The sequence below is a fragment of the Staurois parvus genome, unplaced genomic scaffold (genome assembly GCF_062004578.1).
Source record: "Staurois parvus isolate SC_StPar_1 unplaced genomic scaffold, SC_StPar_1.0 ptg000470l, whole genome shotgun sequence".
NCBI lineage: Eukaryota > Metazoa > Chordata > Amphibia > Anura > Ranidae > Staurois > Staurois parvus.
Window position 1 is genome coordinate 2,853,655 of NW_028318266.1, and position 72,089 is coordinate 2,925,743.

The 72,089-nt window shown below is 41.8% G+C and overlaps 4 protein-coding genes and 2 pseudogenes across 4 annotated transcripts; 2 read left to right on the plus strand and 4 right to left on the minus strand.

Moving 5' to 3' along the window:
* Nucleotides 1-8,254: 8,254 nt before the first annotated feature.
* LOC149452540 (olfactory receptor 10A7-like) lies at nt 8,255-9,016 on the plus strand. Its single transcript, XM_089689255.1, has one exon. The coding sequence runs from the start codon at nt 8,255-8,257 to the stop codon at nt 9,014-9,016; it is 762 nt and encodes a 253-aa protein (XP_089545381.1).
* A 9,606-nt stretch (nt 9,017-18,622) lies between these two features.
* On the plus strand, nt 18,623-19,384 carry LOC149452541 (olfactory receptor 11L1-like). Its single transcript, XM_089689256.1, has one exon. The coding sequence runs from the start codon at nt 18,623-18,625 to the stop codon at nt 19,382-19,384; it is 762 nt and encodes a 253-aa protein (XP_089545382.1).
* Nucleotides 19,385-39,197: 19,813 nt separating this feature from the next.
* On the minus strand, nt 39,198-40,133 carry LOC149452542 (olfactory receptor 5P55-like). The gene has a single exon (XM_089689195.1). It carries the CDS (start codon nt 40,131-40,133, stop codon nt 39,198-39,200), a length of 936 nt encoding a protein of 311 aa, XP_089545321.1.
* A 7,250-nt stretch (nt 40,134-47,383) lies between these two features.
* LOC149452543 (olfactory receptor 10A7-like) lies at nt 47,384-50,791 on the minus strand (annotated as a pseudogene).
* A 1,490-nt stretch (nt 50,792-52,281) lies between these two features.
* LOC149452544 (olfactory receptor 6M1-like) lies at nt 52,282-53,219 on the minus strand (annotated as a pseudogene).
* Nucleotides 53,220-56,016: 2,797 nt separating this feature from the next.
* LOC149452545 (olfactory receptor 5P55-like) lies at nt 56,017-56,952 on the minus strand. The gene has a single exon (XM_089689196.1). It carries the CDS (start codon nt 56,950-56,952, stop codon nt 56,017-56,019), a length of 936 nt encoding a protein of 311 aa, XP_089545322.1.
* Nucleotides 56,953-72,089: the final 15,137 nt, after the last annotated feature.

The window sequence follows — 72,089 nt, forward strand, 5'->3', positions numbered from 1 at the left end:
ACTGCTAAACTCCAGAAAAATGCCAGCACACAAAAGGGAAAAATGCAGGAAAAAATGCTCATATTGAATTTCTAGGGCTAAACTAACTAGTACTAACCAGGGAGTGAGGAGGACAGTGAGAAATACTAATTCACATAAGTAAACATGTTTTAGAGGTCAAAAACTCCCATTAGGTACCAGCACACTACAGAACAGTAGTAACTGGATGCAGTACAACACAAAACGATATATATAAGTAAGACAGAACAAAGACCATGCAATGTATTATGTTTTTTAAAAGTTTCGACCCAGAAAAAAATCAAGATTAGGGTTGGATGTTACAGTTGCAAGAAAAAGTATGTAAACCCCCTGGGATTACGTGGAGTTTTGCATGAACTGGGCATAAAATGTGCTCTAAACGTCATCTAAGTCACAACAATAGAAGAACACAGTCTGCTGAACATAATACTACACAAACATTAGATGTTGCCATGGTTTAATTGCACATAACATGTAAACATTTACAGTGCAGGGAGAAAAAAGTATGTGAACCTTTGGACTTAATAACTGGTTGACCCTCCTTTGGCAGCAATAACCTCAACCAAACGTTTCCTGTAGTTGTAGATCAGACCTGCACAACGATCTGGAGTCATTTTGGATCACTCCTCTTCATAAAACTGTTTCAGTGTAGCAATATTCTTGGGGTGTCTGGTGTGAATCGCTCTCTTAAGGTCATGCCACAGCATTTCAATCAGGTTGAGGTCAGGACTCTGACTGGACCACTCCTGAAGGCGTATTCTGTGCTGTTGCAGCCATTGTTTTGTTGAATTACTTGTATGCTTTGGGTCATTGTCCTGTTGCATCACCCATCCTCTGCGGAGCTTCAGTTGGCGGACAGATGGTCGTACGTTTTCCTGCAAAATGTTTTGATAAACTCTGGAATTCATTTTCCCATCAATGACAACAATCCGTCCAGGCCCTGAGGCAGCAAAGCAGCCCCAAACCATGATGCTCCCTCCGCCATGTTTTACAGTGGGGATGAGGTTTTGATGTTGGTGTCAGAGATCGTCGCGCCGCTGGGCTCGGCGCAGGCGCAGTACACCTCCCTGTACGCGAGCGCCGGGACTTGGCCGACCGCGGCAATCAGGTTCGCGCATGCGCAGTAGTGACCACGGGCGCGCGCCTGGCACCAATGACAGCGCAGGGCGGGATATTTAAACGGCCCTGAGCTGTCATTCAGTGCCTTTTGGTCTCTTGTATCCTGTGAACCTGTGAACCTGTTTGAAGTAAGTTGCTGACCCGGATTGTGCCCTGACCTTGCTGTTTTCTCCTGTTCTTGACCCTTGCTTGCCTGACCTCTCTCCTGAATGCCCCCTATTGGATCTGACCTGCTGTTGCTGACCTGGCGTGTGACCCGACTATTCTCTGCCCGCTGCTCTGTACCGCACCGTCCCCATAGTTACCGACCCGGCTTGTATGACCCTGCTCCTGCTCAGCCATCCATCCATCCATCCATCCGTCCCTCTCTACGGGGTCTCCAGACCTCCTCATACCTGGCTCTCTCCCGTGGGAGCCCCTGGCGAATACCCCTACCACTGACGGGTGTCCTCAGTAGTCACGACCTGGTCCTGGGGTACTCCAAGTCCATCCCCACCATCAGGGGCCCTGGTGAACAAGTACTCTGGGGCTTAGACTCCGTGCGCTGGGAACACCCGATCAGTGGAGTGCTAGTGGTACCGCCGGGCGGTCCCTTACAGTACCAAAAGGCCATGACTGAGCCTAGAGGAGGGCCCTCCCCGCTAGAGGAAATTTGCAGGCACCTAGCTAATTTGACGCAGGCCGTAACGGTCCTGCAGGACAGATGCATGCAGCTGGAGAATCGCATCCAGACTGGCTCTATTTCTGACCCTGCCCCACAGGCCCCGGTTTCTGCACCCCCGGCCCTGGTAGCTCAGGAGCCAGTCTCAGGGGCTTCCGCCCCGCTCCCTATGGCAGAACCCCGAGTACCCCTACCGGAGCGTTTTCACGGGGACCGCACACGCTTCCGGTCATTCCGTGATTCCTGTCTCTTGTTCTTTGAGCTACAACCCCGTACCTTCCTGACCGAAAACGTGAAGGTAGGATTCATTATTTCACTACTACAGGGTGAACCCCAGGATTGGGCCCACCGGCTAAGGGGAAACAATGATCCTCACCTGGGATCGGTCAATAGTTTCTTTGAAGCAATGGCCATCTTGTATGATGACCCACAGCGGGCAGCCTCTGCCGAAGCAACCTTATATGCGCTCCGACAGGGCCGGCGGGCGGCAGAGGAATACGCCTCTGATTTCAGGCGGTGGATGGGGGACACACGCTGGAATGAGTTTGCTCTATTGCACCAGTTCCGTATGGGGCTCTCCGATCCCTTGAAAGATGAGCTGGCCCGGGTGGAGGTTCCCGAGTCTCTAGAAGAACTTATTGCCCTGACAATTAAAATTGACCGAAGACTGCGGGAACGCAGGCTCGAGAGGTCCGGCCAGGGTCGCGGAAATACCTGGGGTCCATTCCTAGGCCCCAGCCCACCAACCCGACAAAGCATCCAGAACCCACCACCAGGAGATGTTCCGGAACCAATGCAGCTAGGTCTGGCACGGCCTAAATTATCACCGGAGGAACGCCAGCGCAGACGAGCCCAGAACCTCTGCCTTTACTGCGGTGAAGCTGGTCATATGGTGCGATCCTGCCCTCAAAAAATGAGTAAGTGCACCCGTTTTTCTTCCTTGTCTATTAGCAATACCTGTCCTTCGCAATACTTAGTAGTGCCCCTCTCCTTTCAGCTTCCTGGAAAGATCGTGGAGGTGACAGCCATAGTTGATTCGGGGGCATGCAGCTGTTTCCTGGATCTAGAGTTTGCTCACCAACAGGGTATCCCTCTCCAACACAGACAGAAGGGCTTCAACATCTTTTTGGCTGATGGTTCCCAGATAAAATCGGGGGTAGTTAATCAGGAAACTCCCCCCATTGCCACTATCATTGCCAACCAGCACCAGGAGTTCCTCCGCCTGGACGCTATTGCATCACCTCTTTTCCCAGTCATTCTGGGGCTCCCATGGTTACGGGCCCATAACCCCCAGATTGACTGGGAGACCGGGTCAATCTCGTTCCCTTCCCCATACTGTCGGGAACATTGTCGCACTTCGGGCCCCGCAGGGCCCCGAGTTCTCCTTTGCTCTGAAGGAGACTCCGACTTGAAACATGTTATTCCCGCAGCCTATCATGGGTTCCTGGACGTGTTCAGTAAGCGGGGAGCCGATACTCTGCCCCCCCACCGTCCGTATGACTGTCCAATCGACCTGTTACCAGGCTCTGAAATCCCTTTTGGGCGTATTTTCCCCCTATCTGAGCTTGAATTGGGGGCCCTGAAGGAATATATCGAGGACAGCCTCCAGAAGGGATTCATCCGCCCCTCCACTTCTCCAGCAGGAGCGGGAATCTTCTTCGTGGAGAAAAAAGACAAAACCCTGAGACCTTGTATCGACTAACGGGAGCTGAACAGGGTCACGATCAAAAATCGTTACCCATTGCCATTGGTACCAGAACTGTTTCAGAGCCTAAAGGCTGCGGTTATTTTCACAAAGCTTGATTTAAGGGGGGCCTATAACCTGGTACGCATAAGAGAGGGGGACGAGTGGAAAACTGCTTTCCGTACCCGGTTTGGCCACTTTGAATACTTGGTCATGCCATTTGGGCTGTGCAATGCACCAGCCACCTTCCAACACTTTGTGAACGACATCTTCAGGGATGTTTTGGATGTCTTCATTATTGTCTACTTGGACGACATACTAATTTTTTCACCCTCTCTAGAGGATCATAGGATACATGTGGCAAAAGTTTTGGGGCGATTGCGGCAGCATGGGTTATATGCTAAGGCGGAGAAATGTTGCTTTGAGCAATCTAGCATCACGTTTCTAGGCCTGATTATCTCCACTGCGGGGGTCGCGATGGACCCCCAGAAGGTCTCTGCAATTTTAGATTGGCCTGAACCCACGGACAAAAAAGGTGTCCAACGGTTTATAGGGTTCGCAAACTTTTATCGGAAGTTCATCAAAAACTTCTCGGGTCTGGTCTCCCCCATTACCCAACTAACCAAACTTGGAACCCGGTTCAAATGGACACCAGAGGCTTTCGAAGCTCTGAAAAAGCTATTTACCTCGGCACCCATCCTGGGCCACCCGGACGCGGCCCTGCCCTACATCTTGGAGGTAGATGCATCGGAGAATGCGGTAGGATCCATCCTGTCTCAGCGGAAAGGCACCAAAGAGTTACTCCATCCCGTAGCATTCTTCTCGAGGAAACTCACCCCAGCAGAGAAGAATTACGATATCGGGGATCGAGAGCTGCTGGCTATCAAAGCAGCGCTAGAAGAATGGAGATACCTGCTGGAAGGTGCCTCACACCCTATATTGATTTTCACAGACCACAAGAATCTGGAATATCTGAGGACTGCCAAGCGTCTACGCCCATGGCAGGCAAGATGGGCCCTGTTCTTTTCCAGATTCAATTTTCATATTACTTACAGGCCCGGATCTAAAAATACGAAGCCTGACGCGCTATCTCGTATGTTTGAGGACTCCGAAGAAGAACTGGTACCCGACACTATCTTGTCCTCAGGGAACTTCTTGGCGCTCCAGACGGACCTTCGCTCCAAGTTAATAGAAGCATCTACGGCCACACCAACCCCAGTTGGGGTATCCCTCCAGAACAAAGGGGGACTCCTGTGGAAGGAGGATTCTATCGTGGTACCTGAGGAAGTCCGGACCCTGGTTTTGGGGCATTGCCACGATCACCCGCTGGTAGGTCACTTTGGCCCAGTCAAGACTCTGGAGCTTCTCCGGCGCTCGTTTTGGTGGCCAAACATGGCTAAGGATTGCAAGCGCTACGTGAGATCCTGTACCATCTGCCAGAAGAGCAAACCGTCAAGGAGCAAAGCCTGGGGGCTGTTGCGACCTTTGCCGATTCCCGAACGGCCTTGGCAGAAGATCGCGATGGACTTCATAGTCGAGCTCCCACCGTCACAAGACCACACAGCAATTCTGGTGGTCATTGATCGCCTATCCAAGATGGCTCACTTCGTGCCACTAAGGAAGACTCCGTCAGCAACCGAGACGGCGCGAATATTTATCCGGGAGATCGTTAGACTTCATGGAGTACCAGAGGACATCGTCTCTGATCGAGGGGTCCAGTTTACATCTAAGTTTTGGAGGGCTCTGTGCAAGGCCCTGGACATCAAGTTGTCCCTCTCCTCCGCGTTCCACCCTCAGACCAACGGTCAGACCGAGAGGACGAACCAGACCCTGGAGCAATACTTGCGTTGCTACACGTCTTTCCTGCAGGATGATTGGCTGTCTCTTTTACCCCTGGCGGAGTTCGCTTATAACAACGCAAGCCATTCGGCAACGGGGCAGTCCCCATTCTTTTCGAATTATGGGTTTCACCCTGTCTTTCTCCCTGATTTGGTCTCTGAATGCCCAGTTCCAGCAACGCAGGATGCGTTGACCTTCTTCTCCGTCAATAACAAATTACTCCAGGAAGCCATCGCTCGGGCCCAAGAGGACAATAAGAAGGAGTTTAACAAGAAACAAAGAGGGGATTTGGCGTTGCGGCCTGGGCAGAAGGTGTGGTTGGCCACAACCAACTTAAAGATGCTTTGTCCCTCGAAAAAATTGGGACCTAAATTTGTGGGGCCTTTTCAGGTAAAGCGGATGGTCAACGAAGTGGCATATGAGCTGATCCTTCCGGACACGTTCAGAATTCATCCAGTCTTCCATGTATCCCTGCTGAAGCCAGTGATCCCAGATGCCTTCCCAGAACGAGAATCCAGACCCCCAGAGGCCATAACGGTCAAAGGACAAGAGGAATTTGAGGTGGAAACGATCCTTAAGTGCCGAAGAAGGGGGGGCCAGACCAAATTCCTAATTAAGTGGAAGGGCTATGGTCCTGAGGACAATTCCTGGGAACCGGCTCATAATGTCCACGCACCTAGACTAGTCCGGGAGTTTCTTCGTGATCACCCGTGGTGGAGAGATCGGGTGGGCATCCGGAGGTTGCCCGTAGGGGGGGGGCAATGTCAGAGATCGTCGCGCCGCTGGGCTCGGCGCAGGCGCAGTACACCTCCCTGTACGCGAGCGCCGGGACTTGGCCGACCGCGGCAATCAGGTTCGCGCATGCGCAGTAGTGACCACGGGCGCGCGCCTGGCACCAATGACAGCGCAGGGCGGGATATTTAAACGGCCCTGAGCTGTCATTCAGTGCCTTTTGGTCTCTTGTATCCTGTGAACCTGTGAACCTGTTTGAAGTAAGTTGCTGACCCGGATTGTGCCCTGACCTTGCTGTTTTCTCCTGTTCTTGACCCTTGCTTGCCTGACCTCTCTCCTGAATGCCCCCTATTGGATCTGACCTGCTGTTGCTGACCTGGCGTGTGACCCGACTATTCTCTGCCCGCTGCTCTGTACCGCACCGTCCCCATAGTTACCGACCCGGCTTGTATGACCCTGCTCCTGCTCAGCCATCCATCCATCCGTCCCTCTCTACGGGGTCTCCAGACCTCCTCATACCTGGCTCTCTCCCGTGGGAGCCCCTGGCGAATACCCCTACCACTGACGGGTGTCCTCAGTAGTCACGACCTGGTCCTGGGGTACTCCAAGTCCATCCCCACCATCAGGGGCCCTGGTGAACAAGTACTCTGGGGCTTAGACTCCGTGCGCTGGGAACATCCGATCAGTGGAGTGCTAGTGGTACCGCCGGGCGGTCCCTTACAGTTGGTGTGCTGGGCCTTTTTTTCTCCACACATAGTGTTGTGTGTTCTTCCCAAACAACTCAATCTTGGTTTCATCTGTCCACAGTATATTTTGCCAGTAGTGCTGTGGAACATCCAGGTGCTCTTTTGCAAACTTCAAACGTGCTGCAATCTTCTTTTTGGACAGCAATGGTTTCCTCCGTGGTGTCCTCCCATGTATTCCATTCTTGTTTAATGTTTTCCTTATTGTAGATATGTCAACAAAAATGTTAGCATGTGCCAGAGATTTCTGTAGGTCTTTAGCTGACACTCTGGGATTCTTCTTTACCTCATACAACATTCTGCGCTGTGCTCTTGCAGTCATTATTACAGGACGACCACGCCTAGGGAGAGTAGCAACAGTGCTAAACTTTCTCCATTTGTAGACAGTCTGTCTTACTGTTGACACATGAACATCAAGGCTTTTGGAGATACTTTTGTAACCCTTTCCAGCTTCATGCAAGTCAACAATTCTTGATCGTAGGTCTTCTGAGAGCTCTTTTCTGCGAGGCATGGTTCACATCAGACAGTGCTTCTTGAATCAGTAAACCCAAAACAGGTGTGTGTTTTTTAAGGGCAGGACAGCTGTATCACCGTGATTGTCAGATCATGGGCAGTAATTCTAGCACTAGACCTCCTCTGTAAATCTAAAATGGTAACCTGTAAAGGCTTTTTAAGCGTCACCTATAGATAGTAAAATTTACATCATTTGTTGCCATTGCGCTGGCGTGCGCAATTTTAAAGCATATCTAAAAATCGTGTTTTGTATTTTTTGCAAAAAAATTGTGTTTGAAAAACTGCTGTGCAAATACTGCGTGACATAAAAAATTGCAATGATCGCCATTTTATTCTCTGGGTTCTCTGCTAAAAATACTATATATATAGATCTATCTATCTATCTATCTATCTATCTATCTATCTATCTATATACATATATATATATACATACAGTGCTTGGGGGTTCTAGAAAAAGAAATTTTCGAGCAAAAAAAAAGAAAAGATTGTTGATTTAAACTTGTAAACCAAAAGTGCAAGAAATGGCTTGGGGCTGAAGTGGTTACAAAAGAAACGAAGGAGAGCAGATGAGGCTTTCAGTTCAGCTCATGAGAAGTGACAAGGAAGCTGAGTTTCTGGCAATATCAACAGGTATTTTCTGTACTTTTTAAAGAATGTTCTTGCACGCAACACCGTAATATTATAGGAGTTTGCTCATTTTTATTCTGAGCAATATTTGTTATAATGTTTATTATTCTGACTTTAAATTGCTTTTATTTTTCCTTCTAAGGAATAAGGATGACAAATGACACAATAGTAAAGGATTTTTTCCTCCTTGGTTTTGAAGGACATCGTAATTTAAAAATTGCCCTCTTCTTTATTTTCTTTATTTTTTATTTATCAACAGTGAGTGGAAATGTATTAATTATAATGCTGGTGTGTTTATACAAAAATCTCCAGTCCCCTATGTATGTTTTTATGTCCAATCTGGCCTTGTCAGACATCATTTTTACGACAAATGTGGTGCCCAACATGTTGGCTATCATTGTACATGGAAAGCAAGCAATTTCCTTAATTTCATGCATTGCCCAGTTCTTCTTCTATGGAGCACTTGGCAGCATGGAATGTTTCCTCCTGACGGTGATGTCTTACGATCGTTATCTGGCTGTCTGTAAACCATTGCATTACTCCCAAATTATGGACATTAAGCTCCAAAAATGGCTCATTACAGCTTCATGGATTACAAGTTTAATTGTGGCAGCTTTACCTTCGATTCTCATGCATCAACTGAATTTCTGTGGGCCAAATATCATAGATCATTTCTTCTGTGATCTTGCCCCATTATTAGACCTCTCCTGCTCAGACACATCTATCGTGAAGACAGAAGCGCTCATAGCCTCACTCCATGTAGTTCTTCTCCCATTCCTGTTCATCATATCTTCTTATATCCGTATTCTTATCACCATCCTTAGAATCCCTTCAGCTCAAGGCCGGCAGAAGACCTTCTCCACCTGCAGTGCCCACCTACTTGTGGTGTGCACTTACTTCCTGACCATAATCACGATATACAGCGATCCCTCACAAACCTACTCCTCAAATGTTAACAAAGTCCGCTCAGTTCTGTACATAGTCTTGACACCATTGTTAAATCCTTTGATATATGCCCTAAAGAACCAGGAAATCAAAGATACATTAAAGAAAAAGCTGTTTAAAGCATTACATAAATAATGTTCTTTTATTTATTTTAGATGGCCAGAATATAGGTCATATTAAAGACATGGTGTGGGCACTGTACAGTGCTAAGCTAAATTTAACAGATAACATCCATATCCTATTCCCTCTAATGAGATAGTACCACCATCCCTACTACTTAGACAAGGGCTAATTAACAATTGTTATCAGGGCTTTGAAGGTACAGAAATATGAATCTCATAAAAGCTTCATCCCACCTTGAACTCCACAGTCCAGGGGAGGATGGAGATGCTTTACTTTGTCTAAAGTGATATTACGTTTTTAGAGACTGGCGGTATTCCCTTTACTTGCAGGGCAGCACAGTGGCTAAATGGTGAGCACTTCCACTTGGCAGTACTAGGGTCATTGGTTCAAATCCCAACCACAGCACCACCTGTCTGTAATTTACATGTTCTGCCTGTGTGGGTTTCCTCCAGTTTCCACCCACACTCCAAAGACATGCTGGTAGGTTAATTGGATCCTGTCTAAATTGTCCCTAGTATGTGTATGTATGAATGTGAGTTAGGGATCTTAGATTGTACACCCCTTGAGGATTAGGGACTGAGGTGAATGTGCAATATATATGTAAAGCACTGCATAAATTGACAGCATTATATACAGGTGAAACTCGAAAAATTAGAATATCGTGCAAAAGTTTATTTATTTCAGTGCAGCAACTTAAAAGGTGAAACTAATATATGAGATAGACTCATTCCATGCAAAGCAAGATAGTTCAAGCCGTGATTTGTCATCATTGTGATGATTATGGCTTACAGCTCATGAAAACCCCAAATCCACAATCTCAGAAAATGAGAATATTGTGAAAAGGTGCAATATTCTCGGCTCAAAGTGTCCCACTCTAATCAGCTAATTAAGCCATAACACCTGCAAAGGGTTCCTGAGCCTTTAAATGGTCCCCCAGTCTGGTTCAGTAGGAATGCTGACCTGACAGTTGTGCAGAAAACCATCATTAACACCCTCCATAAGGAGGGAAAGCCTCAAAAGGTAATTACAAAAGACGTTGGATGTTCCCAAAGTGCTGTATCAAAGCACATTAATAGAAAGTTATGTGGAAGGGAAAAGTGTGGAAGAAAAAGGTGCACAAACAGCAGGGATGACCGCAGCCTGGAGAGAATTGTTAGGAAAAGGCCATTCAAAAGTGTTGGGGACTTTCACAAGGAGTGGACTGAGGCTGGAGTCAGTGCATCAAGAGCCACCATACACAGGCGAATACTGGACATGGGCTTCAAATGTCGTATTCCTCTTGTCAAGCCGCTCCTGAACAACAAAAAACGTCAGAAGCGTCTTACCTGGGCTAAAAAAAAACAGACCTGGTCTGTTGCTCAGTGGTCCAAAGTCCTCTTTTCTAATGAGAGCAACGTTTGCATCTCATTTGGAAACCAAGGACCCAGAGTATGGAGGAAGAATGGAGAGGCACAAGGACCCCGAGTATGGAGGAAGAATGGAGAGGCACACACTGCAAGATGCTTGAAGTCCAGTGTGAAGTTTCCACAGTCTGTGTTGATTTGGGGAGCCATGTCATCTGCTGGTGTTGGTCCACTGTGCTTCATTAAGTCCAGGGTCAACGCAGCCGTCTACCAGGAGATTTTGGAGCACTTCATGCTTCCTTCCACAGATGAGCTTTATGGGGATGCTGACTTCATTTTCCAGCAGGACTTGGCACCTGCCCACACTGCCACAAGCACCAAAACCTGGTTCAATGACCGTGGGATTACTGTGCTTGATTGGCCAGCAAACTCGCCTGCCCTGAACCCCATTGAGAATCTATGGGGCATTGCCAAGAGAAAGATGAGAGACATGAGACCGAACAATGCAGAAGAGTTGAAGGCCGCTATTGAAGCATCCTGGTCTTCCATAACACCTCAGCAGTGCCACAGGCCGATAGCTTCCATGCCATGCCGCATTGAGGCAATAATTGCTGCATGTAATGAGTCTATCTCATATATTAATTTCACCTTTTAAGTTGCACTGAAATAAATGAACTTTTGCACGATATTCTAATTTTTCGAGTTTCACCTGTAAGTACCTGAAATAAATAAATACTTGGAGGCCATCTCACTATTGGTGAGCCACCACAGAGGCACTTTACAGACGCAAGGTGGGGCATCTAATCAACTAATATAATTTGAATATAACAAGAGATTAAAGGTGGGATGTTTGATGTAAGACTATTGGTATTGTCAAGGATGGGGAACTGGAAAAAGGTATTCCTTGTGGTTACTATTTAATCATTTGGAGAGTAAGACAAATGTACCATTTAATATTGAGGTGGCTGTTTATATACCTACCCTGAGGTAGTGTAGGAAAACATCAGGAGGGTGGAGGAGACAGAAGAGCTAAGGAAACATTGGGGTAGTGTAAAAAACATCAGGAGAACAGAGGAGACGGCAGCAGAGAAAACATTGATCTATTGTAGGAAACTTTAGCAGAATGAAGGAGACATAGAAGCAGAGTAAACATTTGGGTAGTTTAGGAAACATTAGGGGAGTGTAGGAGACATCAAATAAACAGAGATGTCAATGAGGCAGCAGAGGTGAGAGGGGCATAATGTCATCCAGTCTTTCTGTACTTGCTGCCATGGGCAGCCTTCCATACTGCAGAAATCAGTCATTATGACGTCAGCACTGCGTTCACACTATTGTTGTTCTGTAAGCCCATGGTGACATGGAAACACATCCAAGAAGGTTTGTCCATGACAGCCTGAGCTCATAAATAGTGGACTGAAGGCATAAGAGAGTTTCTGTGGAAGACAGTGCTGGAGACAAGTTGAGTACATTTTCTTTTCTCTATCACGACTAGCTATTTATTTTTTAATTTATTTCTGCTTCAATTTGATTACTATTTTATAAAAAATAAAACATCTTTATTTTCCAAATTATACTAATAAAAATAATAGTGTTGTTTGTTTTTGCTATAATGAAGAAAGGCAAAGGAAAAGAAGCATCAAGGGCTTTGGTGTCCCATTGGTATCATATCATTGGTATCATGCATGGCTCTGAATACTATAAATAGAGTGAATTTTTAAGATCACAATCATTTCTCCAATTCTTTGTGAAGAACTATCATCACAAAGGCATGCAAACCAGACTCAAGGACTGCTGTTACAGATAGCATGTAGATGCTATTAGATGGCGCCATTATGCTAAGAACAAAAGAGTTCTCTGAGGCCCTCAGAAAGAACATTGTGGATTCCTATAGATATGATAGAAGACTTTAAAAGATCAACACATTTTTTTTTTTTAATCAATCATTCTGTGGTAAGGAAAATCACCTACATGTGGTGTAGGTTTTAAAATGTATATTATATAGGGTGCGCTTGTTGGAGCCCAACCTCTGCAGCTGTAGAAAAAAGGTGCCAGATGGATATCAGGGATAGATGGATGGATGGATGGGATCAGTAACACTGAGGCAGCTCTTCTTAGAGTGGAAGCAAGGCTCTAATGCAGTAACAAGAAAAAGAGAGGAAGGCGCCTCTAAGTGCAGTATTGACAATTTATTTAGTAAACAATGGATAAATTGCACTTACAAGACAAATAGTTAAAAAGACTCATCGTGTGATGTATTAAGATCCAGGTGGAACATCCAGCTGTCCAGCAGCAAACTCTGTCTATAGGATCAGGAAGTAGAGTCCAGGATGTGCCTGTGCATCAAAAATGAATTTTGGAGAGCAGAGTCGGATGTAAGAGGTGAAGGGGACCATAATCACTGAATACGGCGATCCCTCACAAACCTACTCCTCAAATGTTAACAAAGTCCACTCAGTTCTGTACATAGTCTTGACACCATTGTTAAATCCTTTGATATATGCCCTAAAGAACCAGGAAATCAAAGATACATTAAAAAAAGCTGTTTAAAGCATTACATAAATAATGTTCTTTTATTTATTTTAGAAGGCCAGAATATAGGTCATATTAAAGACGTGGTGTGGGCACTGTACAGTGCTAAGCTAAATTTCACAGATAACATCCATATCCTATTCCCTCTAATGAGATAGTACCACCATCCCTACTACTTAGACAAAGCATATTAAAAAATTGTTGTCGGAACTTTGAAGGTACAGAAAGATGAATCTCATAAAATCTTCATCCCACCTTGAACTCCACAGTCCAGGGAAGGATGGAGATGTTCTGCTTTGCCTAAAGTGATATTAAGGTTTTAGAGACTGGCGGTATTCCTTTTACCTTCAGGGCAGCACAGTGGCCAAATGGTTAGCACTTCCACCTGGCAGTACTATAGTCGTTGGTTCAAATCCCAACCATGGCACCACCTGCCTGAAGTTTGCATATTCTGCCTGTGTGGGTTTACTCCATGTAGTCCAGTTTCCTCCCACACTCCAAAGACATACTGGTAGGTTAATTGGATCCTGTCTAAATTGTCCCTAGTGTGTGTATGTATGAATGTGAGTTAGGGACCTGAGATTGTATACCCCTTGAGAGTTAGGGACTGAGGTGAATGATATATGTAAAGCACTGCATAAATTGACAGCACTATATAAGTACCTGAAATAAATAAATACTTGAAGGTCATCTCACTATTGGTGAGCCACCACAGAGGCACTTTACAGACTCAAGGTGGGGCATCTAACTAATACAAATTGAATATAACAAGAGATTAACCCTTTGAGGACCGTAAGATTTTGGAACGCCAAAAGAATCAATTTTTTTGTTTTTAAAGTTCGTACACTTCAGTTGCTGTAACTAAGCCATTTCATGAAATAATTGGCAAAAAGCTAGATCCATTTGTTGTTTGTTGATAAGAACTAATATTTTGACTCAAAAAAAAAAAAAGAAAAGAGTTTTAAGTTCCTAATCAGATGATACACGCAATTAAAAACATTGGACAAATACTTCCCTTGGTCCTCAAAAGGGAATGTTTGATGTAAGACTATTGGTATTGTCAAGGATGGGGAACTGGAAAAGGATATTCCTTGTGGTTACTAGTTGATCATCTGAGCTTGGCGTCTGTGGAGTAAGACAAATGTACCTTTTAATATTGAGGTGGCTGTTTATATATCTACCCTGAGGTAGTGTAGGAAAACATCAGAGAAATGGAAGAAACAGAGAAGTGTCAGAAACATTAGGGTAGTGTAGGAAACATCAGGAGGGTGGAGGAGACAGAGGAGCTAAGGAAACATTGGGGTAGTGTGAAAAAACATTAGGAGAACAGAGGAGATGGAAGCAGAGAAAACATTGATCTAGTGTAGGAAACATTAGCAGAATGAAGGAGACATAGAAGCAGAGGAAACATTGGGGTAGTTTAGGAAACCTTAGGGGAGTGTAGGAGACATCAAATAAACAGAGATGTCAATGAGGCAGCAGAGTTGAGCAGCATAATATCATCCAGTCTTTCTGTACTTGCTGCCATGGGCAGCCTTCCATACTGCAGAAATCAGTCATTATGACGTCAGCACTGCGTTCACACTATTGTTGTTCTGTAAGCCCATGGTGACATGGAAACACATCCAAGCAGGTTTGTCCATGACAGCCTGAGCTCATAAATAGTGGACTGAAGGCATAATAGAGTTTCTGTGGAAGACAGTGCTGGAGACAAGTTGAGTACATTTTCTTTTCTCTATCATGACTAGCTATTTATTTTTTAATTTATTTCTGCTTCAATTTGATTACTATTTTACATAAAAAAAAAACTTCTTTTTTTTCCAAATTATACTAATAAAAATAATAATGTTGTTTGTTTTTGCTATAATGAAGAAAGTCAAAGGAAAAGAAGCATCAAGGGCTTTGGTGTCCCATTGGTATCATATCATTGGTATCATGCATGGCTCTGAATACTATAAATAGAGTGAATTTTTAAGATCACAATCATTTCTCCAATTCTTTGTGAAGAACTATCATCACAAAGGCATGCAAACCAGACTCAAGGACTGCTGTTACAGATAACATGTAGATGCTATTAGATGGCGCCATTATGCTAAGAACAAAAGAGTTCTCTGAGGCCCTCAGAAAGAACATTGTGGATTCCTATAGGTGTGATAGAAGACTTTAAAAGATCAGCACATTTTTTTTTAAATCAATCATTCTGTGGTAAGGAAAATCACCTACATGTGGTGTAGGTTTTAAAATGTATATCATATAGGGCGCGCTTCTTGGAGCCCAAACTCTGTAGCTGTAGGAAAAAGGTACCAGATGGATATCAGGGATAGATGGATGGATGGGATCAGTAACACTGAGGCAGCTCTTCTTAGAGTGGAAGCAAGGCTCTAATGCAGTAACAAGAAAAAGAGAGGAAGGCGCCTCTAAGTGCAGTATTGACAATTTATTTAGTAAACAATGGATAAATTGCACTTACAAGACAAATAGTTAAAAAGACTCATCGTGTGATGTATTAAGATCCAGTTGGGACATCCAGCCGTCCAGCAGCAAACTCTGTCTATAGGATCAGGAAATAGAGTCCAGGATGTGCCTGTGCATCAAAATGAATCTTGGAGAGCAGAGTCGGATGTAAGAGGTGAAGGGGGCGGTAATGAGCATGCTCTGAAATGCTCCAAAATGCATTACCGCCTCCTTCACCTCTTACATCCGACTCTGCTCTCCAAGCTTCATTTTGATGCACAGGCACATCCTGGACTCTACTTCCTGATCCTATAGACAGAGTTTGCTGCTGGACGGCTGGATGTCCCACCTGGATCTTAATACATCACATGATGAGTCTTTTTAACTATTTGTCTTGTAAGTGCAATTTATCCATTGTTTACTAAACAAATTGTCAATACTGCACTTAGAGGTGCCTTCCTCTCTTTTTCTTGTAGGTTTTAAAAGACTGATCATTTGTCCAGGACTGGCCTGCCCAGCAAATTCCATCCAAGAACTGACTGTCTAACACAGAACATCATTGCAAGATGTGCAGGTAATTCTTACGACAGCTAGGGTCAAAGTGAATGCCCTTGCAATCTGAAATAGATTGCACCAATTTAACCCGTGCCAGGAAAACACGTTGCTGTCCGTTAGAGTAACATTATAATTTTTTGCTACGCAATTAGGCAAAGATTGGCTCCTTTGGGTCACATAGGAACTGTATATTCATTAAAATTAGACTTTGGACCCAGGGCAGTAAATGTCCAATGCAGAATTGGCTTTGATTGGGTCTTCACTATGGTAACCCAGAAGCGATGACACACGTCGGTCCCATTCGAGCGCAATCGTCCCACACAAGTTTGGTATCACCGTGATTGTCAGATCATGGGCAGTAATTCTAGCACTAGACCTCCTCTGTAAATCTAAAATGGTAACCTGTAAAGGCTTTTCAAGCATTACCTATGGATAGTAAAATGTACGCCATGTGTTGCCATGGTACTGGCGTGCGCAATTTTAAAGCATATCTAAAATCAGATTTTGTGTTTTTTGCAAAAAATTGTGTTTGAAAGACTGCTGTGCAAATATCGCATGACATAAAAAATTGCAATGATCGCCATTTTATTTCCTAGGTTCTCTGCTAAAAATGTTATATATATATATATATTGTTTAGTGGTTCTAGAAATAGTAATTTTCGAATGAAAAAAAACAAACGGATTTAAACTTGTAAATAGAGATGAGCGAATCGAACCAGGCGAACCGGAATTCGAAACGAATTTCAGGAAAAATTCGATTCGCGTCGAATCCGAATATTTGCCTACTTCGGGTGCGCGAATCGGATTTTTCCCGATCAGCCGGCAAAAGTGTCCCTGCAGAGAGCTCCGCTATTTCTGACATTTCTCTGACAGTTCCTTCACATGTACAGCGGTTGAAACATTGTATCTATTAGTTTCCATTTAGGATACAGATGTTTCAACCGCTGTACATGTGAAGAAGCTGTCAGAGAACTGTCAGAAATAGAGGAACTCTGCACATACACTTTTTGCCGGTTTGGAATTCTTATTTTCATCCTACTTCTTCTTCTTCTTCATCCTCATCCTCATCCTCAGAAGAAGAGGATGAGGATGAGGATGAAGAAGAAGAAGAAGCAGAAGTAGGATGAAAATAAGAAGAATTCCAAGCCGGCAAAAAGTGTATCTGCAGAGCTCCTCTATTCTGCAGATACACTTAGAGGAGCTCTGCACATACACTTTTTGCCGGCTTGGAATTAATCTTATTTTCATCCTACTTCTTCTTCTTCTTCTTCTTCATCCTCATCCTCATCCTCAGAAGAAGAAGAAGAGGATGAGGATGAAGAAGAAGAAGTAGGATGAAAATAAGAATAATTCCAAGCCGGCAAAAAGTGTATCTGCAGAGCTCCTCTAAGTGTATCTGCAGAGCTCCGCTATTTCTGACAGTTCTGTGACATTCACTCCATACAGCGGTTGAAACATTGTATCTATTTGTTTCCATAAATGGATCCTTCTCCTTCTTCTCATCCTTCTCCTTCTTCTCATCCTTCTCCTTCTTCTCATCCTTCTCCTTCTTCTCATCCTTCTCCTTCTTCTCATCCTTCTCCTTCTTCTCATCCTTCTCCTTCTCCTTCTTCTCATCCTTCTCCTTCTTCTCATCCTTCTCCTTCTCCTTCTTCTCATCCTTCTCCTTCTTCTCATCCTTCTTCTCATCCTTCTCCTTCTTCTCATCCTTCTCCTTCTTCTCATCCTTCTCCTTCTTCTCATCCTTCTTCTCATCCTTCTCCTTCTTCTCATCCTTCTTCTCATCCTTCTCCTTCTTCTCATCCTTCTCCTTCTTCTCATCCTTCTCCTTCTCCTTCTTCTCATCCTTCTCCTTCTTCTCATCCTTCTCCTTCTTCTCATCCTTCTCCTTCTCCTTCTTCTCATCCTTCTCCTTCTCCTTCTTCTCATCCTTCTCCTTCTCATCTTCTCATCCTTCTCCTTCTCCTTCTTCTCATCCTTCTCCTTCTCCTTCTCCTTCTTCTCATCCTTCTCCTTCTTCTCATCCTTCTCCTTCTTCTCATCCTTCTCCTTCTCCTTCTTCTCATCCTTCTCCTTCTTCTCATCCTTCTCCTTCTCCTTCTCCTTCCTCATCTCCAAGGGCATTTAAATTAAAGGTACAGTGTTCTGCACTAATTTAAAGGCTCTCTGAAGCCTAGAAACCCTTTTTATAAGTTAACTTCGTAGCGAATTAATTCGCATCTAATCGAATTTCTTCCTGAAATTCGGCGAATCAGCCGAATCGAATTTTTGAATAATTCGCTCATCTCTACTTGTAAACTAGTAGTGCAAGAAATGGCTTGGGGCTGAAGTGGTTACAAAAGAAAGTAAGGAGAGCAGATGAGGCTTTCAGATCAGCTCATGAGAAGTGACAATGAAGCTGAGTTTCTGGCAAGATCAACAGGTATTTTCTGTACTTGTTAAAGAATGTTCTTGCACGCAACACCATAATATTATAGGAGTTTGCTCATTTTTATTCTGAGCAATATTTGTTATAATGTTTATCATTCTGACTTTAAATTGCTTTTATTTTTCCTTCTAAGGAATAAGGATGACAAATAACACAATAGTAAAGGATTTTTTCCTCCTTGGTTTTGAAGGACATCGTAATTTAAAAATTGCCCTCTTCTTTATTTTCTTTATTTTTTATTTATCAACAGTGAGTGGAAATGTATTAATTATAATGCTGGTGTGTTTATACAAAAATCTCCAATCCCCTATGTATGTTTTTATGTCCAACCTGGCCTTGTCAGACATCATTTTTACGACAAATGTGGTGCCCAACATGTTGGCTATCATTGTACATGGAAAGCAAGCGATTTCCTTAATTTCATGCATTGCCCAGTTCTACTTCTATGGAGCACTTGGCAGCATGGAATGTTTCCTCCTGACGGCGATGTCTTACGATCGTTATCTGGCTGTCTGTAAACCATTGCATTACTCCCAAATTATGGACATTAAGCTCCAAAAATGTCTCATTACAGCTTCATGGCTTACAAGTTTAATTGTGGCAGCTTTACCTGCGATTCTCATGCATCAACTGAATTTTTGTGGGCCAAATATCATAGACCACTTCTTCTGTGATCTTGCTCCATTATTAGAACTCTCCTGCTCAGACACATCTATCGTGAAGACAGAAGCGCTCATAGCCTCACTCCATGTAGTTCTTCTCCCATTCCTGTTCATCATATCTTCTTATATCCGTATTCTTATCACCATCCTTCAAATCCCTTCAGCTCAAGGCCGGCAGAAGACCTTCTCTACCTGCAGTGCCCACCTACTTGTGGTGTGCACTTACTTCCTGACCATAATCACGATATACAGCGATCCCTCACAAACCTACTCCTCAAATGTTAACAAAGTCCGCTCAGTTCTGTACATAGTCTTGACACCATTGTTAAATCCTTTGATATATGCCCTAAAGAACCAGGAAATCAAAGATACATTAAAGAAAAAGCTGTTTAAAGCATTACATATTTAATGTTCTTTTATTTATTTTAGATGGCCAGAATATAGGTCATATTAAAGACGTGGTGTGGGCACTGTACTGTGCTAAGCTAAATTTAACAGATAACATCCATATCCTATTCCCTCTAATGAGATAGTACCACCATCCCTACTACTTAGACAAGGGCATATTAACAATTCTTATCAGGGCCTTGAAGGTACAGAAATATGAATCTCATAAAAGCTTCATCCCACCTTGAACTCCACAGTCCAGGGGAGGATGGAGATATTGTACTTTGTCTAAAGTGATATTAAGGTTTTAGAGACTGGCGGTATTCCCTTTACTTGCAGGGCGGCACAGTGGCTAAATGGTTAGCACTTTCATCTGGAAGTACTAGGGTCGTTGGTTCAAATCCCAACCATGGCACCACCAGTCTGAAGTTTGCATGTTTCCCCTGTGCCTGCGTGGGTTTCCTCTGGGTACTCTGGTTTCCTTCCACACTCCAAAGACATGCTGGTAGGTTAATTGGATCCTGTCCAAATTGTCCCTAGTATGTGTATGTATGAATGTGAGTTAGGGACCTTAGATTGTACACCCCTTGAGGGTCCGGGACTGATGTGAATGTACAATATATATGTAAAGCGCTGCGTAAATTGACAGCACTATATAAGTAGCTATAGTAAATAAATACTTGGAGGCCATCTCACTATTGGTGAGGCACTTTACAGACTCAAGGTGGGGCATCTAACTAATACAATTTGAATACAACAAGAGATTAAACAGGGATGAAGGTGGGATGTTTGATGTAAGATTATTGGTATTGTCAAGGATGGGTAACTGGCCACTAGCTGGTCATCTGGGCTTGGCATCTGTGGAGTAAGACAAATGTAGCTTTTAATATTGAGGTGGCTGTTTATATACCTACACTATATTGATGCTCTTCAAAAGAAAACCATAGAGTTGCTGTATATCTAATAAAGAATTACACATTATGTGCATTTTTGAAATGTTATCAATACACTGAAAATTAAATGTTTGATAACGTGTATATACTGTAGGCCATCCTCTGTGATGGATATTACCAACCTTACAATGTATCAGTGTTTTTATGGATACTATTTTAGTCAATGTGAACAATAAATCATTGATTATGAAATTCCTGTTTCTCTACCTTCAGTGGTGTGGAATTTTCCTGCATATACATAAAACCACAAAAAATAATATACCTATGCTCCATATAGTGTAAAACTGGCATGAACTTTTTATTAAGAACTAAAAATATACTCATATGGATAAAAGGTCGAATGCCGCCTCTGGGGGCACTTCCAGTGCATGATGATGTAATGTAGTATGGCTCCACCACAACACGTTTCGTCCGTGACCTTTGAGAACTTCATCTCTGACAAAATTATTTTATACATGTGAGTGCATTTTAGTTCTTAATAAAACGTTATTGTCAGGTTTACACTATATAGAGCATTGGTCTCCTTCTCTTTTCTCTTTGAGTGCAATTGCATGGAATACTTTGAGCAAGATCACAATACCAGTGGTGTTCTTTTTTTTAATTTAAATATTTATTAATTTTTCATGTTATTACAAAAATTCCATAAGAAGAGACACAATACATATAAATAATCCATACATTTCTACTTTGTCCCTTGTATTTACCTCTTTTCTTTCCCTTCCCTCCCAACCCACCTTTTCCCCCCCTTCCCCCCTCCCTCCCCTCTGTAAGGTCTCCAATCTCTCAAGGCCCAATAACTTTAAATAACTTCCTATTTTAGAGTTTTCTATATTTATCTTTCAATCCTGATTTTTCCCATTTTTCCCATTGCGAGTAGTATAATTTCAACCTATCTTCCTGAATATAATAAGATTTTTCCATTCTACTAATCTCGTTTACCCTATTGATCCAATCCTCCTCTGTCAGCACCTCTGTCTTCCACCAAAACTTGGGAATCAACCCTTTTGCAGCACTTAAGTAGTACCATACTCCTGATTCTTTGTATTTATTTACTGTTGTCTCAACATTATGTAGGAGACACATGGTTGGGTCTAATCCTATGTTATTTCCAGTTATTATTTCTATTAAATTGACTATTGTCTTCCAGAAAGCCTGAATTTTTGGACATTGCCACCAAATATGAAACACCGTGCCCTCCTCCCCACATCCTCTCCAACACATTTTTGAATTCTCCTCCCTCATCCTGTGCTCAGTGCTCGGTGTAATATGCCATCGTGTCAAAAATGTATAATTAATCTCAACGTCTCTCATACTAACACTCTCGTGAACTAATCTAAATATCTTATTCTGTTGATCTTCATCTATCATCACCTCCATATCTCTTTCCCAATTTGTTATAAAAATTAACTTTGTGTCTGTGTCTAATTCTGTGAGTATTCTATACATTTTTGTGACACCGTGTTTCCCATCTCGACGTGTTTCTAATAGCCTTTCAAACATATTCCACTCCTTTTTTAATCTCAATGGTTTTGGGAGAGTTCCAATAAAACATTTTAATTGTTGATATTTCCACTCATCTATTTTAGTAAACATATCTTCTCCCCTCTCTTTTAATTCTTTAAATGTTCTCAATTCCCCCTCTACCAATACGTCTCTCAATTGGATATCTTCCTTTTTAAAACATCTCCCTGATATCTCATCTTTTCCTGGAGGGAAGAACTCTGTGTTTGCAAGAGGCATTAATATAGAATTGAATTCCCATTTCATGTGTTTATGTAAATTATCCCATATCCTTAGCACACCCAAAGTGTAAGTGCTTGTGCTTTCTTTAATTCCTCTATAATGTGCTGGAACCCATAGCATCTTACTCAGATTAATTCCACTCAATTCATTTTCTATTTTTACCCAACTTTTCCCCTTATAGTTAAAAGTCCAATCAAAAATTCTTGCTAAAATTACTGCTTTGTAATATCTATTGACATCAGGTAGTCCCAACCCCCCTTTCTCTTTAGTCCTACTTAGTGTTTCATATGATATTCTTGGTTTTTTATTCCTCCATATATATCTTGTTAACATTCTTCTCATTATCTTAAAAAACGCCTCTGGGAGTTTGATTGGGATCATTTGAAATCTATAGAGTATTTTAGGTATAATTACCATTTTAATTAGGTTTATACGTCCTAACCATGATGGGTTTCCTCCTTCTAATCTTTTTAGTTCGTCCTTAGTCTCATTTATCAGAGAAATATAGTTTAATCTATACAGTTGTTTATATGAGATAGCAATTTTTTTTCCTAGGTATTTTATATCTTTTTCTCTCCAGATAAAGGGGAATTCTTTTTGTAGCTTTTCTTTTTCGCTCTTTGGTATATTAATGTTCAGAATCTCTGTTTTTGTTGGGTTAATTTTTAGATTTGATAGTTCACCATATTCCTTCAGGATCTTCATTATACTTGGTAGTGTTATTCGGGGGTTGCCTACATAAAACAGTAGGTCGTCCGCAGAGGCCGTTACTTTATGTTCTATGTTTTCTATCTGTATTCCCTTTATCGCTCCACTATTCCTTATTATTGATAGCAGGGGTTCCAATGTCAAGACATATAACAAGGGGGACAATGGACATCCTTGTCTTGTTCCATTGGACATCCCAATGGATTCCGACCTCTCCCCATTTACCGTGATGATTGCGGAGGGCTCCCTATATGATTTACCTATCCACTCACGCATTCTCTCTCCAATCCCCAACACTTCCAGGTTGTCCATCATAAAGCCCCAGTCCACTCTATCAAACGCCTTTTCGGCATCAATTGACAAGAGCACCACCGGGGCTTTCCCTTTTCTACTTTTCTGAATAAGCATCAAAGTTCTCAACCCATTGTCTCTACCCTCTCTCCCCGGGACAAAGCCCACCTGGTCTCCATGGATCCATTTGGGCATTAGATCTTTCAGCCTGTTTGCTAGGACCTTTGCGTACAACTTGGTATCAGTGTTTAATAATGAAATTGGTCTGTAGCTAGAGCACTGAGAAGGATCTTTTCCCTCCTTGTGAATGAGAATGATATGGGCCTGAAGGGATTCCCTCCTCCCCTCCATCCCACCTCCCAAGTCATTCATATATTTCTTTAACTTCGGTAACAGTACTTCACAACATTTTTTATAGTACTTAACTGTATAACCATCCGGGCCTGGGCTTTTCCCTCCCCCTGTACTTCTTAACGCTACTTCTATTTCTTCCCGGGAAATTTCTGCGTCCAAGGAGTTCAATTGTGTTTCACTGAGCTTTGGCAATCCCGCATTTTTTAAATATATCATCCTTTTTTCATTAATACCTTCTCTAATTTCTTTTGGTGAACCTTGGTGGCTGATGTTATACAACTTTCTATAGTACTCCGTGAATACTTTAATGATTTCTTTAGTTGAGTGGACCAACTCCCCCTTAGGGCTTTTTATCTTTTCTATATAATTCCTGTTTTTCTTTTTATTCAGGGCTCTCATTAAGTATTTTCCTGGTCTATCACCCCATCTATATCTTTCACTTAATACTTTGTTATATACTCTTCTCCTCTCCTCTTCCATCAATCTCTCTAATTCGTCTCTTTTATCCATTAACTTCTGTCTTGTTTCTATTGTTATTTTCTTCTTATGTATCTGCTCCAAATCCAGGATTTCCCCTAAGAGTCCACTAACCCTCTCTCTTCTTTCTTTTTTCTTCCTTGCTCCCATCGCAATCAAGACTCCTCTTATATATACCTTATGACTTTCCCATACTGTGGCTGTCGATAGTTCCTCTGTCTCATTCTCCTTGAAATATACCTTAATCTCTTCCCTGATCTTCTGCACAATATCCTCATCCAAGAGAAGAGCCTCATTTAACCTCCATCCTAAACCTCCCGTCCACCTTTTCCCCCATCCTATTTTTATTATGACTGGGGCATGGTCTGAAAAAGTTATTGTCTCTATTTCTATTTTAACCAATCAATGAGTTGATGATCTATTAGAATATAATCCAGTCTCGAGTATATCTCATGTGCATTAGAGAAGAAGGTATAGTCTCTGTCTTTCATATGCATCATTCTCCAGGTGTCCACCAGTTGGTACTCGTGGATCGCCTTCTTCAAGGTTCTCAGAGACCTACCCCCCTCTCTCTGCACAAGGGAGGTTGCATCCTTTTGTGGGTCCATACAAAGATTTAAATCTCCTGCTATTATCAAACGCTCTTTTTTAAAGTCTATCAATTTTTTTAGCAAGCCCTTCAAAAAGATCTCAGGTTTCTTGTTGGGGCAATATATATTGGCTAGTGTACATTCAATTCCCTGTAGTTTACCCTTCAAAAACAGGAATTTCCCTTCCGGGTCAGTCTTTCTATCTTCCAACTCAAATTTCATATTCTTTGCCAATCCTATTGCCACCCCCTTTGCTCTTTTGATTGGAGAGTCGGCGTAATACCATGTTGGGTAATATTTGGATTTTAATTTCACATTTGATTCTATCTCAAAATGTGTCTCCTGTAGAAATACCACTGACGTTGCCCTGTGATGTAACTCTTTAAACAACTTAAATCTTTTCCCAGGACAATTCAACCCATTCACATTATATGTTATAAACTGTATTTCTTCCATCCTTCTTGATTCTGTCTCTCTCTCTTCTAATTCGTCTCCTCCTATTAGGCCCGAGTATCTTGCAGAATATTAGCCCCACCACCCCTCCCCCCACCCAAGCCCCCCCCTCACACCCTCTCTTCTTTTTCCCCTACCCATTTTTAGGCCTATAAACTGCCTACAAATCATTTGTGGATCCATTTCCACCATTGATTTAAAATTTGGGGAGTAAGCTCCGCCTATGTACGGCTCACCTCTCCTCCACCCCCCCGATTCCCTCTTTCTATCGTCAAGACTCAGCGAGAATCTTTACTCTTTACCTCCCTCCCCTAACCGAAGCCTCCAAGTGGGTCTCAACATCCAGAGGGGGAAGACCAGGGGCGAGAGAGGAAGAAAAGGAAAAAAAAAAAAAAGTCATTTTCTACTTAATTCTCCCTCTCTTCCCTCCCCAACCCCGGGGCCTCCCACCCCCCTCCCCCTGACATGTTGCCAGTCCTCTTTTCTAGTATCATTTGTATTTCTTTTGTCTTCTTTTTCTTCTTCCCACCCAGCTATCTCCATTCTTTGCAAGTCCAGTCTATCACAAAAATCTCTTAAATCCTTCGGAAATCTCAAATACACTGTGACCCCATTTTTCCAGCCAATTAGAGATGCTGAGGTACCCCATCTATACTGCACATTCTGTTTTCTCATTTGCTCCAACAGGGGTTTCAGGGATCTCTTTGACCCCAAAATTTTGGATCTGGACAATTACGTCCCTCGGTCTTTCCTTCTCAGTAGCCTGTTTGAACTTTCCTATTCTAAACACTCCGTCTAACTTGATCCCGTCTGATTCAGGTCTGTCTCTTGTGGAGTTTAGGATTTTTTTAACTAATTCATATAGCATTTCCCCTTTAGCAGTCTCTGGGATTCCTCGTATTCTAAGATTACACCTTCTTTCTTTATTTTCTTGATCTTCCATCCTATAGATCATTTTTTTCTGGTTATTTTCTAATTGGCTTATTTTTTCCCTTAGATTATCTATGTTCTGGGCCTGAGTTTTAACTTTCTCCTCCGTTTCTTCCATTCTTGATAGCAGATGTCCTAAATCATTTCGAATAGCTGTCATTTCATATTTTAGCATTTTTTCCAAATTTTTAAACATTTCTACCATCTCCTTCTTATTTGGTATTTGTAGTTCACCATCAGATTCTTTTTTTCCCAAGCCATCCACTGTTTGTTGGCTACCGCTGCTATTCATGCCCAATGATAATCTAGGGCTAGTTCCTGAACTAGTGTCCATTTCTCCCTTTGTGCCTTGGGCCCTTTCTGGCGTAGTATTTCCATATGATGTAACTTTCTTTATTGTTCCTGTTTGGGACCCTTTGGGCCCTGCTCCCTTGGGACCTTTGTTCTTCATGTCCTCTATATATCTTAATAGACTTGCAAATTTTTCCTATATTCTTTACTCTCCTGGAACACCTGGGCCTCCTCTCTTCTTCTCTTCTAACCCATGGGAATCCACCCCTCCTTCACCCCTTGGACGTCTATGGCGCTCAGAGGTCCACACCACAATAGGTCCCCAACAGCTTTCACTCACCCTTCCCTTCTCCGGACGGAGATTCGAGACTTGTGTGGAGGGCCTTCACTTCTGCTCAGTCCTGGGGGGGATTCCTCTGGGTTTCAGGATCAAACAGTCAGCCAGGAGGTACAAGCAGCTATGGGCCGGCTGCACCCTGTCAAATCAGATCAGCCATCCTCTAGCCGCACGGATTTCCAGCCATGTAGGGCCGGGGAAGCCGGCGTGTCACTGCCGCTCTGTCAGGAAACCGGCCGGCATCCCCGCTTCCCAGTAGTCCTTTGCGACGAGCAGCGTGCTCACACCGCCCTGCATCGATTCCCCGGCAACCCGACAGCTGCACTGGGATCTCTGCAGCGTGTTCTCCTCCCAGAGGTCCGTGCCCGCTCTCCACTCCCTTCACCGCGCCAGCCTCTCCTCCCTTGGAGCCCTCCTCAGTCAGGTAGGGCTTCACACCATGAGGGTCTCGGGATGGTCAGTTTGGAGGTTATCGGAGAGCACTCACATCGTGCTCTCCGTCGCCGCCATGTTTAGGCTCCACCCCTCCCCGGTTGCACCAGCAACGAGGACAAGAATACCAGTGGTGTTCTGTGCAGTGACTTTTGGAGTGCTGTTTGGGTCTTGCATACATGCATCCTGTGTCCATTCATCAACCATTGGTGGTCACTGAGGTGTACCATTGGGGTGAATTTGTATTTTAACACATGCTACACATGGCCTTTCTAAAATTCGAGGGACCTGTAGTTCCAGTAAGCCTTATGTGAAATATCGGTGGTGGAGGTTGGCTCACTGGCATAGAATGCTCTATATTGTCTTCCAGTGGACTTTGCGACTATCTACATGGACTTTTTTGCATTCATACACTGTTATCTTGTAACTTTTTTTTATGTTGGTGTTTTCTATATCCATTAAGCACATCACATTTCTGTTTAATGATATTGTATGCTATGGTAAATATCACTTAACAAGCTTGCAGCTTTTTTTTCACTTATTATTTTGATTTACCATTAGTGCATTTTTCTTATGAATTGCAAATGCATGTCAAATCACAGCCTATTGTCCGCAATTACAGTGGTCAGGTCATATCAGTGCAGTTTGACTTGGTCGGAGCAGGGGCAGACTGACCATTTGAGCACTGCCCGAGGGCCTGGGGTCAGTAGGGGGGCCCATGAGATGCCTCTGGTACCTTTCATTGGCTATTTCATAGGCTTTTTTGGGTGTGCGCAAGGACACAGGGACCCCATGATCCCCTATTGCCCGGGGGCCCCATGAGTTGTCAGTCCACCCCTGGGTCGGAGGCGCACAGTTTTCTAAAGTACTGCATGCACTACTTTTGGTGCAATTTGCATAGACATCTGTGTCAGATGTGTACGCAAATCGCACCTCAAATCGGCATGACACCCGACTTTGAAATCGTGCGACTTCACTGTAAGTCGCACGATTTCCAACTCGGGATCAGTGTGACCAGGGTGTTAGACTTTCTTTGGGGTGTATTCATTTTTGCAACATGGTCTTAAATTTATTTGTTAGGAAAAATACTTTTTTGAGTATGCAAACTAACAAATCTTGTTTGCAATCAATGGTCGGCATTTGTGGGAGTATTTTGTAGTATAGTGTCCCATAGAAAATGTTGCTTTTGAAAGTAAAGTAAAGGTTTTTTGACAAATCTGTTGGGGTGTACTCATTTATCCCGAGCACTGTATATGTGAAGCCTTACCTTTTAAAACAACCCATACAGTTTAAAATGAAAGGCAAAACATCTGTGTACAGAAATAAAAAAACATTATACAGTAAATACCTTTTTCCCCTATTTTAGTGATTTACATTTCCACTGTTATAAGCTGCATAGAGAGGTGGTCATGGAGAAACAGCTGCACACTGAACTTCCTGGTGAATGGCTGTGCAGTTAGGGTGCGCCTGCACAGGTTTGATCATTGGAGGAGATCAGGCTGAGTTTCCAACAAAGCTAGAGAACTTACCATGCTGTGCTCTCATGCCTAGTGTGGTCAGGTTTTTTAATTTCTTTTTAATAGCAAAGCAGAGGGACTGGCAGGACCACCAAGGATTTCACATTTCACACAAAGGAAGCAATACAAAGAGAACAGGATACTTTTTCATACAAGTACACGGTACAGCAGGCATATACCAGAGATATGTTGGGTTTGTGTATTCTTGAAAGCACTTTAAATGGTACTGGAGATTGTAAGCTCCCAGGATCAGGCCCTCATATCCCTCTTGTATTGAACTGTATTGTTGCTGTATTGTCTCCTGTTATATTGTAAAGCGCTGAGCAAACTGTTGGTGCCATATAAATCCTGTATAATAATAATAATATATAAATCCTGTATAATAATAATAATATATAAATCTTGTATAATAATAATATATACATCCTATATTATAATAATAATAATAATATAAATCCTGTATAATAATAATAATAATAATATATAAATCCTGTATAATAATAATAATAATAATAATAATAATATATAAATCCTGTATAATAATAATAATATATAAATCCTATATAATAATAATAATATAAATCCTGTATAATAATAATAATAATAATATATAAATCCTGTATAATAATAATAATAATAATAATAATATATAAATCCTGTATAATAATAATAATATATAAATCCTATATAATAATAATATATAAATCCTGTATAATAATAATAATATATAAATCCTGTATAATAATAATATATAAAGCCTGTATAATAATAATAATATATAAATCCTGTATAATAATAATAATAATATATAAATCCTGTATAATAATAATAATATATAAATCCTGTATAATAATAATATATAAATCCTGTATAATAATAATAATACTGGAGTATTGATCTTTGATATTTTCTCTTTTTGTTGAATCACAGAAAAATGTCTTAATACCAACTTCAGAAAATTGAAAAAAAATGCAGTTGGTGGAATTCAGTAAATCTCTAATACCATTTTCCTGGCACTATGGCCCTTTAAAATGACCAGATTATAAACTTCCTGCTGTTTGTATTGGTAGGTATACTGACACATGCTGCAGATTCGGGGAGTTCCTAATAGCACCATTTTTATGAAGTGCTGCTATTGATGCAGCAGAATCAAAAATAATTACCTCCAGTTTGTAGGTAATAACACTAGAGGAAATTCAGACCAAATATAAATTGGAGTACAGAGACAGACAGAGTGCCTGTCTCTGTACATTGTATACCAGAGCAGCATATTTCCCCCCCCCCAGCTGTCACGGTTTGTTTCTTAAAAAACAATGACACTCAGTAGGAGGTGTGTGATGGGGAAACTGGGACAATAGTTCCCCATTAGGTCTGCTCCCTCCTTGTGTTTGACAGCAGGCAGTGGTAAGATTCTATAGCCACTAACAGGATGTCTATTGGATAAGGATCCACCCACTGCCTTCTGTCAATCACAAGGTGTGAACTTGATAGGAAATTGGAGTCTGTGTGACAGCTATAGCAGCAGGAGGAATCTTAGTTGCACTGAGGCCAGAGTACGCAGATAGACAGTCCAACCTCGTAGTGCCTCCTCAACCCTGTAGATTCACACTTGCTTCCAACAGGAACAGGAATCTGTCACCGCTGTGATATTTGTCATGTGACAGCATATCATAGTTCTAGAGAATGTATTACACACTCTTCATGAATTCTCCTGAGTGTTTCTTTAACTCATTATTGTCCTTACTTCACATCATAATACTACATGAACAGACCTTTTCTTTGGTCCAGCTGTGCAAAATCATGCACTGTATATATACATGATTTTGATTTTCTAATTAGGGACTGCACATGCTCCTACCCGTGCTGTCATTGGCTCTCTGACATGCCGCTCATCTGAGCTAGTGACAGGAGAGAGATCTCTATACTGACAGCGGGGACATGCCAGTTTTTGTCTCTCTGCAAACCAGGGAGACAAAAATTGTCACATCCTTTAGTAAAACAGAGCAAACAATTTATATACTGAGGCACACAGTTAACCCTTTGATTGCTCCAGATGTTAATCCCTTCCTGCCCAGTGTCATTAGTACAGTGGCAATGCATTTTATTAGCACTGATCACTGTATTAGTGTCACTGGTCACCTCAGTGTCAGTTAGCCAGTGTCAGAATGCGCGCCGTACTATCACAGTCCTGCTAAGTCCCCGATCGCTGCCATTACTAATATAAAAACAAAATTCCAATCCAGTATACACTACATTGGCAAAATATTTGGGCCGCCTGCCTTTACATATACATTAACTTTAATGACATCCCAGTCTTAGTCAGTAGGGTTCAATATTGAGTTGGCCCACTGCAGCTATAACAGCTTCAACTCTTCTGAGATGCTTGTCCACAAAGTTTAGGACCATGTCTATGGGAATGTTTGACCATTCTTCCAAAAAGCCATTTGTGAGGTCAGGCACTGATGTCGGGGGAGGAGGCCTGGCTCGCAGTCTCTGCTCTAATTCATCCCAAAGGTGTTCTATGGGGTTGAGGTCAGGACTCTGTGCAGGCCAATCAAGTTCCTCCATCCCAAACTCGCTCATCCATGTCTTTATAGACCTTGCTTTATGCACTAGTGTGCAGTTATGTTGGAAAAGAAAGGGGCCATCCCCAAACTGTTTGCACAAAGTTGGGAGCATGAAATTGTCCAAAATGTCTTGGTATGCTGTTATTTTAGGTGGCCTACCACTTGGTGGCTGAGTTGCTGTTGTTCCCAGTCGCTTCCACTTTGTTATAATCCCACTAACATTTGAGTGTGGAATATTTAGTAGCCAGGAAATGTCACGGATGGACTTATTGCACAGGTGGCCACCTATCCAGGGACCACGCTTGGAGTCACTGAGCTCCTGAGAGCGACCCATTCTTTACCAAATGTTGGTAGAAGCAGTCTGCATGCCTAGGTGATGATTTTATACACCTGTGTCCATGGAGGGGATTGGAACACCTGAATCCAATGATTTGGAGGGGTGTCCAAAGAAGCCAGAAAATAAATTTGTTTGCAATTTAATTAGTGTCATTTATTTCTTTGTGAACGTTACTTTTTCTGTTGCACATCCTACGGCAAGAAAATATATAGAACTCCCCTATCATAATATATATGAGACCCTTTGAGTATGGTATGCATTTTAAGGATGTACCCCAGGTAGAAGAAAAATGTATCAGGTTCCACAGGAAATCCATATCAGACCCCTTAGGTCTGATTTTAAGGGGGACTCTATGCCAAAAATAATTTAAAAAGTTCCCCTAAAAATCCGTAGCAGACCCTTAATCTGAGCATGTGGCCTGGCTGATTAGGGAAAGGTGGGGGGAGGGAAAGTATGTACCATCCTTCCTGAACCCTAACAAGCCCCATATCCTTAACATGAAGGGGGACCTTGCCAGGGGGTATCCCCCCAGCAAAGCACCTTGGACCCATGTTGATGAGAACAAGGGTCTTTTCCTCACAACCCTGGATAGTGGTTGTTTGGTTCAGAAGGAGGGGGCTTATCAGAATCTCAGAAGCCCCCCATTAATAATAAAGGAACCTTCATGTTCTACCCCTCCTCACATGAAAAAGAAAACACAGATGTCGCCTAGAAATAAGGACACCAAATAATTGACAAGTCCTTTATTAAGGAAATATAAGCCCCCAAAAAATGACTCTCATTGTAAATCCAACATCAGTCATGATGCCCACCTCCTGCTGACTCACCAAAAAATAAAAACCTGATGACCTGCAGCACATGATCAATCCCGATAGTCCATATAGACAAATTACATCTCTATTTCTCAAAAACTGTGGTCTGTCCAACAAAGTCTTAAAAGGTGTAATGAAAATCTGTGCATTTTTTTTATTTCAAGTTTGAAATAAATAGACTCTATTTTTGTTTTCTTTCCAGGTACAACATGCCTTCTCAATACCTGAGACATTACGGCCTGTCCAAAAAGGCTTAATAGCTGTGGTGCTAAACAGTAACATTCCCGTATCTTCAATATCTGAATAAAGACACTTTTTTTATTTCCAGTTGCAATATGCCCACTCAGTCATTCAGAAATTGCAGCCTGTCCATACAGGCTTAATATCTGTGGTGCAAATCTGTAACATCTTGGCATCTTCAGTCTCCTAAAAAGTATTGTTTTTATTTCCAGATTCAGAGTGTCTGTTCTCATTACAGAAATCTCAGAATATCCAAAAAAGGTTTTAAAGGGGTGCTGAAAATCAGTGTAATTTTTTTTTGTTTGAATTTTGAATTTTTAAAAACGTTTTTCTTTACAAATGCAATATGCCAGCTTAATTCATAAGAAATTGTGGTCTGAAATTGCATAAACTTATGAAATGGGATTTTAATTCACAATTAATACCACTGAGGAACACGGATTATTTTCCTCTAGGTAAGGAGGAGATCACAGGAAAATGGTTTAAAAAAGAAGATATCCAATTGAGAGATATTATGGAAGGACAGGTATTGAGAACACTTAAGGATTTGAAAAAAGATAAAAGGGAACTCTTCATTAAAATAGATGAGTGGAGATATCACCAATTAAAACATTTTGTCAGAAACCTTCCAAAACCGTTGAGATCGAGAAAGGATTGGAATCTGTTTGAGAGGTTGTTAGAAACACGAGGTGATGGGAGGCGGGGTACGGCAAAAATTTATAAGACCCTCACTGAGTTAGACACTTACACAAAGCCAATGTATATAGAAAAATGGGAAAGAGATTTGGGAATAGAGATAGATGAAGATAAACAAAGGAAAATATATAGATTAATACATGAGAATAAAAGTATGAGAGAGGTGGAGGTAAATTATAAGTGTTTAACGAGATGGCACATTACACCGAAGGTTGAGTATAAGATATGTGGGGAAAATTCACAAGAGTGCTGGAGGGGTTGTGGAAAAATAGGCACGTTATATCATACATGGTGGGAGTGCCCGAAGATCCAAGGTTTCTGGGAGATAATTGTCCAACTAATTGAGAATATCTCTGGGATAAAGATAGGACTGGACCCAGAAGTATGTCTACTACATAGTAGAAAGTTATCAGTAAATAAATTTAAGGACTCGGGTATATGGTGCTACCTGAATGCGGCGAAGGGTCTGATACCTAAGTTTTGGCATAGACCAGAGGTGCCGAAGATAGAGGACTGGGTGGAAAGAACTAATCAAATATGTAGGATGGAGAGATTGTGTTATATGCAGGAAGACAGGATGAAGTTGTTCTCTAAGAGGTGGAGAAAATGGGAAGAATTTATGGTGAAATATATGAAGTAGCAATGTGAGAAAGATGGAAGGATTTATATATCCTATATTCTAGTTGGAAAAAGAGGTAATAGAACAATGCAGAGTGGGTGGGTTTACATGGGGGGAGGGAGGTTTTATTTAGGGAGGAGGGGAAATTAGATAGAGGGGGGGAGGTAAATGGGAATAAAGATAGTAAGAAATGTTATTAATGATATGGAAATGGTTTTTTGTATGAGAATAATGATGAAATATGTATTATATATGGAAAATAAATACAAATTTTAATGAAAAAAAAAGAAAGAAATTGTGGTCTGTTTAAAAAGTGTGTGGTGCAAATCAGTAAAATGTCTGTCTTCAGTCTTTGAATTAATACACCAGTTTTTAATTTCCAGATACAATATGCCCAATCATTCTGAAATGAATCCCTGTCTATATAGGCTTAATAACTGTGGTGCAAATCTGTAACATTTTTTCCATCTTCAGTCTCCTAAGAATCCATTCTTTTTTTATTTCCAGTTGCTTTCCCCTAGATAAATTGATATCTATCCAAGAAAGACTTAAAAGTGGTGCTGCAAAACTGTACAATTTTTAATTGTTAATTTTACGAAATAGAGATATTTTTGAGGACATGCCTTCTCTCTCCCTCTGAAATTGCAGACTATCATAAAGACTTAAAAAATAGGCAGCAAAAATTGTGCTACTTTTCAGTCGTCATTCTACAACAAATACCGAATATGTGTTTAATCAAGATGAAATCCATATGTTATCTCCTTCTGACAGCATCTTTGCCAAAAAATGACTACATATTTCCCAACAAATCAGTTCTGCATTCTGGTTTGTGGCTCTGGAAAGCTCTAAATTAGTTACATATGGCACCTGCCAAGTGTCTCATTCTTCCTTTGTGGCCTAGTGAAAACACTTACATGCAGCATGTCTATGAAATATTTCTGCCTCTTGACTGTGGTATAATGATTTTTTTTTCAGAATAGCATAGGCTTCATATCATCCTCTAAATTGTGGCCAAGTGGAAATGCTTGCAGAATGTACAGGGAATATATACAACATTCTGGCTGCTGTCCTTCGAAATAGCATTTTCTATTATTTTTTCTCTGTTATTTGTTGATCCAGGGCCTAATCAAATTGCTTACATATTCGTCAGCCGTTGTGCCATATGTTTGGTGTTTGCCTCTGACACTTGGCGCTGTACCTAATTTACTGTTCCTTAACAACTGCCTCATCTCTTGAATGTGAGTTTGTGGTTTTGACACTGTTTTGGCAATTTGTGTGAAGTTAATGTTTTTTTTTAGTATATACTTTGCAATATATTAGCTATATTGATCCCTCTACATCAAACACTCAATTATGGTCTATCACTGTTACAACAAAAAAATCACAAAACTACCTAAAAAAGTTATTTTTTATTTTGGGTTGGTACATATCTTAGCCACTGCTAAGCTTTTCATGGCTTTTTTTGACTACCTCTTCCCTTTTATCTGAGAAAATGGTCATTAGATGTCCAAATGTCTCCTCCTTTTGGCTTCAATGTAGCTTGGATTCAGGATCCAAACTTCAGTAATGATCTCTAAACCTGGGAACATGCAGCTCATCCCTACCAACAATTAGCTTCTCTTATACTCCCTTGTGATATGTTAAATATTACATTTTTTTTATATCTTTTCAATAAGTGCAAAATATATTTGTTGTTCTGCTGAAAACCCAGTAAACTTGTAACTTCCTGTGCTGAGCAGACTACACAGTGTCTTGGCTGCTAATGCATCTATCACATCTAAGGATTTGTAGGCTCCCACACATTACATTTTTGTTCTTGGATTCAGACACACTTTAAATAAAAATGTTTATTGGCTTTTATTTACAGCATCGGGGAAGAAGAAAACCAAAGCTCTGAGATGGAATGTAGGGATCTCTCCTAGATTGTAAGCTCCAAGGAGCAGGGCCCTCCTATCCCTCTTGTATTGAACTGTATTGTTGCTGTATTGTCTCCCTTTATATTGTGAAGCACTGAACAAACTGATGGCGCTATATAAATCCTGTATAATAATATATTGCTGGTGCTGGATAAAAAAGAACATTGGAATTTTGATTTTATTATAGCAGTTTCCCGCATTCCCAACCTAACAGGAGAATAGTAACAAAAAAACTCACCAGTCTAAGGTTGATGGTTGCTGAATACACTATTCTGTAGGCATAGGTGAAGGGGGAACTCCCAATGGCAAAAGGCTGTCCAATCTCCAAAAAAGGTGGCGTTGGTTTGCAGACCTTTTGCTTTAACAGGCAAAGCTGTCCTTTGTGTGCGAAGTGTATCACCCTACACTTTCACAAAACAAAGTTGGACTCCAACCGCAATTCATTTTTTTTAGTAATGCCCATGTTGAATTCCGGGTTGGGCAGTGAATGAGGGAAGTACGTATGCTGCAGAATTTGTGGGCTGCCAATCGAGATTTGTAAGCATGTCCGGAAGGACACTAGGGGTTCTACGGGCCTGTGTGCGAACTCTTGGTGGCTGCAGGAGAGTACTTGTGCTTGCCACCGCACCGGCTTGTACTGCACTTATGGGACTCACCACGTCTCTAAGTGATACTGCAGTGCTGGTATGTAAAATACCAGGATGTACTAGATCACTGGTGCTCACCAGTTCACCAAAAGGTAAAGTGGCACTAGTACTGGCACTCTGCTGCATATGAGAGTCATCAAAATTTACCAGCAAGTGCTAGCAGAGATCAGGCCTGATGCTGCAAACACTGCGGTTTTGTGTACAATGTATCAAGTGACAGTGACCTACTGACACTGCACTTGCTGGGGAAAAAGGGGGGGGGGTAAGCGTAAAGGCTAAACGCAGGTGCTGGCAGGTGCCGGGGCTGATCCTGCTAAAGTTGTGTTTTCAGGGACACTATATTAATGTGAACCTGTAGGTGCATTGGCTATCTCCTAAACATGCACCATTTAGGAAATATTCTCTCTTTTCTAAAGCTGACGCATGTGCTCTGAAGGAACGGCATACCCATTCCAGATGTATTATGCTGCTCAATCATTCTAAAGTTAATTCCTGTCTATTCTGGATTAATATCTGTGGTGCAAATCTGCTACATTTTTCTTTGTTCTCCTAAAAACATATATTTTTTTTAAATTTCCAGTTGTAATGTGCTTTATTTCTCCTTCAGAAATGACTGCTTACCCAAGAAAGGCTAAAAAGGTGTGCCGCAAACCTGTACAATTTTTTTTTTGGCCTTCAATCTTCGAAAATAGACTTTTTTTTTTTACGTTTTTTAGTCATCAGTTTCCAAAAAATACACTGTTATTTGTTTTTTCATGATGAAGTGTGTGTGCTCTCACCCTTTGGCATAGCATCTTAGCTAAAAAGAAGTACATACGTCCCTCCAAAAGAATTCTGTTTTTCTTGCTTGTGGCTCTGGAAAATCTCACCTGCAAGTGTGTCATCCATTGGGGCCATTCCTGCAGCATGTCCTTGAAATATTTCTGCCTCTTTATTGTAACATTATCAATAGATTTTTTTTCTCGGAATGCCATATGCCTCATATCTTCCTCTACCATAGTGACCAAGTACAAATTCTTACATAATGCACAAAATGTTTCAGTTTAAGATAGAATCAAAATAGCACTTGACTCATAGGGTTATGGTACTGCTATCTGAAAGCATTGATATTGCAATCCTGCTATAAGTCACTGATCGCCGCCATTACCAATATAAAAAAAAAGATAAAAAATTCCACTGTATGTATCATACTCTGTAGAAGCTATAACTTTTGAGTAAACTAATAAAGATTTTTTCTCCAAAAATATGTAGCAGAATACACTTTGGCCTAAATGTATGAGGATATGTGATTTTTTTAAAAAACAATTATTGGATATGTTCTATAGCAGAAAATAGGATATATTGGGTTTTTTTTCAAAATTGTAAGCCTTTTTTTTTTATTGGCGCAAAATTAAAAACCACAGATGTAATCAAATACTACCAAAATAAAGCTCTATTTGTTGAAAAAAAGGACATCAATTTAATTTGGGTGCAATGTTGCATGACCGCGCAATTGTCAGTTAAAGTAATGCAGCACCGTATCACAAAAAATGGCCTGGTCAGGAAGGGGGGTAAATCTTCTGGAGGACAAGTATTTAATAACATTAAAGGTGCAGGTCACTTTTAGTCTAGTCACTTTGTTGTCAATTGAGCCTGATGAAGGGGGTGCTCTTGGACCCCAGAAACCTTTTTAATTATATAAAATGTATGGCTGTAGTATTTTAAATGATATACCTTCTATTTTCTTAAAAAAAAAAATGCTTAGTATCTTTTTCTTTTACATTGATGCCCCAGGCCCTAATCAAACTGCTTATATAATATCCAGCCACTGTGCAATATGTTTGGCTGCTGTCTCTGAAACATGACACTGTTACTTTTTTTTGTTTGCCTTAAAAACTCCCTAATCTCTGGAATTTGGGTTTGTAGTTTTGAGGTTTTTCAGGTGCATTCTAGGTTCACATTTTCATAAACTTTGCACACAATATATTGTGGTACTGAAGAGAAGATCACAAGGTATGCCATGTGGCTTGTTCTGCCACTGTTTCACAATGTAAAAGAAGTTGTTAGCGTTCACTTTAAGTTTTCAAAGTATATACAGTACTTTGCAATATATTTAATCAATATTGTCTCTGTTACTTTAAGCACCCAGTTGTGGTCTATCACTGCTACACTACATTGCCATTTTTGTGGATATCAACCCTATTGAGATGCTGCTGCTGTATGTAAGCCACTGAATAATGTAAAGCTAAAGTAACATAACACACATTCACATTATGTGATACCACAATATGGTGCCACTGACGCTATCCCTGAGAATTGTAATGCTTTTTAAAACTGCTGTGATATGGGGAATGTCTCCTAGATTGTAAGCTCGAAAGAGCAGTGCCCTTGAACCCCTCGTGTATTGTTTTGTTACTGTATTGTCTCATGTTCTTTCCCCCACTATAATGTACAGCGCTGAGCAAACCTGGCGCTATATAAATACTGTATAATAATAATAATAATGTAACTCAAATGGTGTAGAACTTTCCAGCAAGTCCATGATAGACAAAAACTATGGTTTAGGGCTTTAAAAATTAAGCAAAGCCCCCACTCATAGCCCTTCTGAATCACCAACCAGGGAGCATTCTGTTGACTCAATTTAAGATATAATTGCAGGTGACTACAGCCACAAAGCAAACAGCGAAAACTTGGAAATCCCCCATGCTTAATGTAGTTGAGACCAAAAATAGAGTTACGCAAGCCATGGTCCACGTTGAAGGTGTCTTGTTAGATAGGACAACAAAATACACAAAACTCTGGCAGTCATGGGTGGACCACTATCTTTCTCCACACTATGATGCCTCCTTGTTGCTCCTATGATAATAATTTTTTGTCCTTGGCACAGAAGATATGAGATTTCAGCTCACTCATTCTCCATTGAATATTCACACATCTCTATCTATATTACTTCACTGCTATCTTTCTTAATTTTTTATGAAGAGCTTGTCTTATCTCCTGGTTCCTCAGACTATATATGAGAGGATTCATCAATGGGGTCATTACAATGTACAATAAGGAACTGTACTTGTTCATGTTAGGTGACATCTCACTAGATGGAGTCACATAAATAGTGATCAAGGGCCCATAATATGCACCCACAGAGAGCAGGTGAGTGCAACAAGTTGAAAAGGATTTCTTTCTGGCAGTAGAAGATGAAATCTTGAGAATGATAACAAAAATGTAGATGTAGGTCCCGATGATAAAGGTAAGAGCACAGAATGTGGATAGGGAACAGTATGTAAAGTCTAGCCATTGTACGATGAATGTGTCTGATGTGGATAATTGCATAACTGGGCCAAAATCACAAAAGAAGTAATCAATGTCACTGGGGCCACAAAACTGAAACTGAATTATCAAAATAAATTCAGTTGAAGATAGGCTCCAAGTTAATACCCAACAACCATAACCCAACAGGAAGCAGATCCTGCGGTTCATAATTACAATGTAATGTAAAGGGTTACAAATAGCTACATATCGATCATAAGACATTACAGCAAGAAGAAAACATTGCACAAGCCCAAAGTTGAAATAGAAATACATTTGTGTGATACAGCCAGCAACAGACATTTTCCCCTTTGTCCTTATTATTATCTCTGCCATCATTGGTATAACACAAGTGGCTAGGAGGGAATCAGCGAAAGCAAGGTGCTGGAGAAAGATGAACATTGGAATTTTGAGCTTTATATTGGTTGACACTAGAAGGATAATTAAAAAGTTTCCGGTCACTATTGCAATGTAAAATAAAAGTAGGACCATGAAGATTAGAGGTTTGAAGTTTCCTAGACCTTGTACTCCAAGAAGATGGAACTCTGAGACTTTTGTTTGATTATCTTGACACATCTTAAAAGCCAGGAGGTTGACCTGTCAGATAGGAGAGTGAAATATTTGATCATACAGAGAGTATAAAGAGAGAATGTCAAATCAACGAGTAAAAATAAATTGTTCACTCAATTTGCCATTAACTTAAGTTTGGAAACATTGAATTACAATCTCCTTTCTAACTGTTCAGGTCTTTTACATCATTTTGTCTTCTGGTCTCCATTGTAACCACATGCTGCTCCGGCAGGGCGGCACGTACAGGCTCAGTCATGTATATGTAAACATCTGTTTAGGAGTATGAAACAGGCCTGCTGGGGCATGCAGTGCGCACCTCCTATGACTACTGTGTTTTCCAGACACAGCAGATCACTGTTACCCATAACTGGGTGTAACGGAAGCATAGGCAGGACAGAGCACACGGAGAAGATGGGGAACACACAAACCTTTATTGAGACCACAAGATGACAGACACTCAATGGGCAAATGGCAGGGAGGGTGATGTGTGCGCAAACTAGGGACGATTCCAGGCACGGGGGGTCTTCTCTGGCAGGGTGGCTTGTGCGGTCTTCTCCCCCCCTTTGGCAATCTCCCCCCTAGACTTGGGGGGTCCCAGGCAGAGCCTGGTCACGAGGGTCCCACCTCAGCTGAGCTCCCTCCGTGACTGCACAGCGGATTGGAGTCTCAGGCAACAGGCGGGCAACCTACCCCTGGGCAGGGGTCTCGGGCAACAGGTGGGCAATCTCCCCCCTAGGCTTGGGGGGTCCCAGGCAGAGCCTGGTCACGAAGGTCCCGCCTCAGCTGAGCTCCCTCCGTGACTGCACAGCGGATTGGAGTCTCGGGCAACAGGCGGGCAACCTACCCCTGGGCGGGGACTCAACAGGACTCTAACTGTGGAGTCTGACCTAGCACAGCTCCCACCCAGCTTTCTAGGGACATCAGGGTCACAGGGACTCAATGGGACTCTAGCTGTGGAGTCTAGCCTAGCACAGCTCCCACCCAGCTTTCTAGAGACATCGGGGCCACGGGGAGGGGGGGTCGGTATGCACACTAAGGACAGTTCAGAAAACGGGTGGTCGGTGCACGCAGCAGGGGCAGTTCCAAAACATGGGTGGTCGGTGCACACAGCAGGGAGAGTTCAGAATACGGGTGATCTGTGCACACAACGGGGACAGTTCAAAACACGGGTGGTCAGTGCACACAGCAGGGACAGTTCAAAACACGGGTGGTCGGTGCACGCAGCAGGGGCAGTTCCAAAACATTGGTGGTCGGTGCACACAGCAGGGAGAGTTCAGAATACGGGTGGTCTGTGCACACAACAGGGACAGTTCAAAACACGGGTGGTCAGTGCACACAGCAGGGACAGTTCAAAACATGGGTGGTCGGTGCACCCAGCAGGGACAGTTCAAAACACGGGTTGTCAGTGAACACAGTGGGGACAGTTCAAAACACGGGTGGTCGGTGCGCACAGCAGGGACAGTTCAGGACACGGGTAGTCTGTGCGCACAACAGGGACAGTTCAGGATACGGGTAGTCTGTGCGCACAACAGGGACAGTTCAAAACACGGGTGGTCGGTGCACACAGCAGGGACAGTTCAAAACATGGGGGGTTGGTGCACACAGCAGGGACAGTTCAAAACACGGGTGGTCAGTGCACACAGCAGGGACAGTTCAAAACACGGGTTGTCGGTGCACACAACAGAGACAGTTCAAAACACGGGTGGTCGGTGCGCACAGCAGGGACAGTTCAGGACACGGGTAGTCTATGCGCACAACAGGGACAGTTCAGGACACAGGGGAGGTCAGTGCACACAACAGGGACAGTTCAGGACATGGATAGTCTGTGCGCACTCCACGGGCAGTTCATGGATTCTAGGGACACTTACGGTAGGCGACTTTCAGATGCTCAGGAGCAGGCGGCTTCCAAGGAGGTGAGCGACTTGTGGACGCTCAGCAGCAGGCAGCTTCCAGGGACTCTCATAGCAGCCGGATCCTCCAGGGGCCTAGCGATTAGCAGCAGGGGCCCTCACGGCTCCTCCAGGGGCCCAGCGATCAGAAGGCAGGGGCCCTCACAGCGGCCAGCTTCTCCAGGGGCCCAGCGACCAGCAGGCAGGGGTCCTAACACCGGCCAGCTTCTCCAGGGGTCCAGCAATCAGCAGCAGGGGCCCTCACAGTGGCCAGCTTCTCCAGGGGCCCAGCGATCAGAAGGCAGGGGCCCTCACAGTGGCCGTCTTCTCCAGGGCCCAGTGACCAGCAGGCAGGGGCCCTCACAGCGGGCAGGAACAGCAGCGGGGGTAGCATGGCCGCGGGGTCTGACCTTGGAAGAGGGGCTCATGCAGAGCTGCGGAGACTCCCACCCTGAGACATTCAGCGGAGGGAGCAAGATGATTCCAGCAGTGTGCACAGGAACAAAGAGAGAGGGCTACTTCCTGTGCCAGTCTTTTTAAAACCATGTGGGACGCTGCTAGGTTGCCTTGGCAACGGCTGACCCAGCTTGTTCATGGAAGCTACACGGATATCTGAATGTGCAAGGGGGAAGGGAGGGGTGGAGGGATATGGCAGGGGATGGGAGAGGCACTGGCACTCCGTGACACTGGGTATCATATGGTCTCTATGATTGGCCATAGCGATCACATGATAACAATGTAAACAGGCTGTCATGAATGGCTTTCCATTCATGAAAAGCTTGCTTACTGTTGGTCTAGAGACATCACATGGTACCTGGCTACCTGTACCATGTGATTAGCTTAGCCAATCACAGGTCACAATATATAGCAGCTCTTCATGAATGGGAAACTCATTTATGATGGTCAAAGCTATTTCTTATACAGCGATGTTCATTGTATAAGTAATAAAAGTGTTAAAAACAAAACAGAAATCTCTAATCATCCCCTAGAATAGTACAGTGTCGTTATAATGACACTGAGCTGCTCCGACGACAGGATTTTCCTTTAGGTATTCTTTAAATAAATACAAAATATCTTTCTAAATATCAAATATTGAAAGAGAATAAAACCAACACACAAATACTCTTCTTCCATCAATAAAAAAAGACGTAAAAGAAAGGTATTTATATACTTCATTCGATATTTGACATTTAGAAAGATATTTTGTATTTACTTAATTTAACGTCATTGTTATGTGTGTCCTGTGAAAACAGCTTCCCTTTGACTGATATTGTAGTCACCTTTTTACTTTTGTATGAATACATCTGCTGCAGGGAGCGCACTGACTTACTGAGTTGGCGTACTTTAACCATTTTACCTCTTTATTAGCAATAAAAACTGACAAGGTTCTAATCCTTCTCCACTGTATCCATCCAACCATTTATTGCATGAGATAAAATGCCGCATAGTTTCATGAGATAAATGCTGCATAATTTGATGAAATACCAGGTGCATTATTTTACCAGCATTGTTTCGTGAATTGCCAAAAAAATTGGAAAATTGCTATTAAGAATTTTACCCCAAATTTTAAAGAGGAAAATACCGCTTTGTAAATGGAGCCCATTACCAGAATACTGGAGGGAAATTTGCACCCAGAAGCTACAAATGGGACACACTTGGACATTCCTACATGGCAATGATCCAAAACAATAACTACAGCACAAACAAAGTGAAGGCTACGAAGTGGCTATCACAATCTCTTGGGTCAATGACATCAATGAGTCACTTTTTGGAGATCCCAAACACATAGTTCATACTAGACAACCAAAGAATTTATAGGGCCTGGTGGCTCTTTGTCCAAAAAGAATGGACAGCTTTACCACATGAGAAAATAAAGGGCCTCATTCACAACTATCACCAGAGAATGCAAAAAGTTATTCTGTGCTACATGATATTAAGACGTGATCCAGTGTAAACAATTGAACAGGAGCAATTTATTATTTCTGTAATTACAATGATTTTCTCAATGGTTGTGCTATCTGGTGATGCCTAATGTTAAAAATTGAACGAAAATAGTCTAGACTGAAAGAATTTATAAAAAATGTGTATGGTATGATACAACTGTATCTTGACAGATTAAGATGAACCATTTACACCTCTCTCTTCCAACGACAATCCTACAAACCATGTAGTATTACTGCCCCCGACTCACTGTAAGCCTAGTTTCTGACAGAAGCCATTTAACCAACATTTGTTTTATTGGATGGTGGGAAGATGTCCACTAAACCATTGATTCCCATCCAGTTAGTGTACATGTAAGATTTATCATCTGGATATCAACAATGGAAAGCCAAACTGCTTACAGGCAAGTCAGTTCCCGGACAAGGTGGTCCTTTAGCACCCAAGAATAAACAGCCAATGTGGGTTCCCATGAGCTGTGAACTATTTCTGCAGCATAGATTGCAAGTCCCACACTTTATGAGCCCTTCTCCTGCTGGATCGTGGCAGCCACCTCTACTGCCTACCCTTTGGCCTTGCCCTGAGTTACATTGCACATTTTGAATCCAGTATTAGTTCTACACCTTACAGCAGTAAATCTTTTACATTTTGAATTTTGAGGAAAAACAGGTGTTTGGTTTGTACATTTCTTTAAAAGAGTAGACTGGTTCCTGATATTTGGCTAATTGGTTGGTCTAAAGCTGGTCAGAGTTACCTACCTTTTTGAGTAACGCATATCACTCATGAACATCTGCAGTCTACAGATATGAATGATCTAAGATCATTTTATAGTTTCCTACATACATTATTAAGTTCTTTGGGTTTTCTATCATCGTTCCTTCTGTATAATAGTATCTACTGAGCCTTTGTTGACATAGCCGTGTATTTACCACTAATGAGCCATTGTAAAAAGAAGTCTCTGGAGTAACTACTGATTCATTCTTAATATTTTATTGCTATTTTATTAATTAAGACTAGCAAAACAGAAAACTCAATAATACACATAGAAATAGAAAATCTATGAGTCCCAGTCTAGTTTTTCGGCAAAGATTGGGGCTCACACATTCTGATTGTAACAATTCTAACCGAGTCCTACTAGTGTTTATTATACATTGGGATTGATTTACTTTGCACTGGAGAGTGAAAAATCAGGTTCACTTCTGCATAGAAACCAATCAGCTTCCAGGTTTTATTACCAAAGATTAATTGAACAAGTTGAGGTTAGAGCAGCGTTTCCCAACCTTTTTACAGTCAAGGCACCTTTAATATTATGGACATTGTCAAGGCACAAAAAGGATGGACAGTATTGAGGCACCCCATTCTAAAATGTAAAAGCTATTCTAATAGCTTTATATAATGCAGCGACATCCACACACATAGGATACCCAACATTAGAGGTAATTTATTCTTCCAAAGCAAATACACTTTTGCACACGGGTACTGACTAGTATTCCATTGTTTCTTTTCTCCCTCAGTTTTTCTCCACTACTGAGCTAATGTGACCCCCGCACTGATGGAGAGGGGCAGACGAGGGTCAAAAAAAGATGCTGCGCAGGCAACTAACATCCTCCTTATCAACTGATGATGTCATTGGTTGTCAGGACACTGGTGGCTAGAAGGTTGTAATGGCGCACAATGAAAGCCTGTGGCTTTATGTTACCTAAAGGCAGGCTTGTTCCACCTGCTGGCTTGTGTACAAGTTTTGGGCAATTTTTAGACATTTAGCCAAGGCACCCCTTAAGAAACCCTGGTTGAAAAATGCTGGGTTAGAGGCTGATTGGTTTCTATATAGAAGTGAGCCTGATTTTGGACTCTATAGCTTTAGCAAATAAACCCTGTTGTGTAATATGCTTCCATACTGGACCACTCCACATTGATGCATGAAGTAGTTGCAAGAGAAGAACACTAGTCTGGGGCAATGGGAACATTTGCCTCTTGGGCCAGTATTAATAATTTAACCCCAGCCTGCAATGCTGGCAGAGAGAGCTACTTGACTGTCAGTTTATTGTTTACAAGACAGACTGCTCTTGTTCACATCTGAGCACAAGATTCTGTATTTGTTCAGTGACAGAGACAGCTGCTGCACAGAACACAGAGCAGCTGATGTTCAGTCACTCTCCATCCACCAGAGGGCGAGGTGAGGACATGCACTGTTAGAGACCTTTGAGAGTAAACATGGAAGATTGTGGGAAGTGTAGTTCTCTAAAAAGTCATTACCACAGGCTTGCTCTAAACTACAATTGCCAGCAGAAAAAAATTAAAGAGGAGGGGTTGAAATAGTTTTCTCCTGACAGAGGAAGAAGTTTCTCTTTCCTTGGGGAGATGAGGAATGGGACAAACTGCAACCCACCTGAGAGCTGTGAGGCTGGTGAGCCGGTGATTCCTACCTAAGAGCAGTGGAGGCAAACCAGATGCTGTTCTGGAGCCTTGGAAGATGTAAGCATGTGATTTAAAGAACCTTGGAACTTTCAATGGGGTATTTTAAGCCACCTTAAAAAGACCGTTTCTCACTAAATGATACATGTATTTTATTTATTTTCATAGGTACATATCTCACAGGCCTCTGCCATGCTCTCCAAGGCCTTTTTTGACAAACCCTTGTCCCCTTGCCTGTTAGCCCAGGAAATGGCCATTACTGATTTCTATGTGTCAGCTCTTTCTGATTGCAATGGAGCTTGGATTTGGGATCTGAACTTTGGTAATATTCTCTGAATGTTCACCAAACTTAACTGAGGTATGTTTGGCTCATCTCTACAAACAATTAACTTGGGTGCCCCCCATTCATACCAAGCCCTCTGGGTCTAGTATGGATTTTTAGGGGAACCACCATGCCAAATGTTTTTAAAAAATGGGGTAAGGGTCCTCCCCAAAATCCATACAAGACCCTTATCCGAGCATGCAGCCCACAGGTCAGGAAAGGAGAGAACAAGTGAGTGCCTACCCCTCCTGAACCATACCAGGCCACATGCCCTCAACATTGGGAGGAGCTTAGGGGCAGGGGGGTACAACTGTGGCCAGTGGTTGTGGGAGTCTGCGGGTGGGGGGCCTATCAGAATCTGGAAGCCCCTTTAAGAAAGGGGGTCCCCAGATCCTGTCCCCCCATGTGAATGAGTAAAAAAAAAAATTGTAGTGGAAGCATAACAGACAGTCTTTGACAAGTCCTTTACTAAAAACAAAAAATAAAAAAATATTCTCAAAGTAGATCCAATGTCAATCACGATGCCCGCTGCCACCACCTAAAAAAGAAAACAAAATTCTTCGCTGTTAATGCTGGCTCCCGCCATCTGACAGCTGCGCCATGATGACAGTTCTTAAATAATGTGATGATGTCACAAGGGGGTGGGGTCACCCCACCCCCTTGTGACATCACCCCACCCCCTTGTGACATCATCATGCTCTGTGATTGGCCAAAGCATTGCCCCTGACCTGTGGTGATCTTACTGTTATCTTCCTCAACTTCTTATGAAGAGCTTGTCTTATCTCCTGGTTCCTCAGGCTATATATGAGAGGATTCATCAATGGGGTCACTACAATGTACAACAGACAACTGTACTTGTTCATGTTAGGTGACATCTCACTGGATGGAGTCATGTAAATAGTAATTAAGTACCCATAATATGCACTCACAGAGATCAGGTGGACACTACATGTTGAAAAGGATTTCTTTCTGGCAGTTGAAGATGAAATCTTGAAAATTATAATAAAAATGTAGATGTATGTCCCGATGATAAAGGTAAGAGCACAGAATAAGACAAGGGCAGAGTATGTGAAGTCTAGCCATTGTACGATAGATGTGTCTGATGTGGACAATTGCATAACTGGGCCCAAATCACAAAAGAAGTACCGTATTTTTCGCTCCATAAGACGCACTTTTTCCCCCCAAAAAAGGGGGGAAAATGTCAGTGCGTCTTATGGAGCAAATATAAAGCGGCCGATATTTCCGCCACCATCATGTCAGAATACCGGGCCGGCCGCTTAGCTGTTCTTTGCTGCAGGACCTTACCTGTTCCTCGGTCCAGCGCTGTACAGTCTTCCCGCACCGGCTTCTTCCCGCGGCAGCATCTGTGACAGCCAGGTGCCCACTGCGCATACGCGAGAAGCGATGCACTTTGTGAACGGCCCGGCGTCTTCTGGGACACATGACAGGTCCCAGAAGACGCTGGGCCATTCACAAAGCGCAGTGCTTATCGCGCATGCGCAGTGGGCACCCGGCTGTCATAGCCGGGTGCCTACAGTAAAGGGAGGACAACTCCACGGAAGTGGGAGTGGTTACCTGTCAAATTCAGGTACCTGCTCCCCCTCCCTCCCTAAAGGTCTGCAGTGTCTGGTCATGCCCTGTACTGTCCGCAGTCCTGGTCATCCCCTGTACTGTCCGCAGTCTCTGGTCATCCCCTGTACTGTCCGCAGTCTCTGGTCATCTCCTGTACTGTCCGCAGTCTCTGGTCATCCCCTGTACTGTCCGCAGTCTCTGGTCATTGCCTGTGCTATCTGCAGTCTCTGGTCATCTGTACTATGTCCGCAGCCTCTGGTCATCCCCTGTACTGACCGCAGTCTCTGGTCATCTCCTGTACTGTGTCCGCAGTCACTGGTCATCCCCTTTACTGTCCGCAGTCTGGTCATCCCCTGTACTGTGTCTGTGGTCTCTGGTCATCTCCTGTACTATGTCCGCAGGCTCTGGTCATCTCCTGTACTGTGTCCACAGTCTCTGTTCATCTCCTGTACTGTGTCCGCAGTCTCTGGTCATCTCCTGTACTGTGTCCACAGTCTCTGTTCATCTCCTGTACTGTGTCCGCAGTCTCTGTTCATCTCCTGTACTGTGTTTGCAGTCTCTGGTCATCTCCTGTACTGTGTCCGCAGTCTCTGGTCCATATACTGTACTGTGTCCGCAATTTCTGGTCCATCTCCTGTACTGTGTCCGCAGTCTCTGGTCCATCTCCTGTACTGTGTCCGCAGTCTCTGGTCATCTCTTGTACTGTCTGCAGTCTCTGGTCATCTCCTGTACTGTCCGCAGTCTCTGTTCATCTCCTGTGCTGTGTCCGCAGTCTCTGGTCATCCCCTGTACTGTCCGCAGTCTCTGGTCATCTCCTGTACTATGTCGGCAGTCTCTGGTCATCTCCTGTACTGTGTCCGCAGTCTCTGGTCATCTCCTGTACTGTGTCCGCAGTCTCTGGTCATCTCCTGTACTATGCCTGCAGTCTCTGGTCATCTCCTGTACTGTGTCTGCAGTCTCTGGTCATCTCCTGTACTGTGTACGCAGTCTCTGGTCCATCTCCTGTACTGTGTACACAGTCTCTGGTCATCTCCTGTACTGTGTCCGCAGTCTCTGGTCATCTCCTGTACTGTGTTTGCAGTCTCCGGTCATCTCCTGTACTGTGTCTGCAATTTCTGGTCCATCTCCTGTACTGTGTCCGCAGTCTCTGGTCCATCTCCTGTACTGTGTCCGCAGTCTCTGGTCATCTCTTGTACTGTCCGCAGTCTCTGGTCATCTCCTGTACTATTTCCGCAGTCTCTTGTCATCTCCTATACTATGTCCGCAGTCTCTGGTCATCTCCTGTACTATGTCCGCAGTCTCTGGTCATCTCCTGCACTATGTCCGCAGTCTCTGGTCATCTCCTGTACTATGTCCGCAGTCTCTGGTCATCTCCTGTACTATGTCCGCAGTCTCTGGTCATCTCCTGTGCTGTGTCCGCAGTCTCTGGTCATCTCCTGTACTATGTCCGCAGTCTCTGGTCATCTCCTGTACTATGTCCACAGTCTCTGGTCATCTCCTGTACTATGTCTGCAGTCTCTGGTCATCTCCTGTACTATGTCTGCAGTCTCTGGTCATCTCCTGTACTGTGTCTGCAGTCTCTGCTCATCTCCTGGACTGTGTCCGCAGTCTCTGGTCATCTCCTGTACTATGTCCGCAGTCTCTGGTCATCTCCAGTACTTTGTCCGCAGTCTCTGGTCATCACCTGTACTGTGTCCGCAGTCTCTGGTCATCTCCTGTACTATGTCTGCAGTCTCTGGTCATCTCCTGTACTATGTCTGCAGTCTCTGGTCATCTCCTGTACTGTGTCTGCAGTCTCTGCTCATCTCCTGGACTGTGTCCGCAGTCTCTGGTCATCTCCTGTACTATGTCCGCAGTCTCTGGTCATCTCCAGTACTTTGTCCGCAGTCTCTGGTCATCACCTGTACTATGTCCGCAGTCTCTGGTCACTTCCTATACTATGTCTGCAGTCCATTCTTTTTTTTTTTGTTTTTCTCCACTAAAACCTAGGTGCGTCTTATGGAACAAAATATATGGTAACCAATGTCACTGGGGCCACAAAACTGAAACTAAATTATCCAAATAAATTCAGTTGAACAGAGGCTGCAATTTAATACCCAACAACCATAACCCAACAGGAAGCAGATTGTGCGGTCCATAATTAAAATATAATTTAAAGGGTTACAAATAGCTACAGATCGATCATAAGACATTACAGCAAGAAGAAAACATTGCACAAATCCAAAGATATAATAGAAATACATTTGTGTGATACAGCCAGCAACAGACATTTTCCCCTTTGTCCTTATTATTATCTCTGCCATCATTGGTATAATACAAGTGGCTAGGAGGGAATCATCGAAAGCAAGGTGCTGGAGAAAGATGAACATTGGAATTTTGAGATTACTATTAGTTGACAATAGAAGGATAATTACAAAATTTCCGGTCACTATTGCAATGTAAAATAAAATTAGAGGTTTGAAGTTTCCTAGACCTTGTACTCCAAGAAGATGGATTTCTGAGACTTTTGTTTGATTGTCTTGACACATCTTAAAAGCCAGGAGGTTGACCTGTCAGATATGGGAGTGAAATATTTGATCATACAGAGAGTTGGAGAGAACAAGAAAGCAATGAGTAACAATACATTGTTCACTCAATCTGTCATTAACATAAGTTTTGAAATATTGAATTAAAATCTGCTTCTTACTGTTCAGGTCCTCCATTCCATTTTTTCTTCTGGCCTTCATTTTACTCAATTTTTCATATTGTATATTGTGTACATTGTGATTGAACTGATTGCTAAACATGTGCACCCCGGAAATTTTCGTTTAGTTTCAGATGCATTTGCTCATTGAAGAATTTCATTTTGTCATATTCACATGAACCAATTCATTTCCAGAATTTATTTCATACATTTGGCATTTGTTTTGTATATTTATTGTGGATTCTAAACATTTTGCAGTTTTTTTCAGAAGATTGCTATATATTTGTTTTCAGCTTTGATATTTTGGAATAGATGTATTATTCATATATTGAAACTATTCAGAACAATTTGATATTTTCAGACACAACAGAATAAATAATGCAAAATTCGTCAAAAACCATATACATCCCTGCTAGTCCAATCTACCAAGAGAAATGGCATGAACTTATTGGACAATATCGACTGAAATCATGTGCAGTGCATCTGAGATTAAACCAAATTTGGATCTGTTTGTTATCCAAATTACTGAATACATTTGAAAGTTTAATTAATTTCCCCATGGGCCCAAACTACTGATGATATTCCTGAGAATTGTAATGTTCATTGAAACCACATACAGCTTTAAGGCATCCCCTAGTCATGTATTTTGAAGGATTTTTGTATTTTCAATGTTGATTTTTGAGCCACTTGAACAATATTTTATTTTGGGTTGGTGCATATTTTAGCCACTGCCAAGCTCTTCATGGCCTTTTTTGACTATCTCTTCACTTTTATCCGAGAAAATGGTAATTACTGATGTCCAAATGTCTCCTTCTTTTGGCCTCAATGTAGCTTGGATTCAGGATCCAAACTTCAGTAATGATCTCTAAACCCGGGAACATGCATCCCTACCAACAATGAACTTCTCTTATACTCCCTTTTGGTCTGTTAAATATTACATTTTTTAATTATCTTTTCAATAAGTGCGAAATATATTTGTTGTTCTGCTGAAAACTTAGTAAACTTCTAACCTTCTGTTCTGAGCAGACTACACAGTGTCTTGGCTGCTAATGCATCTATCACATCTAAACATTTGTAGGCTCCCACACATTACATTTTTGTTCTTGTATTCAGACACACTTTAAATAAAAATGTTTATTGGCTTTTATTTACAGCATCTGGGAAGTAGAAAGCCAGAGCTCTGAGATGCAATGTAGGGATCTCTTGTATTTTGCAAGGTTCAGATAGGTTGCCACCTTGAGATAGAATCCACCATGAGAAGTAAACGTCACTTTTCCAGGAATGGAAGGTTTATTGTTTCATCTCACTAATTCCCATTTAAAGATTTAGCTATCACTAAATCACCTTCCTGCTAAAATGTTATTCAACTTTTTATGAAGAGCTTGTTTTATCTCCTGGTTCCTCAGGCTATATATGAGAGGATTCATCAATGGGGTCAACACAGTGTACAACAAACAACTGTACTTGTTCATGTTAGGTGACATCTCACTGGATGGAGTCACATAAATAGTGATTAAGGACCCATAATATACACCCACAGAGATCAGGTGGGCTTTATTTCTGGCAGTAGAAGATGAACTATTGAAAATTATAATAAAAATGTAGATGTCTGTCCAGATGATAAAGGCAAGAGCACAGAATGTGGATAGGATAGATTATGCTAAGTCTAGCCATTGTACGATGAATGTGTCCGATGTGGACAATTGCAAAATTGGGCCAAAATCACAAAAGAAGTAATCAATTTCACTGAGGTCACAAAACTGAAACTGAAATATCAGAATAAATTCAGTTGAAGATAGGCTCCAAGTTAATACCCAGCAACCATAACTCAACAAGAAGCAGATTCTGCGGTCCATAATTACAATATAATGTAAAGGGTTACAAATAGCTACATATCGATCATAAGATATTACAACAAGAAGAAAACATTGCACAAACCCAAAGTTGAAAAAGAAATACATTTGCATGATACAGCCAACAACAGATATTCCAACAAAAGACATTTTACCCTCTGTCCTTAATATAACTGATGCCATCACAGGTATAACACAAGTGGCTAGGAGGGCATCAGCGAAAGCAAGGTGCTGGAGAAAAATGAACATTGGAATTTTGAGATTACTATTAGTTGATACTAAAAAGATAATTACAAGGTTTCCAGTCACTATTGCAATGTATAGTATAAGGATAGTGAAAAATAGAGGTTTAATGCTGTCTAGACCATGTATTCCAAGACGATGGATCTCTGAGATTTTTGTTTGATTATCTCAACACATATAAAAAAATCAGGAGGTTGACCTGTCAGGTAGGTGAGTGAAATTTTGAAACACAGAGATAGCATAAGGATAAAACACCAAAGCACCAAGTGACAAGAAATATGTGCACCTCCATTGGCATCAGAAAGTCCACTTAATCTGCTATTAACCTAAAGTTTAAAATACCAAATTAAAATCTGCTTCTTACTGTTCTGGTCTTCCACTCTAGTTTGTTTTGTGGTCTTCACTTTAATCAGAATGTTCATTTAATTAAATATTGTTTAATGTGTGCTTGAACTGATTGTTTTCTGCAAGCTGAAACATTTACGTTTATTATAATTTACTTTAGGGTATGCACACATTTTCTCAAAATTATAATACAGGTATATTCCAAAGTCAACAGAATAACACAAGGTTTTTCTGGCCACTGAAGACATAGCTGAAAGAGGAAGAAGAAATTGTCTCAGTCTCGGGGCCAACAAGATTCTTTGCCCACTGCCTCCATTCTGTGAGGCAAAAGCAGCAGGAGACAGAGGGAGAATAGGAGCAGGTAGGTTAGGGTTCTGCTGGTGAGAATGGTAGCTTTGTGCTTCTAGTGGTGTGGAGGAAGAGGATTGGCAGTTTCCCGCATTCCCAACCTAACAGGAGAATAGTAACAAAAAAACTCACCAGTCTAAGGTTGATGGTGGCTGAATACATTATTCTGTAGGCATAGGTGAAGAGGGAGCTCCCAATGGAAAAAGGCTGTCCAATCTCCAAAAAAGGCGGCCTTGGTTTGAAGACTTTTTGCTTTAACAGGTAAAGATGCACTTAGTGTGTGTAGTGTATAACCCTACACCTTCACAAAACAAAGTTGGACTCCAACAGCAATTAATTTTTTTTAGTAATGCCCATGTTGAGGGTTAGGCCTAAAAAAATTTAAATTCGTAAACCGTAATTGGTTTCCATGCAAATGATCTGGCAAGGTTTGGATTTGGATTGGCAGTGATAAATTGTTGTGCATATAAATTGATTTGATCCACAATCAATGCATGCAGATCTTCCCTGAAAAACAGCTCCAAAAAATCAAGGGGAGCAGTTAAATTTGCTGTTTCCACCTGAATTCCAGGTTGGGCAGTGAATGGGGGAAATACGGATGCTGAAGAATATGTGGGCTGACAATTGAGATTTGTAAGCACATCCGGAAGGACACTAGGGGCTCTACAAGCCTGTGTGAGAACTCTTGGTGGCTGCGGGAGACTACTTGTGCACCAGCTTGTACTGCACTTATGGGACTCACTACGTCACCAAGTGATACTGCAGTGCTGATATGTAAAATACCAGGATGTACTAGGCCACTGGTGCTCGCCAGTTCACGAAAAGTTAGAGCCGCATTAGTACTGGCACTCTGCTGCATATGAGAGTCATCAAAATTTACCAGCAAGTGCTAGCAGAGATCAGGCCTGATTCTGAGAACACTGCGGTTTTGTGTGCAATGTATCAAGTGACAGTGACCTACTGACACTGCACTTGCTAAGGAAGAAGGGGGGGGGTAAGTGTAGGGGTTAAACGCAGGTGCTGGCAGTTGCCGGGGCTGATCCTGCTAAAGCAGTGTTTTCGGAGACGCTATACTAATGTGAACCTGTAGGTACATTGGCTATCTCCTAAACTTGCACCGTTTAGGAGATATTCTCTCCTTTCTAAAGCCGACGCATGTGCTCTGAAGGAACGGCATACCCATTCCAGATGTATTATGCTGCTCAATCATTCTAAAGTTAATGTCTATTCAGGATTAATATCTGTGGTTCAAATCTGAAAGATTTTTCCAACTTTGGTCTCCTAAAAACATATATATTTTTTTTAATTTCCAGTTGTAATGTGCTTTATTTCTACTTCAGAAATTTCTGCTTACCTAAGAAAGGCTAAAAAAGGTGTGCCGCAAACCTGTACAATTTTTTTTTTGGCCTTCAATCTTTGAAAATAGACAATTTTTTTGACGTGATCTCTCTCGCGCATTAGGTAAGCATTTGCACTTGGCCACTATGAGGCATATGGTATTCTGAGAAAAAAAATCGATTGATAATGTTACAAAAAAGAGGCAGAAATATTGCAAGCACGGCCTCAATGGATGACACACTTGCAGGTGAAATTTTCCAGTGCCACAAGCAAGAAAACCAGAATTTTTTTGGATGGATGTATGTTCTCCTTTTTTAGCTAAGATGCTATGACAAAGGGTGAGAGCACACACACATCATCATGAATAAACAAATAATAGTGTATTTTTTGGAAACCGATGACTAAAACATTGTAAATATTTGAAGCACATTATCAAATCCCTTTTCATTATCTGCTATGAGAGAAAGAGAGAGAGACACAGAGAGAGAGAGACAGAGAGAGAGAGAAAGAGAGAGAGAGAGAGAGACTTTGCAGTTCTAACACACTTCATTTCCTAGGGTACTGCTCTTCCATGGATACAGTACAACAAGTCAGTTTTGTCTCCCAAAGACAGGAACTGTGTTACTTGCATGATTATTACCTGAACATAAAGAAATAAATCCTAAAGTAAAGAAAATGAATGCAACCATCACAACTAAGAACTGATAAGCACCCATACATTACATTACATTTTTGTTCTTGGATTTAGATACACTTAAAATACAAATGTTTATTGGGTTTCAATGAGAGTGGAAAGCTAGAGCTCTGAAGTGAAATGTGGGGAGTCTCCTTAAATGTTAATGGCCAGATACCTTGAGAAGTGAATGTCAGTTTTCTATCGACAGAAGATATGAGATTTCATGTCACTCATTCTCCATTGAATATTCACACATCTCTATCTATATTACTTCACTGCTATCTTTCGTAATTTTTTATGAAGAGCTTGTCTTATCTCCTGGTTCCTCAGACTATATATGAGAGGATTCACCAATGGGGTCACTACAATGTACAATAAGGAACTGTACTTGTTTATGTTAGGTGACATCTCACTGGATGGAGTCACATAAATAGTGATCAAGGACCCATAATATGCACCTACAGAGAGCAGGTGGGCACTACATGTTGAAAAGGATTTCTTTCTGGCAGTAGAAGATGAAATCTTGAGAATGATAACAAAAATGTAGATGTATGTCCCGATGATAAAGGTAAGAGCACAGAATGCGGATAGGAGAGAGTATGTGAAGTCTAGCCATTGTGCGATAGATGTGTCTGATGTGGACAATTGCATAACTGGACCAAAATCACAAAAGAAATAATAAATAACACTGGGGCCACAAAACTGAAACTGAATTATCAAAATAAATTCGGATGATGACATGCTCCAAGTTAATACCCAACAACCATAACCCAACAAGAAGCAGATTCTGTGGTTCATAATTACAATGTAATGTAAAGGGTTACAAATAGCTACATATCGATCATAAGACATTACAGCAAGAATAAAACATTGCACAAATCCAAAGATATAATATAAATACATTTGTGTGATACAGCCAGCAACAGACATTTTCCCCTTTGTCCTTATTATTATCTCTGCCATCATTGGTATAATACAAGTGGCTAGGAGGGAATCAGCGAAAGCAAGGTGCTGGAGAAAGAGGAACATTGGAATTTTGAGCTTTTTATTGGTTGACACTAGAAGGATAATTAAAAAGTTTCCGGTCACTATTGCAATGTAAAATAAAAGTAGGACCGTGAAGATTAGAGGTTTGAAGTTGCCTAGACCTTGTACTCCAAGAAGATGGAACTCTGAGACTTTTGTTTGATTGTCTTGACACATCTTAAAAGCCAGGAGGTTGACCTGTCAGATAGGAGAGTGAAATATTTGATCATACAGAGAGTATAAAGAGAGAATGTCAAAGCAACGAGTAAAAATAAATTGTTCACTCAATTTGCCATTAACTTAAGTTTTGAAACATTGAATTACAATCTCCTTTCTAACTGTTCAGGTCTTTTACATCATTTTGTCTTCTGGTCTCCATTGTAACCACATGCTGCTCCGGCAGGGCGGCACGTTCAGGCTCAGTCATGTTATATACTGTATGTGATTGAGCCTGCTCCTGTTTAGGAGCATGTAACAAGCCTGCTGGGGCATGCAGTGCACATCTCCTGTGACCGCTGTGTTTGTCACACACAGTGGATCACTGTTACCTATAACCGGGTATCATGTGATCTCTATGATTGGCCATAACAATCACATGATAACAATGTAAACAGCCTGTCATAAATGGCTTTCCATTCATGAAGAGCTTGCTTACTGTTCACAGAAATCACATGGTACCTGGCTACCTGTACCATGTGATTAGCTTAGCCAATCACAGATCACAATGTAAAGCAAGCTCTTCATGAATGGGAAACCCAATCACAGATCACAATATAAAGCAAGCTCTTCATGAATGGGAAACCCAATCACAGATCACAATATAAAGCAAGCTCTTCATGAATGGGAAACCCAATCACAGATCACAATATAAAGCAAGCTCTTCATGAATGGAAACCCATTTATCACAGTTAAAGATATTGCTTATATGGTGATCTTCATTGTATAAGCAATAAAAATGTTAAAAAAAAACAGAGATCTCTAATCACCCCCCAGAGTAGTACCCCAGAGCCTATGCAACTGGTATACCTGGTGAAAGGAGATACACCTGGCCATAGTTATGATTAGAGGTGGCCAATTCCACAGGAGATTTTGCCAGCCTTAAAATGTAAAACACAATGACGCTCATAATCCCTCTGGTGTTCCTGATGGAGCACACAATATCATGAACAATTGTCCAGCAAGATTCTTCACCTGCTGCCTCCAGGAAGCAGAGGAGTAATAGGAGTAGAAAGGTTCTGCTGGTGAGAAGGGAAGGATGTGCTACTGGTGTTGAGGAAGAAAAGGGTGATGTGAAGAGCAGTTTCACACTTCCCAGATCTAAATGGAGAATAGCACAGGGTTTTGTCCACCAAGAAGGTGGCCTGGGTTTGCAGACTGTTCTCTTTAAGAGGGGAAGTGTCAGGAATGGACTTGCCAATAATGGTGGGACTCACCTGCCTTGTGGGCTGCAGTACCAGGGCTGGCCAGCGGGTGCTCTCAGCAATCAGAGACTCAACCCTGCAGTCAGCCAAACACCTGAAGCTGATTACGGAGGTGTATTTAAGGGATGGCCAGACCTGCAGTCTGGGCCTTGGTGTGTGTTTCTCCATGGGCCCCTGTATCTTGTTACCTGCATTCCTGTTCCTGTTCCTGCCGACTGACTGGTTGCCGACCCTGCCTGATTCTGACCTCTGCTGGCTTCTCCTGTTTGATCCCTGGCTTGTGACCCCGACCATTCTCTGCCTGACCCCCTTTACCTACCTGCCCGTTAGTTGCTGTACCCGGCTCGTGACCTGACTACTCTCTGCCTGCTCCTCCTGTTCCTACCTGCCCGATTGTTATTGACCCGGCCTGCCTGACGACGCTTGCATTGTATGTATTGTTATCTGTGGGTGGTTTGGTTTGGTTCATTTGCACTGTGTTTATGTTTTAGTATTGCACTGCGTTTATGTATTGTTAGTATTAATAAATTATATTGTTTATAACATATCTGAAGCCTGCGTTTCCCTGCGTCAGTTCACATACCTCTGGTCATACCCGGAGCCCTGACAGGAAGCTGCTCTTTATGTGTGGTGCATCACCCCACATTTCTCACAATAGAGTTTGACCTCAAAGCACCCCCTATTATCTACCACCATTTCCAGAACATTTATTTAATCTGGTTGCAATTCCACTGCATGCTAGGCATAACTGCAAGGCAAAATCAAAACAAGTTGGCTTTGGGTGCTTCACTTGTTTTTGTAACAGACAATGTTGTCCTTTGTGTGCTGATCTTTTTTTCAGTGGTTACACTTTTTAAGATTTTTCTTATTCAAGGAGTGAGAGGCCCAGAGTCTCTAATACAAAAATGGAATAGGCAGAAAGTTGATATTTGATACGAAACACTGGAGCCTCACCCACATTCTCTGTCAACCGTATCTTTTTAAGTTACATTATTTATTTGGAACACTATTTTAAGATTAGTATTTGTAGTGCACACTGTTTTATTTACCCCATTCATTAACTTTTGTGTGTCTAGACTTGACCACTGGGTGTAGATAGTGCTACATGTGCTTTAGGTACTAGTCTGCCCTGCAACACGTGTCATTTCAAAGAGCTTGTGCCTGGGGCCACCTTGACCATGATGTGGGGTACCTTTAGAGTGTGCACGCACTCATCAATGCCTGGAGCCAGGTGGGGCTGCGTGTGAAGTCAACATTATGGCAGTACCCCAAAATAGAGATGAGCCATAAAGCGTGTGCAGTAGCTAAAGTTACAGAGTGCCTCTGTAAAGCATGCTGTCCCATATTACTACACACCTTGTCTGTGAGTTGTTGCATTTAGGAAGGACACCATGGAGCCTTTGCCCTCTCCACCTATCCAGTGTATCTCTGCCACCTCATTCCCATTGACAGAATGGGGTCCCGCCATGCACTAGTGCAGACTTCATGCACGCACATAATTAACTCCCGTTGCTCTCCTGTACCATGTGGCTAGGCCTTGGGTCTCCATAATGTGGATTAAGTCCTGAACATTTGGATATCTGGCCACTGGGTAGGGAGCCAGAGCAATGACATCCTCGCTACTGGAGGACCTGTCACATACTACGCTTCCTGACAGGCTGCTAAACTCCTTCCACCAGTCCTTAGTTACCCTTGGTAACTGCTCTCTTGCTTTACTCCTTTTACTAAGTTAACCGTTCATAGTGGACTTGCCTCTTACCCAATATGTGTTTTACAGGCCCTGTTCTTTCACATGCCAGAAACCAGCATGCACCCCTTTTAGAGTAAATTCAGACCAGGCATTGGAACTATTTAGAAACTTTATTGGTGTGATAAATACAAAACACGTTGCAGTGTAGAACATAACTACTGAAAAGTGGCTTCCCAGGCACATTTTAAAAGGTGTCATTCCATTACTGGCATTCTCCAACAGCTGGTAGTGTCCTCCAGAGCTCCACTATCTTATTGGACTACATGGGGCATTGTACTTTGCTGGCTTCCTGTATAACTCTCCAAACTCAGAACTTCTGAACTCCCCTCCAGGCTCCCTCTGGAACTGAACCTTTCCCTTATTTATCTATAACACAGGATGGAGGGCATGCCCTTGAAAAAGCCCAGAAACCGAGGTCCCAGCAGTTAACTTCTTCCCCAGCCTGGGCAGACCAACTAGCTATACTAAATACAAAACTCCCTGTAGGCACCTGACTACAATCTTTCATTGCAATGGGTTAACTTGTGGCTGAGAAGCTAAAAATATAATAATTAACATTTTAAAGATAAACTTAAAAATGATAAATAAAAATTACAGTTGATTTTATTCACAAACAACAGCCAGAAATATTGTCCAGACTCACTTCACAGTATGTAAATGTTTTTATAAGGTGGCTAATAAAAAGGGAGAAAGCAGCCAGGTTTATAATCAAGAATAAAAAAAAAAGTGCCTTATTTCACAGAAAAAAAAGAAATATTGCACTGACTTGGTGCATATTATGGAATCTATTCCTAAATAAAATGTGCTGTGTGAATGTACAGCAGCCAAAGGGAGCTTTGTGGCACATAGGTTACTTTATTATCAGAAAAAAATACCATAAAGTTAGTTCATGTTAAAACACTTAAAAATTAAACCGAATAGAAATATATGTTTTCTTTTTTATATGGACCACAAATGTTACAAAAATAAAATAATAAAAACTAACACATTTTCAAAAGTTATTAAAAAAATGGCAAATATTTTTTGTTTTAAGGCAGCTAATAAATAGATAATTAAACTGCAATGCTGGCCTGTTTCTTAAACCAGAAATTCACAATATGATAAAAATACAATCTTACTTTTAGTTCAATGATAGTAATCTGGTAAGTATGGCAAAACTAACACATAGCATGAGATAATCTGCTAAAGAAAAGAGCATCAATATGGAAAAGGCCAACAGTTCAAACAGACTAAAATGTCGGGGTAATTAAAGGATGAGCAGGTGATTAGTTAAAATACAATATTAAAACGTAATAATAAAATGTGGGACAGATTTTAACAATACTACATTGGAACATAAAATTGGAATATAATGCATACTGAAACTACTGAGGTAAGCAGCATTCTTTTTTACAGCCCAAAAAGAGAGGACAAAAGAGACCAAAAAGGGCCCGGTGTAGTGTTGTGATTTTCAATATCATGACGGTTTGATTGTGGTAATCATTGCATAAAATAAATGGCTGTTTGCAAACAACCTTCATTTTGGAAGATTGTGAATGATTTGTGCTTGACTCTGATTGAATGTTTGCCCAAAAAATTAAAATCTGAATTAGTGGCATAATTCTGCTGCAATTGTGTATTGATTATTCCTGTTTGGTTATTTAACTAAATAAAAAAAATAATATTCTCATTATAATTATTGTGATCATTATTATTATTATTACTATTATTATTATTATTATTATTAATCTGACCTCTCTATCCTGTTTACAGATACCATTAAATGTGAAAGTAAAAGAAAATCCCAGATTTTGGGTTGTCCCCAAAAAAGTAATAGAGTATACATCTTCCAATAGGGACACAAAAAAATATGGGCAATAGGGCAAAAAAAAAAAAAAGAGCAGTTTCTACCTTTTTGGATCAGTTCTCTCAACAGTAATGCATAGAAACCTAAATATAGAAATCATTGGGGTTGATTTACTTAAATAATAACTAAATTACTTTTTTAACTTTTGAACAGAGTGGAGATGGATTAGAACATCTGTCAGGTAGTTATTGCTGTCTGTGTCCCCATTTGGGAAATTCACCCTCTCTATTTGTCCTGTTTACCATTATCATCAAATGTGAAAGTAAAAAAAAAATACCAAATTTTGGATTGTCCCCTGAAAAGTAATAGAGGAGACATCTTGCAATGGAGACACCAATGGCAAAAGAAAAAAATAGCAGTTTCTACCTTTTTGGATCAGTTCTCTCAACAGTAATGCATAGAAATCTAAATATAGAAATCATTGGGGTTGATTTACCTAAAGAAAAACTAAATAATTTTCGCCTTGTTCACAACCGTATGAACTGCTACCTCACCAACAACCTTCTTGATCCCCGACAGTCTGGCTTCCGCCCACAACATTCCACAGATACTGCCCTAGTAAAACTCACTAATGACCTACTAACTGCTAAAACCAATGGCCATTACTCCATACTCATACTCCTTGCCCTTTCCGCTGCCTTTGACACAGTCGACCACCCGCTCCTCCTCAGTAAACTCCACTCCATCAGCCTCCGTGACTCTGCTCTCTCCTGGTTCTCCTCCTACCTTTCTTAGTGCACTTTCAGTGTCACATACAACTTCTCCTCCTCCGCTCCACTTCCTCTTTCTGTTGGGGTACCCCAAGGTTCTGTCCTTGGGCCCCTCCTTTTCTCTCTCTATACCTCTATACCTCCTCCCTGGGCCAACTGATAACCTTGCATGGCTTCCAATACCACCTCTATGCTGATGACACCCAGATCTATCTCTCCGCTCCCCAGCTCCCCAGCTCACCCCCTCAATCTCCTCACGTATCACAAATCTACTAAGCGACATATCAGCATGGATGTCACATCACTACCTTACACTCGATCTTTCAAAAACTGAGCTTGTAATATTTCCATCTCCCTGATCCCCCACTCATGACTTTACCATTAATATCAATAGCACAACCATTGGTCCTTCCCCTCATGCCAGGGTGCTAGGCGTAATCCTAGACTCTGACCTCTCCTTTGAGCCCCACATCCACTCACTGGCTAAATCCTGCCACCTCAACCTCCGGAACATTTCCAATATCCGCCCCTTCCTGACCAATGACACCACAAAACAACTTATCCATGCCTTGGTTAAATCCTGCCTTGATTACAGCAACTCCCTCCTCACATGTCTACCGTTACACAGGCTATCCCCCCTTCAGTCTATTAGGAATGCTGCTGCTAGACCCATACACCTTACAAGCGACTGCTGCCCCTCTCTGCCAATCCCTCCACTGGCCTCCACTAATCCAACGTATAAAATTAAAAATACTAACCACAGCTTACAAAACCATCCACAACACTGCCCCCAGCTACATCACCAACCTCATCCACAGATACCGCCCAAATCGCTCACTCCGCTCCTCCCATGATATCCTCCTCTACCATCCTCTGGAACTCCCTACCACAGCATGTCTGGTCAGCCCCCACCCTGTCTGCCTTTAGGAGATCTTTGAAAACTCACTTCTTCAGGGAAGCCTACCCCACCTCCACCTAAGAACTGTACTTGAACCACCTCCACCAGATCATCCCCTGCAGCTATCACCTTCTGTATCACCTCCCCCTTCCTTTAGACTGTAAGCTCCATGAGTGGGCCCTCCTATTCCTTCTGTACTGAAATGTATTGTAATTGTACTATCTCCCTTATATTGTAAAGCGCTGCACAAACTGTTGGCACTATATAAATCCTGTGTAATAATAATATTAATAATAAATAACTTTTTTTTTTAACTTTTGAATAGAGTGGAGATGGATTAGAACATCTCAGGTATTTATTGCTGTCTGTGCCCCCGTTTTGGAGATTTTACCTCTCTATTTGTCCTATTTACCATTATCATTAAATGTAAAAGTAAAAGAAAATCCCAAATTTTTGATTGTCTCCAGAAAAGTAATAGAGGAGACATCTTACAATGGGGACACAGATGGCAAAAAAAAATGAGCAATTTCTACCTTTTTGGAACAGTTCTCTCAACAGTAATGCATAGAAACCTAAATATAGAAATAGTTGGGGTTGATTTACTTAAAGAATAACTGTCACAGACTGCCAGTGACCTAGACATGTCCCACATGGTCTTCAAAACTCTTGCACAGGAAGCAGCCCTTCTCTCACTGTTCCTGTCCATGCTGCTGGAATCATCTTGCTCCCAGAAAGATGCAGTGTAACGGAAGCGTAGGCAGGACAGAGCACACGGAGAAGATGGAGAACACACAAAACTTTATTGAAGCAACAAAAGGACAGACACTCAATGTGGAAATGGAAGGGAGGGTGATGTGTGCGCAAACCAGGGACGATTCCAGGCACGGGGGGTCTTCAGAGACAGCTTGTAGACCCCCCGTGCCTGGAATCATCCCTGGTTTGCGCACACATCACCCTCCCTGCCATTTCCACATTGAGTGTCTGTCCTTTTGTTGCTTCAATAATGTTTTGTGTGTTCCCCATCTTCTCCGTGTGCTCTGTCCTGCCTATGCTTCCGTTACAATAACAAAATAACTTTTTTTAACTTTTGGATAGAGTGAAGATGGATTAGAACATCTGTCAGGTAGTTATTGCTGTCTGTGCCCCCCATTTGGGAGGTTGACCCTCTCTATTTGTCCTGTTTACCATTATCATCAAATGTGAAAGTAAAAGAAAATCCCAAATTTTGGATTGTCCCCAGAAAAGTAATAGAGACATCTTCCAATGGGGACACAGATGGCAAAAAAAAAATTGAGCAGTTTCTATCTTTTTTGGATCAGTTCTCTCAACAGTAATGCATAGAAACCTAAATATAAAAACCAAGTAATAGAGGAGAAAATAACTTTTTTTAAACTTTTGGAGTGGAGATGGATTAGGATTATGTATCACGAGTTGTAGATATAGTCATTGTTAGCAAAGGTTCCCTGAGACCGGAAAGTTATTTCAAGGGTCCCTCTTGACGGATGTGACGTCACAACGTTTGGCGATCTGTCGGCGTCCGTGGATCCCGGAGGAGGCTGTGTGATTTTAGTGCTGTGATCAAGGTTTATGCTAGTTTCGGTTTAGACACAATTCATTGTAAGTGCAATGATATTTTTTAAATAAATTCTTTGTTATATGTTGCTGCACTATGAGTCTCTTGCTTCCTGAGTACTATTTGAATTATATGAAGAAGGGGTGCCATACTGAATTGTTCCATATATGCTGAGAGTCATCTGCAGACCATTGCTCCCAGAGCACAAGTGCTTTTGCTGGTTTATAATTTGACCAGCACATTGCTCTGGTGAGTTTATTCAATCTATTCAGTGGTGGATTTGTGCACAGTGATTTTGTGTTTTTTTCAAAAGAAGAAATTTGGATTAGAAGATCTTGATTATTGATAAAGATACAAAAAAAAAAAATTTTTTTTGGTGTTGGACACTTGCACATTTAATTTGGACACTATTAAAAATTGATTTATATTAAGATTTATGTATTCACACTATAAGTAATAAGTTTTATAAGTTGTGTGGGATTACTAGCGCAAACCTGTTTTTTTCATTTAAGGGTCCCTCTAAGTTGAAAAAGTTGAGGAAGGCTGCTTGAAAGTGTAACTAAAGGCAAACCTTTCTTTTTCATTTTGAATAGAGCAATGAAAGGTTTTTTTGTTCTATTGGGAAGATTTACCTTCATGATAATGGTAAAAAGGACAAATAGGATGCATTTCCTTAATGGGGACACAGACAGCAATAACAACCTAATAGGTGTTCTAATTCCTCTCCACACAATCCAAAACTATCCTTTAGGTATATTTTAAATAAATACAAAATATCTTTCTAAATGTCAAATTTTGAAAGAGAACAAAAATATCACACAAATATCCTTCTTCCACCTTCCACCAATAAAAAAAGACGTCAAAGAAACCTATTTATATACTTTCATTACATTTCAATATTTCACACTTAGAAAGATATTTTGTATTTTCTTAAATTAACTTCATTGTTATGTGTGTCCTGTGAAAACAGCTTCCCTTTAACTGGTATTCTAGTCACCTTTTTACTTTTGTATGAATACATCTGCTGCAGGGAGCGCACTGACTTAGTGAGTTGGCGTACTTAAACCATTTTACCTCTTTATTAGCAATAAAAACTGACAGGGGTTCTAATCCTTCCCCACTGTATCCATCCCACTATTTATCGCATGAGATAAAATGCTGCATGATTTCACCCCAAATTTTAAAGAGGAAAATACCACTTTGTAAATGGAGCCCATTACCAGAATACTGGAGGGAAATTTGCACCCAGAAGCTACAACTGGGACACACATTCCTACATGGCAATGAAACAAAACAAGTTTAGTTTCGGCACAAAAAAGTGAAGGCTATAAAGTGGCTATCACAATCTCTTGGGCCAATGACATCAATGAGTCACTTTTTGGAGATCCCAAACACGTAGTTCATACTAGACAACCAAAGAATTTATAGGGCCTGGTGGCTCTTTGTCCAAAAAGAATGGGCAGCTTTACCACATGAGAAAATAAAGGGTCTCATTCACAATTATCACAAGAGACTGCAAAAAGTAATTGATGCTACATGATATTAAGACGTGATCCAGTGTAAACAATTGAACAGGAGCAATTTATTATTTTTGTATTTACAATGATTTTCTCAATTGTTGTGCTATGTGGTGATGCCTAATGTTAAACATTGAACGAAAATAGTCTAGACTGAAATAATTTATAAAAAATGTGTAGGGCCTGATACAGCTGTATCTTGACAGATTAAGATGAACCATTTACACCTCTCTCTGCCAACGAAAACCCTAAACCTAGTTTCTGACAGAAGCCATTTAACCAACATTTGTTTTATTGGATGGTGGGAAGATGTTCACTAAACGATTGATTCCCATCCAGTTAGCGTACAGATAGGATTTATCATCTGGATATCAACACTGGAAAGCCAAATTGCTTGCAGACAAGTCAGTTCCCGAACAAGGTGGTCCTTTAGTACCCAAGAATAAACAGCCAATGTGGGTTCCCATGAGCCGTGAACTATTTCTGCAGCATAGATTGCAAGTCCCACATTTTATGAGCCCTTCTCCTGCTGGATCGTGGCAGCTGCCTCTACTGCCTACCCATTGGCCTTGCCCTGAGTTACATTGCACATTTTGAATCCAGTATTATTTCTACACTTTAAAGCAGTAAATCTTTTACATTTTGAGGAAAAACAGGTGTTTGTTTTGTAAATTTCTTTAAAAGAGTAGACTGGTTACTGATATTTGGCTAATTGGTTGGTCTAAAGCTGTGCAGAGTTACCTACCTTTTTGAGTAACGCATATCACTCATGAACATCTGCAGTCTACAGATATGAATTATCTAAGGTCATTTTATAGTTTCCTACATCAATTATTAAGTCCTTTGGGTTTTCTATCATCGTTCCTTCTGTATAATAGTATCTACTGAGCCTTTGTTGATACAGCCGTGTATTTACCACTAATGAGCCATTGTAAAAAGAAGTCCCTGGAGTAACTACTGATTCCTTCTTATTATATTATTATTATATTATATATTATTTATTAATTAAGACTAGCAAAACAGAAAACTCCATAATACACATAGAAATAGAAAATCTATGGGTCCCAGTCTAGTTTTTTGGCAAAGATTGGGGCTCACACATTCTGATTGTAACAATTCTAACCGAGTCCTACTAGTGTTTATTATACATTGGGGCTGATTTACTTTGCACTGGAGAGTGCAAAATCAGATTCACTTCTGCATAGAAACCAATCAGCTTCCAGGTTTTATTACCAAAGCTTAACAAGCTGAGGTTAGAGCAGTGCCTTTTTACAGACAAGGCACCCTTTAAAATTTTGGATAATGTCAAGGCACCCTTTAAAATTATGGACAGTATTGAGGCACCCCATTCTAAAATGTAAAAGCCATTCTAATAATTTATAAAACGCAGCAATATCCACACATGTAGGACAACCAACATTAGAGGTAATTTATTCTTCCAAAGCAAATATACTTTTGCACACTGGTACTGACTAGTATTCCATTGTTTCTTTTTTCCCTCAGTTTTTCTCCATCACTAAGCTAATGTGACCCCAGCAACGATGGAGAGGGGCAGAGGAGGATCAAAAAAGGATGCTGTGCATCCTCCTTATCAACTGATGATGTCATTAGTTGTCAGGACTCTGTTGGCTAGAAGGTCGTAATGGCGCACAATGAAAGCCTGTTGCTTTGTGTAACCAAAATGTAGGCTTGATCCACCTGCTGGCTTGTGTACAGGTTTTGGGCAATTTTTTGACATTTTGCCAAGGCACCCCTGAAGAAACCTCAAGGCACCCCAGGGTGCTTGGGCACCCTGGTTGAAAAATGCTGGGTTAGAGGCTGACTGGTTTCTATATAGAAGTGAGCCTGATTTTGCACTCTCCAGCTTTAGTAAATAAACCCTGTTGTGTAATATTTTCCATACTGGACCACTCCACATTGGTGCATGAAGTAGTTTCAAGAGAAGGGGGCTAGTCTGGGGCAATGGGAACATTTGCCTCTTGGGCCAGTATTAATAATTTAACCCCAGCCTGCAATGCTGGCAGAGAAAGCTACTTGATTGTCAGTTTATTGTTTACAAGACAGACTGCTCTTGTTCACATCTGAGCAGAAGATTCTGTATTTATTCAGTGACAGAGATAGCTGCTGCACAGAACACAGAGCAGCTGATGTTCAGTCACTCTCCATCCACCAGAGGGCGAGGTGAGGACATGCACTGTTAGAGACCTATGAGAGTAAACATGGAAGATTGTGGGGAGTGTAGTTCTCTAAAAGACGTAGTCATTACCACAGGCTTGCTATAAACTGCAATTGCCAGTAGAAAAAAATGAAAGAGGAGGGGTTGAAATAGTTTTCTCCTGACAGAGGAAGAAGTCTCTCTTTCCTTGGGGAGACGAGGACTGGGACAAACTGCAACCCACCTGAGAGCTGTGAAGCTGGTGAGCGGGTGATTCCTATCTAAGAGCAGTGGAGGCAAACCAGATGCTATTCTGGAGCCTTGGAGGATGTAAACGTGTAATTTAAAGAACCTTGGAACCTTTCAATGGAGTATTTTGAGCCACCTTGAAAAGACCCTTTCTCACTAAATGATACATGTATTTTAGCTATTTTCATTGATACATATCTCACAGGCCACTGCCAAGCTCTCCAAGGCCTTTTTGACAATCCCTTTCCCCCTTACCTGTTAGCCCAGGGCCATTACTGATTTCTATGTGTCAGCTCTTATTGACTTCAATGGAGCTCGGATTTGGGATCTAAACTTCCCAAAATCCATACCAGACCCTTATCCAAGCATGCAGCCCGGCAAGTCAGGAAGGGGAGAATAAGTGAGCACCTCCCTCTCCTAAACCATACCAGACCACATGCCCTCAACATGGGGGGTGCTTTGGGGCAGGGGGGCTACAACTGTGGCCAGTGGTTGCGGGGGTCTGTGGGTGGGATGCTTATCGAAATCTGGAAGCCCCTTTTAAAAAGGGGGGACCCCAGATCCAACTTCCCTGTGTGAATGAGTATGGGGTACATGGTACCTCTACCCATTCACATAAAAAAAATTGTAGTGGAAACATGATAGGAGACAGTCTTTGACAAGTCCTTTACTAAAAACAAAAATTTTAAAAATATCATCGAAGTAGATCCAATGTCAATCACAATGCCCTCCGCCACCACCTAAAAAAAAATACTCCGCTGTTGACGCTGTCTCCTGCCATCTGTCAGCTGCACCAGGATGACAGTTCTTAAATAATGTGATGATGTCACAAGGATGTGGGGTCACCCCATCCCCTTGTGACATCATCATGCTCTGTGATTGGCCAAAGCTTTGGCCAATCACAAAGCACTGTCAGGGTGCAATGCATTTTAGGGTGTGGCGGGCAAACAGCCCACCGAACACTCTTACCATTCATGTGTTCACCAAACACACGAACGGCCGTGTAACAGTGTATACCCAGAGATGGACGCGGTTCAACCATTTTGGCTTCAACCTCCATCTTGACAAAGGGGTTAACCATCCTGACAAACATATTTCCCCCTCATTCCCCCCCTTCCCTCTCTGTTCAGCCACAGTGACATCTGATTGTGGGTCACTGGAAGGCTAGAGCCAGCAGGGAGCCCAGAGCTATAAAACACCTCTCTGAGCTGGGGCCTAGCTGTCCAAAGAACCTGTGCAATTTAACACCTCGTATAAGACAAGGCAAGCTTTCCCTGGAGTTCAAAGAACTTTCCCAGGAAACACGACCAGATAACCTTTGTTAAAATCCATTTTTCCCCTATGCCTCATATCTTGGAATATGAGAGACTTACACAAAAACTGGACATATCGTCAGATTGGCCACGAGAAGGCGAACAGTTTGGTAGGTCACTCGCATTCTCTCGAATACATAGAAAAGCCAAAAAATAGATCTTGTGAACCGTTCAGTGTATAATTTCATAATTCATATCTAATCAATCCTCAGACGTGTCTGCCTAATAATCTACCCACGGGTGGAATGTCACTTGTGCAGATGGAAAGTTATGGGCCAAAATATGAGTTATGGGAGATTTTGGCTCTAGTTGAGGTATCCGCTCATACCTACATGTTCTAAACGGGGTATTGGTTCTTGACTTCAGAGACACCCCCTGCTGGGGAACTACAAATTAGGCTGTCAGGCCTAAGAAGAGTGAGTTGAAGACGTCTCCCATTTTAACATCAGTACCACCTGAGAAGACCCGTGCCCTTTCGCTCTGAAACTTGAATCTGCTAACCCAGGACTTTGGCAAGTACCTTAACCCTTTCACCTCTCTCTGATATCTCTTTTGCTGTGCTGTTAGTGTCTGTATATTTATATATATATCTTAGTTACATCTTTTTCTGTAAATATTTTTATTGCACCCGTTTGACCTTTTAGTAATAAATCTTTCCTTCTGAAGGTGTTGAACTGTTTCTATAGCTCTGTATTGCAATTTACGAATTCCTGCCTCTAAAGAGAACGCTGCTGTGTTTGTTTAACCCTCTGTATAACCGTGTAATACAGACGATTACCTCAACCATTATAGTGTTATTGCGGATATCACCGAGTTTCCTCTTTCTCTGTACAAAAAGGAGGTGGTGGCATTGTGAAGGGTTAATTGCGTAATTAACCTGACCCAGTAACAATCGCTCAGGCTGCCGGTACATCGATTGTGGTCCAATTAGCTGGAAAATTGTTGTGCAGGGTGCAGCTGGGTGTGGCATTGTTACGCACGTGACATTGCCGTTTTAGATCGGTTGGGGGGACGCCTACCCTGTGCAAAGGTATTCCTAGATTGGGGTGCGGGAAGGGGGGTGAAGGAGGTGGGGGTCTCGGAGGAAATTCCCACACCTGTTTTATTGGGTGCTGACCTAGGCACTCTTGTTTCCTATTATGACCCTGTCGAGAATACCTGGAAGGTTCCCTGGAACTCTCTGGACATGCCAAGGTACTGTGTGCAGATATTGGGATAATGTCTGGGCAACCTGTGGATGGACATGACATCGCAGTTTTAGATCGGCTAGTCCTCCAGGTCACATGTTTGGTGAGAAGGTCTGGGGTCTGACACCACGATCGTGACAGGCCGGTGTTCTAGTTCAACTACAGCCTATCAGTATTTAACTGAATTCCTTTTTTATCTGTTTAATTTACCTTTAAATGTGTTTTGTCATGTATTTCCAATAAATGTTAAAAATATCTGCCGATCTGAGAGAAATCCAATGAGCTTGTAACTTCCTGACTACACTTCCTAAGCTGACTACACAGCGCCTCTCGTTGCATTGAAATCCCAAGTGGTCCTATCAGTCCGGTCCAAGCTACTGCTCCAAAACATCTCCATTTATGTTATGAAGATGAGGAGAAGCAGAAATGTTTTGCAGTTCATTTTCACACACTTCATTGCACACTTAAAGTGGAAGGAAAGCCTAAATGCTTTGAATGGGCCACTGCAGTCCTAACCAATCATTAAACATCCTGATATGCCCCAAAAGCAGAGTTGCTCCCCATCATGTGACCACAATCCCAGTTCACTTATACACAGAGTGGCCGGCGGACGTGTGCATTATCTTCTAGCCTTGTTACTCATGAGAAGGCATGTAAGAGGAAGGGAGGATGACAGGCGGGACTGAGTGGGGTAG

What these genes read in the sequence shown, in the direction of transcription:
- LOC149452542 (XM_089689195.1), bottom strand. Translation starts at nt 40,133, where the DNA reads ATGTGTCAAGATAATCAAACAAAAGTCTCAGAGTTCCATCTTCTTGGA.
- LOC149452545 (XM_089689196.1), bottom strand. Translation starts at nt 56,952, where the DNA reads ATGTGTCAAGACAATCAAACAAAAGTCTCAGAGTTCCATCTTCTTGGA.
- LOC149452540 (XM_089689255.1), top strand. Translation starts at nt 8,255, where the DNA reads ATGTATGTTTTTATGTCCAATCTGGCCTTGTCAGACATCATTTTTACG.
- LOC149452541 (XM_089689256.1), top strand. Translation starts at nt 18,623, where the DNA reads ATGTATGTTTTTATGTCCAACCTGGCCTTGTCAGACATCATTTTTACG.